Below are 63980 nucleotides of genomic sequence, written 5' to 3' on the forward strand. Positions count from 1 at the left end.
AATTTCCTTTAAATTTTTTTCCCTTCAAATCATACTGACTTGATTTTACTTACTTTAAAATTTCTCCAAGATGTTCATAAAAAGCAATAGAAACTGAGGACTGTGGCTACTCTCAGTCTTTTCACGAGGGAAAGGCTTGTTTGCTAAACCTGTATTAACTTTTAGCTGAGAAATGGTAGTTAAATCAGAATTTTCTAAAGATGATACCTAGAGACTTTCTTAGGTCTACTTTTTAATCCGTACTTTCGTCAGAATATGGTAAGGCGAGACCCGGAGGGTTTTGTAACTCAAACCGGAAGCGAGGGAACTACACTACCCAGAAGACCACGCGCCGGTCAGCCCTGTTCTCCGCACCAATGAAGCCCCCCAAACTCGGGCTCTTCCGGGATTGTGAAATAGGAGGGGGTGGGATTTCCGGCGTCTTTTTGATGGCGGTCGTTTGACGGCTTTTGCTGCCGACTGCAAAACCGGAGACTCTAGATAACTGGGTGCAGCCGGCCTTAGAGAAACTGGGAAGAACCCAAGGGCCGCCGTCCACAGTGCACAGGAGTGAGCGGATTTCAGGACACTTTCAGGATTTTCGGCCCAAGTCTCCGCCATTATCTCGCGCGTCTGCTGGCACCACTGCGCCCACAGGGTCCTATGGCAACCGACGCGCTGCAGGACCCGGCCCAGGTGACAGTTCTGTCCCCGGATCCTCAAGCCCCCATGAGGGTCTCCTGCTCACGGCGCCGCGGCTTAGGCCCGTCTGCAGAACTTTAGGCCTGCGTGTGTGGCGGTCCCGTTTCTGACACGCTGTGTGCTGAAGTGTGGAGTGTTAAAGGCCGTGGGCCCGGCACGTGCTGATCCTTGGAGGGGCACACGAGCCAGAGCATTAGGGAAACTTGGGGTTGGAGTCCTCTCTGCAGAGTCTGAGTGAACTCCAGGAGTTGGTGATGGACAGAGAGGCCTGGCGTGCAGAGATTCATGGGGTTACAAAGAGTCGGACAGGACTGAGCAACTGAACTGAACTGAACTGCAGGGACCGGGCATATAAAGAGTCAGTCGTCTGGGTCTGTTGGGCCGACAGCATTCTGGGAGGCATGGAGGGTTGCGAATAAATTAGGAAGACATTTGAGTTTTAAAGTATTTCAAAGCCAGCTCCGAGGAGTACAGATTGGGGAGGAGGAGATGAGAGTGGAGGCGGGGAGACCTGGAGGAGGCTTCTGAGTTAGAAACCGAAGAATAAGGTGTTGTATGGACTAGAGTGGTGGGTATGGAAGTTGCTGACCTGAAACAAATAGCCTGCCCTGTATTTAGCACACAAAAATGGGCTTAAGTTTTTTTTTTTTTTTCCCCAGGATCATTTGGGGAATTGCAATTGGGGTATGTGACTATGGGGGAGCTAACACTTTTATAGAGATTACAAAGGGAAGTTAAAAGGGTCGTAGGCACCAAAGAGCGCATGGCTTTTCATTGGCTGAGTCCTTTCCAGGAAAGAGGAGACTCTTCTTCCTTTGGAATACCATTCTTGTCTCTGGTCAGTGAGGGCTCCCCCTTCTGGTGTGCCAACTCTCATTGAGGTTTCTGTTTATTAATTATTAATTTTTTCCCCCAAAGGAACGTAACAGATAATATTCCTAATAAGCCTTACAGGTATTTGGCACGATTGCCTGGTGAAGTAAATGTGGCTCTGAGCTAAAGACAGAGTAAAGGACAGTAAAGGTTTTCTTTACGACCTGAGACCGCACTGATGTGAGAAGTCAGTTTTAGGGGAGAGAAAAAAATTGAATTTGAGACATGCTATTTCTGAGATTCCAAAATTGAGGTAATGTAGAGGCTGGTAGAATCTATACTCTGGAATCGAGGGAGGAGGTCACTGGCTCAAGGATGTCCTTGTGGTGACACCTAAGTCTGGATCTCAAATTTAGGTGGGAAAATCTTTTCACTTTCCGGTGAAAGGGGACCTGAGATGAAAGAAGAGGTGGGGCTGGAGAGCAGAGTGGGTAGGACTTTCAGATGCTGCCTGAAAATGGGAGGATCCTGAGGCTCTAGGGCTTTCTAAGAAAGCAAGGGTGGGTAGGAGGTGGAAAAAGAGGGGTGAGGTTGTGTACATTGACTGTGATGAATACTCAGCCAGCTGACTGTCTGTTCCTTTTGGAGCCACAAAAATTGGGTGATGCTGACCAGTCAGTCAATCTTAGGTTCAGTCAAGGGCACAGGTGCCTCAGCTCTTCCAGGAAACTACAAGGTTAAAAATGTATAGATTTAACAAGTTAATCTTGTGTAAGCAAGTACTAACTGTTTAAAATGAGAATGAATATCTGTGCTATAATAATATACATATGTTTAGGTTTTATCTTGGCCTCCTTGGAATTTCCTAGCTTTAGGACTAGTCTTTGTTACAGCTTGCCCCTGTTTCGCACAGGCGTTTATTTATAATTGAGGTGACTTAGGATTGGACTGGTCACCAGGAAGAATAGAAGGTTAAATTCTCAGCCCCATGTGGAAGTTCCCAAGAATCAGAGGGGAACTGGAGATTATGTATAAAAATTGCTGAGGAATGAAATTCAAGGAGCCTCAAGATCGCGGAACACCTTGAAATGATGGAAATCCTGGGAGGGTGGCATGTACTGAAAGGGCCTAAAACCCCTTCCTGCCCTGCACCCCCCACTACCTAGACCTACACATCCCTTCCATTGGGCTGTTCTAAGTTATATCCATTACAGTAATCCAGAAGGAAGAAAAGTGTTTTCCTAGCTTTCATGTGTTATTTTATCAAATTATCAATACTGATGGATTCAGGGGAATCCCTGAATTTGTAGCTGGTGGGACAGAAGTACTGGTAGCCTGGGGGCCAGGGATTGGAACTGGCTTCTCAGAAGAGGGCAATTTATGGGACTGAGCTCTTAAACCTTATGGTCACGTATTTTAGGGAGTGTAATAATAGGAGTGAATTCTATCATGAAATCAAATAATTGGTGGTGGAAAAGAGATACTTTGTCTCAGAAAGCCTTGAAAGACATGTAAGGAAATCCTGATTAAAAAAAAAAAATTATAGAAATCTTAATCCTGTGTTATGTCATAGTGAATCTTAGCCTGGGAGAGGTTAATAATGCATTTGATGTTTACACATTAGGAGATAGACCTCTTAAGTGTTGCCCTTTTACACCTGAAGACACTGAGACTCAAGGAGGTTGAGTCTTTATCAAAGACTATCTGAGTTGTCAGGTTATAGCTCTGAGGTCAGAGGTCAGCCTGAGATGACTCATCTGCAGGAAAGGGAAGGGAGGACACAGCTCCGCCTTTCCATCCTCACCAAGATGACCCTGATCTCAGGTCCTTCCTCTTTTCACAGGTTCCCATGGTAGCAGCAACCTTTATGGTCCCTGGACAGGTAAGTAGAAGAAGCCCCAGTACCTCTCCTGACGTCATCCCACCCCTGGTATTGACACACAGATACAGGAGACACAGTTGTCCTGGGGTTGTTGGGCTTTAGTTCTGGCCCTGGGGTCACCTCAGGCACAGACCTGTGAAGTGGTACTGAGGTGGTCTCCTGTATCCACTGGAGAAGGTGAGGTGGTGAGATGTTCCTGGGACTGGAGCCAGCCTGTCCGTGTGCCTGGAGGTGAGACCAAGTGGGGCGTGTCCAACAAAATGCAGGACCCAGAACGTGGGTGGATAAAGACAGCAGAGCCTTTCCTGGGGTGGCAGCCTGAGGAGCTGGATGATTTTCTGCTGTGCAGGATGAGAGACAGTCGTCTGACATAACACCATGACGTTTGCCTTTAGGTGAGAGTAAGGACACTGTGTCTGAGACGGGAAGTGAGAAGTAGGAGTGATGGGACTTCCTTGGTGGCCTAGCGACTAAGACTCTGCGCTCCCAATGTAGGGGGCCCAGGGTTCGATCCCTGGTCGGGGAACTAGATCCCACATGCCCCAAATAAGAGCTGGTGCAGGCAACAAAAAGTAGGAGTGATGAGAAGGACTGTCCAGAATTACGTATCCTTGTGCTGAGTCTGAGATGTGGCAGGGGTGTCTCACAAGAGGTGTCAGGTGTACAACTAGACACACATCTGGAGATCAGGTGGGGGCGGGGTTCAGGTGTGAAGATACTCCTGAGCAGGTGGACAGCAGGTGGACCATGTCAGATTCCAGGCCCTGAGGTCACAGTGTTGGTGCCATGAAGCTTGGGGTGGGTGGGGAGGGTGTTTTGGTTACAGAGGCCGCTGTGAACTCGTGTCCCCCTCCTGACAGGGCCATGTGACCTTTGAGGATGTGGCGGTGTCCTTCTCCCAGGAGGAGTGGGGGCTCCTCGGCGAGGCTCAGAGACTCCTGTACTATGACGTCATGCTGGAGAACCTGTCCCTGATAGCCTCCCTGGGTAAGAACTGCATCCACACACACCGCTGTGCTGGGCTCGGCCCTGCTCTCTGCTTGGCTCACTCCAGCCTCCCCAGGCTGGGCTGTGGACACTGACTGCTTCCTTCCCTGGCTTCCTGGCGTTTGAGCTTTGTGCCCCAACCTCTGCATGTCTAGTCCTGTATCACATGCCCTGATGCCTTTCACAGAAGAGTTTGGTCTTGGAGGCTTGTGAACTGTCCACTTGCAGTTTGCTTTGCCATCACTTGTGTGTTGACTGTTCTGAGTGGAAGATCTGTATCACAGGTTTTAACCGTTTTTGTGTGTACTGCCTGTCTCAGGAATTAGAGACATGTGGTCAGCATTTATGGTCAACACTAGGTTATTTGTAGGAGACTACTTAAGGTTCTAGTACTATATATATGTATATATATATATATTTTTTTTTTTTCCTGAGGTCTGTCAGTGGTTGATTGACCCTAGGCCAGTGTTTCTCATGACGGCCCCATTTTCCCTTCAGGCCTTTGATCTAGTAAGTTCCATGGTCACCCACCCTGACCTGGGGATGGAGGTGGCCCTGGGTGCCTGATGAGGTGGACACTTCTCTAGTCACTGGAAGAGGGTTCCTGGATCCTGGGCCTGGTGCGCAGGGGCTGCAGGACTGCACATCACAGGTCATTTCTATCCTACAGGGAAATGCCCTTTGCTCACTAGGGTTTTAGTGCCCCATTCCTCAGGTCACGCTCTTTTCTTTCTTTTCCTCCCTGTTTCGACACTCGGCCCACTTGGCCTCTCACTGTGACTTCTCCCTCAGTGTCCTCCACATCTCCCTGTTCCCTCTCTCTTTGAAACGTTCTCCAGTATTATGTGTTTAGTATATCTTATATGTTTAATGTATTTTTAAAGTTGCATGTTTACTTGTATGGTTTTTGAACACCAGGCAAACAGGTATAATTGCATTTTCCTGGATTAGGACACACGTTCTACAGAGCTGACACTTGTCTCCACCAGAAAACCCTGCTGACTGCCACTGGCCAAGGACTGAGTTGCTCCAGTGTCTCCTCCTGGCACAGCTCCATATCCCGTGTTCTCCTTGGTTTGAAACATTTCTATTTCTGTGACCACCAGGGGCCGAGAAATGCACAGTATCCCCTTCTACCACTTCACCCTTCCTACCTTGTTTTGAACACAAACCCATGGGCTCATTCCTACATGTGTCCTTCCCCACCAGAGTCTCCATACACTTTATCAGCACTTTTTATGGTTTCAGGGTGTTGGCGTGGAGGAGATACCGAAGAGGCCCGTTCTGACCAGTGTGTTTCTGTAGAACGAGTGACACGAGACAGGAACCCACAGGTGGACTCCTCTGTCCTGAAGGCTGTCACTCCCACTGACATGTGTACCCTGGTGGAGAAAGCCCTGCCCTCTTCTGGGGCTTCTGGGAAAATGCTCACTTCTCACTTGCAGCAGCGCCAGACACAGCCAAGTGCAGAGAAGCGGCTCAGGAGGGATGAGAGCGGGGCCTTGCTCGTGACCAGCTGCAAGATCTTTGTACCTGACACTGTGTTCACATGTGGAGCGGTTGAGCAGGATTTCCTCGGTAGCCTTGGCTTTCTCCAGCACCAGCCCTCCCACGAGGGAGAGCATCCAGACAGAAGCGGGCAGCGCAGGGGGGGCTCTCACCCTGGGCAAGGGCATTACAAGTGCAGCGAATGTGGCAAAGGCTTCAGTAAGAAGTACAAATTCACAGAGCACCTGAGAGTTCACACTGGAGAAAAACCATACAAGTGCAATGACTGCGGGAAATTCTTTAGACTCCGGGGGGGTCTCTCTCATCATCGGAGAGTGCACACAGGAGAAAAGCCTTTCGATTGCGGTAAATGTGGGAAAGTCTTCATCTACAAATGTAAGCTTGTTCAGCACCAAAGAGTCCACACTGGAGAAAGACCCTATGAGTGTCAGGAATGTGGGAAAGCCTATGCCCGCAAGGATTCACTTGTCCAGCACCAAAAAGTCCACACTGGAGAGAAACCTCATAAGTGCAGTGAATGTGGGAAGCTCTTCCTGTACAGAAATAAACTCCTTGTGCACCAGAGAATCCACACTGGAGAAAAGCCTTTTAAGTGCACTGAATGTGGGAAGTCCTTTAGTTACAAAACAAGTCTTATTATCCACCAGAGAACTCACACTGGAGAAAGGCCTTATATGTGTGGTGAGTGTGGGAAAGCTTATGTCAACAAAAAGAGTCTTATTGTCCACCAGAGAATCCACAGTGGAGAAAAAGTTTATGCCTGTAAGAAATGTGGGAATTTGTTTATGAGCAGCTTTGCCCTCAACAAACACCAGAATGTTCACACCTCACAGAGGCGTTATGAGTGCAGTGAATGTGGGAAAGGGTTCAAGAGGAAAATCACACTCGATGAGCACCAGAGAATCCACACTGGAGAAAGACCCTATGTGTGCAATGAATGTGGGAAAGCCTTCAAGCTAAAGAACACACTAATTAGCCACCAAAATGTCCACACTAGAGCAAAGCCTTTCCAGTGCAGTGAATGTGGGAAGCCCTACAGTAACAAAACAAGTCTTATTGTCCATCAGAGGATCCACACTGGAGTGAAGCCTTTTCAGTGCAATGAGTGTGGGAAGCCTTACAGTTACAAAACAAGTCTAATTGTCCACCAGAGAACCCACAGTGGAGAAAGGCCTTATGCGTGTAGTTCTTTGTACACAGCTCCAAGGTCATGATCCAATGTGTGTGTGCGCGCGCGTGCACATTCAGTCACTCTATCATGTCCAACTCTTTGCAACCCTGTGAACTATAGCCTGCCAGGGTCCTCTGTCCACGGGACTCTCCAGACAAGACTATTGGATTGGGTTGCCATTTCCTACTCCATGGGATCTTCCGGCCCAAGGGATTGAACCCATGCCTCTTGCATTGGCAGGCGGACTCTTTACCACTGCGCCACCAATGTTCACACTGGAGAAATGCCTTCTGGACTCATGCTTTCCTTCACTTGAGTTAATATCTGGTAGCACAACTCCTTGTCATAGAGTAAGTGAATGTTAAACTCATGTAGGGTCAGTCCAACTCTTCTAAAAGTGGTGGTGTCCTTTTATAGTCTCATCAGAAGCACCATAAGCCAAGTTCCTGTTCTTTACATTCTTAGTTGGTATGTTCAGGCTTTCCCGTTTTAGTGACACCATAGTTGCATAGTGGGACCAAGTGATTTTAATTTGCATTTCTCTAATGATATGATGCCAAGTGGTCTTCCATGTGTTGATCTCCAACCACATATCATTCTTGAAATTTCTGTTCATACAACTTGTTCTAATTACTGAGTTTTGACATTTTGTCATTGCTTACTGATTAAGGTACTCTAATGGAAATACTTAGCAATACAATCTTCAAGAATTGGTTTTGTCTTTTCAATCGCTTATCCAGAGAAAAAGTTTTTAATTTTATTGTGGTCTAATTTGTTCATTTTTCTCTTTACTTTTTCTCTTGCTTCCTCCTGTAACTTTTATGGTTTGGGGATTTTACTGATGTAAGGGAATTATTTTCAGTTTATTGTGGAGATTATTTTTTAAAATATGGACACCCAATTCCTGCCATGATAGTAATTTAAAGATTATACCTTTCCCCCTGAATTGCTTTAGTACTTCATTGAAAGTCAATCATTTATGTATGTTTATTTTTGGAATTTCTATTCTGTTGCATTTACCTACTTTATTTATATCAGTATTTTCATGTATTGACTAATTTGTTTTCATAATGTCTTGAAATCAAGGTTGTGTACTCCTTTGACTTCCCTTTTTTATTCTTCAAATTCTTCATAGCCATTCTTGGATTTTTGCTTTTCATATGAAGTTTAGAATCCACCTTCTAGTTTATACAGTACAAAAATCCTACTAGGAATTTGACTGGGATTGCATTGATTTGTTTTTATTTTTGATTTTTGGCCATGCTGTGTGGCTTACAGGATCTAGAGTCCCTCAACCGAGGCAATGGCAGTGAAAACACAAGAGTTCTAAACCAGTGGACCATCAGAACATTTCCTTAATTTTCAATATAGGAAGAAATACTGAGTGTCCGTCTCAATCCATAAACATGATACATTTCCTTCTATTTAGATCTTAATTTTTGTTAACAGTTTTTTAGATTTCTTTCTATTGGTCTTGCATATGTGTTTTCTAAATCTGGTAATACTGTGAATGGGAATTAAATTTTCTTTGTGAATTGTTCAGTGCTAGTACACCGAGAGAGATATCAAACTGCAGACAGAAGCAATCCTTCTTAATTATTTTATAAATAACACCTACAAAAATTATTATAAATACTGTATTTTTGAACCATTATTAAAATATTCCTATTAGCATAAAAGAAGGACAGCTGCTCATTGTTCTCAATTCAGAATTATCCTGGAGTTCCAATTTCACTATAAAGCAAAATAATAAATACGAAGCAATTGGAAATGAGGAAATAAACCATCCATAGTATGTCCTTAGTTTTCATCTTCACTAGTGGTCCAAATATGGACACTCAGTTTAATGACTGGACTCACCATAAACTCCTTACTTATTTTTTTTGGTCACCCATTTGCTGCCCTTACTTCCTTAGGAACTATCACCTTCTATGACACTATGCAACTTAAATAGAAGAACTGCTTATTGTATTTTTCTATCAAATACTAAATTCCAGCAGGGAAATATGTATTTAAATGTTGTGCATTGACATATTCCATATTTCTAGAAACATGTCTGAAACTCCTAGGATATATATTAATGTCTTGAAATATAGAACAAATTGAAAATACATACTTATTCATTTGTACAACTGTGAATATGCTTTCTAACTCTCCTCACTCTGCTTTTTCCTTCAGTTTCCCTGCCCTCAGTGCTGAGTTATGGGAAGAAATCATGTTTTGCAAAAAGCCTTTAAATCAATTAAAAAATCCCCAGTAGGCATTTTCCTTCCCTCACTGATTAGAACTCAGGGGTTTTTTCCCCATACATTCCCGTGGGATTTTGATTATTTCAAAAACAAGTTTCCCACCATCAATTTCTTCCACTGATGACAGATATCTATCACATGAAGCATTTTCCATAACTCTTGGTAGTTACAAGCCCCATTTTTCAGAATTTGTCTCCATGCCCTACACAAACAACTGTTGGTGCACTTACAGGTGATCACTTTGCCAGGGCCAGATCACATCATAGGGGGTCTAAACTTTATCTCAGGCTTATGTGCCCTCACTGCAGACGCACAGAGGTTGCCATGGCAGACCTTGTCCTGGGAGCAAACAAATTTGATAAGTATCTCTTCATTTCAGGTATCTGATTCTTAGAAGATGTTTATCTCAGGAAATCCAAGATTAACTGTTCTTTAAATTTTACTTACTGAGGTTCAGTTCAGTTCAGTCACTCGGTCGTGTCTGACTCTTTGCAACCCCATGCATGCCAGGCCTCCCTGTCCATCACCAACTCCCGGAGTTCACTCAGATTCACCTCCATTGAGTCAGTGATGCCATCCAGCCATCTCATCCTCTGTCGTCCCCTTCTCCCTGCCCCCAATCCTGCCCAACATCAGAGTCTTTTCCAATGAGTCAACTCTTCGCATGAGGTGCCCGAAGTACTGGAGTTTCAGCTTTAGCATCATTCCTTCCAAAGAAATCCCAGGGCTGATCTCCTTCAGAATGGAATGGTTGGATCTCCTTGCAGTCCAAGGGACTCTCAAGAGTCTTCTCCAACACCACAGTTCAAAAGCATCAATTCCTCGGCACTCAGCCTTCTTCACAGTCCAACTCTCACATCCATACATGACCACCGGAAAAACCATAGCCTTGACTAGACCCAGCACAACAAAAATAATAAATTATAAATTTTTAAAAGGGGTTGATTCAAATGAATGAAAGCAGAGTCCTAACCACTGGACCATGAGGGAATTCCTCCTCCCTTGGATTTTTAAACTGAAATACTTATGGTGAAAATCAGTGATTCACAAGCTGAGACCCTGTGTGTGCTTTACCCAGTTTCCCTAACAGTAAGACTGTGTTATGACACCACAATGGTTTGACTTGGTTACTATCCCCTGAACTTATTCAGATTCCCCTATTTAGATTTGTACTCAAGTGTGTGTGTGTTTATTCCTCAGGGCTTTTATTTTTATTTCTTGGCCACACCACATGGCACATAGGGTCTTAAGTTACCTGACCAGGGATCAGACCAATGCCTTCTACAGTGAAAGTCAGAGTCTTAACCACTGGACTGCCAAGGAAGTCCCTCCTCCAGGTTTAAAGCCACTTTTCTTTGTCCTAGATGTGCCATCAATATAACATACAGTCTCTCTCACTTTTTCTTCAATTTTACCATTGATTTTATGGATTTTTAAATTCTATTTTGATTGAATGCTGTTTAAACATTATAGAAAACACTTAAATTTCTACAAACTCAAAACTATAACATAAGAAAATGTGATAACTTACATTCCTGTCTTTCCAAATTGTTAAATCTCCGTCCTATATATTTTTACTTCTACATGACTCAAAAAATATGGTATACTTTGTACACTGCTCTAGACTATAGTTTTTCACTTAAGAATATATCCTGGGAACTTTCCTGGCAGTCCAGTGGTTAAGATGTTACACTGCCACTGCAGGGGGCACAGGTTCAAACCCTGACCGGTGAACAAAGATTCCCCTAGGCCATGCAGCATGGCCAAAAAAGAAAATCCACAAGTAAGTGCTGTCCTACTGAATTTGTCTTTCTGAGTCTGACTTATTTCACTGAGCATAATACTCTCCAAGTCTATCCATGGTGTTGCGAATGGAAATTTTTCATCGTGTTTGATGGCTGAATAGTATTCACTTTCACTTTCTGTATTCCACTGTATATGTTTTTGTTTTTTTTTTTTTTTTGTAGACCCCATAAAATTTTCTCCATAGATCAATTTTCAGTTCAGTCACTCAGTCATGTCCAGCTCTTTGCTGACCCCATGAACTACAGCATGCCAGGCCTCCCTGTCCGTCACCAACTCCCAGAGTTTACCCAATCTCATCTCCATTGGGTCAGTGATGGCATCCAACCATCTCACCCTCTGTCATCCCCTTCTCCTTCTGCCCTCAATCTTTCCCAGCATCAGGGTCTTTTCAAATGAGTCAGCTCTTCGCATCAGGTGGCCAAAGTATTAGAGTTTCAGCTTCAACATGAGTCCTTCCAATGAACACTCAGGACTAATTTCCTTTAGGATGGACTGGGTGGATCTCTGTGCAGTCCAAGGGACTCTCAAGAGTCTTCTCCAACACCACAGTTCAAAAGCATCAATTCCTCAGCACTCAGCTTTCTTTATAGTCCAACTCTCACATCCATACAGGACTACTGGAAAAACCATAGCCTTGGCTAAATGGAGCTTTGTTGACAAAGTGATGTCTCTGCTTTTTAATATGCTGTCTAGGTTGGTCATAACTTTTCTTCCAAGGAGTGTCTTTTAATTTGATGGCTGCAGTCACCATCTGCAGTGATTTTGGAGCCCATAAAGTCTGACACTGTTTCCCCATCTATTTGCCATGAAGTGACGGGACCAGATGCCATGATCTTAGTTTTCTGAATGTTGAGCTTTAAGCCAACCTTTTCACTCTCCTCTTTCAGTTTCATCAAGAGCCTCTTTAGTTCTTCACTTTCTGCCATAAGGGTGGTGTCATCTGCATATCTGAGGTTATTGATATTTCTCCCAGCAATCTTGATTCCAGCGTTTGCTTCTTCCAGCCCAGCTAGATCAATTAGATCAATTTTATTTTACCCTTAACTTGGAGTAATTTTATTTCTTTTTATTGCCTCGTTATGGTGACTATAACCTACATCTCAATATTAAATAGATGTCTAGTTTTACTAAAATTTTCAGTATGCTACTGAATCCAAGTCTTGTTTAATTTGCCTTACTTTTCTACTTTCTTTTTTCCCCCCTACTTACTTAAGGGACAATATGCCATTAAGTTGAAGTCATACTTTTTGAATATGTGTTTGATCTATGAATTTAAAAATTATAAATAAAAAATATAGGTGCAGTCCATAAAAAAAAAAGTTTCACAGCAAAAGCTAGACTGGTGTTTGAATAACATCTAGATGTCATACACCCTAGTCAAGTTGAATATAAAATTAATCATCACAAGTCCAGCTCTTCTCAATTTGGCATCCACAGAAACTCAAACCATTCCTATCCTCCAAATAAAGACAAGGTCATACTTCCACCTAACATGATACAACTATCCTATGTACGACAGAAAATACACTAACATTTTCTACAGAAAGAATGCAGATTCCTTGGGTGATGGTCACTCTTCTGCTTGATATGCTACAACCAAATACTATGATATATGGGGACTTCCCTGGTGGTCCAGTGGTTAAGACTTCACCTTCCAATGATGTGGGTTCAATGCATGATCAGGAAGCTAAGATTCCACATGCCTAGTGGCCAAAATACCAAAGCATAAAACAGAAGTAAATAGTATAAATTTAATGATATATAGTGAATAAATATTAAGATGTTAAGCCAGCTTTTTGGGGGTTTTTTTGGCTGTACTAGGAAGGAATGATGCTAAAGCTGAAACTCCAGTACTTTGGCCGCCTCATGTGAAGAGTTGACTCACTGGAAAAGACTCTGATGCTGCGAGGGATTGCGGGCAGGAGGAAAAGGGGACGACAGAGGATGAGATGGCTGGATGGCATCACCGACTCAATGGATGTGAGTTTGGGTGAACTCCGGGAGATGGTGATGGACAGGGAGGCCTGGCGTGCTGCGATTCATGGGATCGCAAAGAGTCGGACATGACTGAGTGACTGAACTGAACTGAACTGAACTAGGTGACTTACAGGATTAGTTCCCTAACCAGGGATTGAACCTGGGTCACTGCAGGGAAAATGCAGAATCCTAACCACTGAACTATCAGGAACTACCCAACACTACTTTTGTTATATAAGGGGATGAAAGAAGGAAGAGAAAGATATTGAACATACACACATATTCATGGCAAAAGAAGGAAGAAATACTTATGACATTACAGGTTACTATCCTCATTTCTATATGGTCAAAAAACCACAACTAGTATGTATCTCTTCTGCAACCCATTCCAAATCCTTTGGTTCTCAATACCACTTCAGATATTCCTTTTTTATTCCCTAGTAGGTGACCAATCATTCCTTCCTGAAGGGTCTGGGCTATGAGTTGTCCTGCCTAAATAAGGCTGTTATAGTTCTCATTGACCTTAATCATGGGTCACAATAAGACACCTTCAGGGGCCTCTGCATTCCAGACACACTTCCTTTGTGCAAGTAGCAGTGGGAAATAGAGTCCAATTTGCTCCTGGTATCAGACTGAACCACCGGAGCCAACACAGTCACTCTCTCCCTGTTGATGCAGAAGTCTGAGGAGCACAAAGTGGCTGATGGGCAGGGTCACCTTCCAGGACAACGGAGTCGTTCTTTTGCAGCAGTAGAAGCACAACTCCCATTAGAACGAAGACCTCTACACAATCAGCGCTTCGTGGGGACGGAAAGCAAAAGTGTCCCCTCGTGCCTCGCTGTGGTTAACTGTCAGTGGTGCCACTCATGTGTCTTCCACTTGCTTCCACGCTAGGGGACAAAGAGTCTGAGCTGTCATTTGATGATTCTGAGCATATACAGCCTCCCGAGAAAGCTCTTCCTGGCCCTCCAAGGACTGTCCCACGCAACCCACCAGGGCCCCCGGACCATGTAAGGGTCATGCCAACCAGGGGGCCTCTCTGCTGAGACTGTGCTGGTCAGGGAGATCCCTTGTGGCACTGATGACAAATGCCATGAAGATCTGCCTGACCCCCGCCCCCTTCTGAGAATAGCCCTGCTAACTGAGCTGTGAGGACACGTGACCCCACCACGTGTTGGGTCAGTCAGCTTCCCAGCAGAGGAGTCAAGAACAGGGACCTCAGACTGAGCCTGAGGGTGATGAGCACTGGGATGAGGGCTGGTGTTCAGAGGGACACTGCTTCTATCCCTCTGATCCCTGCTACATACACAGATCAGGCAGGAGGAGGAGGGGCCAGCAAACTGCAGGGCCCGTGGGGAGCAGGAAAGGTGACTCCTGTGACCTTCTGATCAGCCAGAAACCAGGAGGAGCCTGGGGTCCCCAAAGGTCTAAGAGCTGAGCACGTACCCAGGGAGACCAGGAGCCCGCAGGTCTCCAGCATCACCTCCCGGAACAAGGTCCTCTGGTCTAGGTCAAGTTGTCCCCACTCCTCCGGGGTAAAGGTCACGGCCACATCCTTGAAGGTCACCACCACCTGGAGAGTCAAACACAGCAGCACTGGTGATGTGCACTTGGGTGGGATCAAGCCTGTCACCGTGGTGCTGGTGAAGGTGCAGAGACCCAGGCCTGAATCATGAGGCCTCTGATGGCCAAGTTCTGTGCTGGGTTCAGGGGGAAGCAGATGCAGCCTTGGGACATAAAGCAGTTGTGGCTGAGAGGAAAGCCTCAGGTGCAGGAGGCCAGGGGAGAGGACACAGACAGTGGTGTTCCACGAGGTCTGGGGGCAGAGGGAAGTGCTCTGGGAAAAATGCTCGAGACGTAACTCCAACAATGGCCACAGCAGCGACAGCACCGGAGCTGCCCTCACCCTGTCTGAGCGCCTGCCCAGGCGGAGGGCTTCACACGCTGACATTCAAGTGACTGCAGATCCCTTGCTCTGGGCCAGAGATCCAGGGTTCAAATGAAGAGTCTGAAGTCTGACGCTGGCAGTGTGACCGTAGGCACAACATCTTTTCATTTCTCCAAGCATCAGTGTCACCATCAACACTATGCTCATTCCCACTGTGCCGTGATTCTGAGAACTAAAGAGAAAATAACATGTTCACACACCAGATGTGGGAGGGCTGGCACAGTGAAGTGTCATGTCCTTTTTGACTTTTACTAATCCCCCCACTCGGCACACGAGGTAAAGGCCATCATCAACTCTGTGTCTCAGGCAGAGGCCTGAGGTCCAGGCAGCTCCAGCAAGTCAGCCACAGGGAATTCCCTGATGGTCCAGTGGTTAGGACTCCATGCTTCCACTAGAGGCCACAGGTTTGGTCCCTGCTTGGGGAACTAAGATTCCACATGCCTTGCAGGAAAAAAAGAAAAAAAAAGGGGGGGAGGAGAGGAAGAGAAGAAGGAAGGGAAAGAAAGTCAGTTACAACCTCAAATTTAAGGAAGGATGTGAGATTTGAACATTCAGCAAAAGATGGCAGAGAGTTTCCAGAAGATGGGCAGGTGGGAGCCAGGGGTATCTCAGCCAGAAGGAAAATGGCCAGGAAAAGACTATCCTAAGAGGAGACACTGAGGCACAGGGAGAGGGGAGAGACAGCCCTGCAGAGATCTGGAATCAGACAAAACGAAATGCAAGAGCAAAGGCTGTACACTGGGCAGGAATGAATGCAGTGAGCAAGGGAAGAACAGAAGGGGGAGAAGTGTGGAGGTAAGCAAGGGGCAGAGCTAGTATAGCCCTGTGGGCCATAGTTGGGAGAAAGACTATTGTAAGTGTGACCTGAGCACCTGAGTGGGAGACCCATTCATTCACTCAACCATTTGTTGAGCACCTTTTACAGGCTCAGCTGCTCTATGTCTTAGCAGAGAGCAGCAACAGGTGCTCACACTCTGGAACTGGAAAGAGATCCTAAACAAGCAACTAAATAAATGGGCACCACCATGTCAGATGCTGGGAAAGACTGAAGGCAGGAGGAGAAGGCAATGAGAGAATGAGATGGTTGGATGGCACCACCGACTTGATGGATATGAGTTTGAACAAGCTCCGGGAGTTGATGATAGCCAGGGAAGCCTGACGTGCTGCAGTCCGTGGGGTCGCAAAGAGTAGGACACGACTGAGTGACTAAACAACAGCCATGTCAGAGGACCTAAAGGTTCTGAACTCAAGAAAACAGAGACGACTGAGGTGACTGTCTACTTGTGACTGGGCACCGGGAAAGCCTCTCTCGGGACAGCGGATGGGAGTGATTCTGACATAAAGTGAGGAAGGGCGTCAAGTGGGTGGGAAAGTAACAAATAAGACAAGTTCTGACAGTGATCAAGACTATGATGAGGGCACTCAGGGCGATGGCTATGCAGTTACCCTCTTTTGCAGGACCTCTTTTGTTTTTATGTCCAAAAGGACCCACATTCCTGTACACCATCATACCTGACCATTTGAACAGACTCACTTGTCAAATACAACCAAACCACAAACAGGAAGATAGATTCACGACTGTCAGGGGGAAGCTAGATTCACTGGCTGTAAACTGAAAGGTAAATTCCTTGGCCTGGGCTCCTGGACTGTCCTTACACCTCTGTCCTAGTAGAACAGCAGTCCCCAAAGTGCTGCAGACAACTGCTGTTCTTCCCCATCCCAGTCCTTATCTTTACAGAGGATACAGGACACGGAAGCCCAAGGGTCAGATTCCCCCAGGGATGAGCCTCTGCCATCAACATGGGCTCAGGAGGCACCTCCATGAAAAGAGAGCCAGAGTGATGCTCCCTGGACCGCACTGAACACGGGAATACACGCCAGGTAGCTCACGCGCGTTTTCTAGTTCTTTCAATCCAGTTGGAGGAACTTTAATATAAAAGCCAAGGGCAGCAGGGAAAGTTGCTCAAGGTCCTATACTTGGGAAGGAGTGTGGCTGAGACATACAGAACGGTCTCCGGACTGTGGGGTGTGCGCTTTGCCCCACGAGTCCTTCCACACCAGCGGCATGGTGTCAGATTCTAGGGATTCTAGAAGACACTTCCTCTCCCTTTTACACCGCGTCCCAATCACTGACAAAAAAGAATTCGCTTACCAATGCAGGAGTCGCGGGTTCGACCCTTGAGTCAGGAAGGTCCCCTGGAGTGGAAATAGCAACCCAAATCCCGTTTACAGATCCTAGCGAGTGCGGGGACACCAGCCTCGAAAGGAAAATCCTGCTCTGGCGGCGCAGGAAGTCCGGCCTCAGACCACGCGAGCCGGCAACGCCCCTCTCATTGACGTCATCAGCCTGGCGCTCCCAAACGTAGCAGAGGCTTCTGGGTAGTTCTTTTTCAGCATCCCTCCAGGAGAAAGGTGTCTCCAGAGGACCCTGGGGCCCAGAGGTCTGGAGAAGAGCTGGCGGAGGAACTGCAGAGGCTCTAGTGAAGGAGGAGAGGCATGGAGTGTTCCTGAAGGCGTCCCTGTTGTGTTTTCTGCGTCTTGTCTTTTAAGACCCTTGTAACATAAACTTTTAAATTTTTAAAATTTATTTTTAATGGAAGGATAATTGCTTTACAATATTGTGTTGGTTTCTGCCATACATCAACATGAATCGGCCATAGGTATACGTATGGCCCCTCTGGCTTGAACTTCCCTCTTTCCATCCTATCTCACCCCTCTAGGTTGTCACAGAACACAGGTTTGAGTTCTCTAAGTCATAAAGCAAATTCCCAGTGGCTGTCTATTTTACATATGGTAATATATGTTTGTATTATAAAATATTTAAGTTAAATATTCTGCCTCAGCGTTCCCGCAGACTGGCTGTAGGAACCCCGCCCGGGTGACCAGATACACAAGAGCGATGCAGCTGTGGCCCCAATTCAAGCTTCCCTTATCTCCCCCTGTGACCTAGTGATATTCCAACACACCAATGAAATCCCCTCATGACTGTTACCTGTGTACACTGCCCTGATCCCCAGTAATAGCACTCATCTAGGGGACCCCCACTCTTCTGGTTTGTTAGCAGCCCCCCACCCCCAGGTGCTGGTCTCCATAGACTGTAGCCGGTCAGGCTCCTCTGTCCATGGGATGCTTCAGGCAAGAATACTAGAGTGGGTTGCCATTTTTTCTTTCAGTGCATCCTACCGACCCACGGATGGAAACTTCCTCTGTGTCTCCTGCATCCGCAGGCGGATTCTTTACCAGCTGAGTCATCGGCATCGGCCCTCTTTCGAGCCAGGGATACTGAGGGAATACTAGGAACGCAGTCGCAGGGGTTGTTTATAAGCATACCCGACTTCTGCACTGACACAGGAGCCCCCTAGAGTCACCTGAAGGAACTCGCTTTTTATCAATGAACTTCCCACACCCGCCCCTCCGGCCTGCTCCGGGGGGCCGTCGGAGAGAGGATGGCCGCTTTCTGCTGTCCCCTCGGGGAGCCGGCCTCCAGTGAGGAGTCCGTTTGGCACCCGTTTGATCGGCTCTCGTCGGACACCAGCCACCGAGCCAAGGGCCGAAGCGCTCAGAAAGAGCCGGCGCGAGGAAGGGACCGTTCTCACTGGGACAACAGTGCGCGCGCCTCCAGCACGTCCAGCGCTCCGAGAAGCCTCCCTTCCCAGCGAAGGAGTGACCCCCAAGCTGCCGGCCCCTCTAGCCCAACCTTCCTGAGCGTGGTCTGGAGAGCCCGCGGTGTAAGTCAGCCAGGGAACGGCATCAAGAGAGACTGTCTTGGTCCCGCCGGCGCAGGCGAAGCAGGAGGACGCCACGTGGTGACAGGCCGGAGGAATTCGGGGGCGGAGCCCGGGGGCGGCGGGCGGTCTCGCCTTTCCGCCCACGGCTGGGCTGCTCGCAGTGCGGTTGGCAAGAACCAGTCGCCGGCGCCTAAGTTTATAACAGCGTTTTATGAATGAGCCCCTACGTCACGGAAACCTTTGCGGCGATCGAAGGGTGGCGGGCGGGTCCCGGCATTTCTGCGGCCTCCTTGCCGCTTCCCTATCATGGGAATGTTTAAGCAACGGAGTTAGGATACCGTGAACCCCTGAAATTGACCGCTCTCAGGACACCACGGTAGCTCAGCTGGTAAAGAATCCACCTGCAATGTCTGAGACCCCTGTTCGATTCCTGGGGTCGGGAAGATCCCCTGGAGAAGGGATAGTCTACCCACTCCAGTATTCTTGGGCTTCCCTGGTGGCTCAGCTGGCAAAGAATCTGCCTGCAATGCGGAAACTTGGATTCGATCCCCGGGTTGGGAAGATTCCCTGGAGAAGGGAAAGGTTACCCACTCCAGGATTCTGGCCTGGAGAATTCCATGGACAGTGGAGTCTGGCAGGTTACAGTCCATGGGGTCGCAAAGAGTCATACAGGACTGATTGACTTTCACTTTCACTTTTTAAGACTTCAAGGAACACCGTGAAACCTGCTGATGTAGATTTCCAAATCTGGACATCCTCCCGAGCTGCATTGTTTAAAGTTAGGAATTGACAACAATCGTGATCAAGTGTTTCATTTTCCTTCTCAGGAAGGAAAGTGGCAGGATTTAAATTTCCACAAACTTTAAGCTTAGTTACTGGTCCTTCTAACAACAATGACTGATACTTAAGCCTAATGTCTGTCATCCAAATATTAAACTTAGAATTTAATATCCCACTCACATCATGAGAAGTCAGTACAGTAAGGTTTCATCCATTAATTATTTTTAAAGCTTCAGGTGCTAATAAGGCCGCTGTCCCAATTACTCTTAGGCAGTGGGGCCACCCACGTGAAACTACATCTAATTCTCTGCTTAGATAAGCAATAGGTTGCTGGTGAGGCCCTCGGGGTTGTGTCAAAACTCCCAATGCCACATCTTTTCTTTCAGTGACAAACAAATTAAATTCTGAGCCTGTGGGCAAGCTCAGAGCTGGAGCTTGCAGGAGAGCAGTCTGAAGAACCTTAAAAGCCTTTTGAGTTTCTGGAGACCAAATCAGTTTGTTGGTTTGGGCCTGCTGAGTTTCAGCTATAAGTTTATATAAAGGCCGGGCAAGTTCCCAATAGCCCGCAATCCAAATGCGACAGTAACCTGTGATTCCCCAAAATCCTCTCAATTGTCTTAAAGTCATAGGTAGGGGATGATTTAGTATAGGTTTAATTCTCTCAGGGCCTATGGCCCTACTCCCTTCTGATATGATTAGGCCCAGATATCTAACTGATTGTTGACAAAGCTGAGCCTTTTCTCTTGATGCCTTGTAACCACAGCCTGCCAGAAAGTTTAAGAAATCTTCTGAGGCTCACGAACAAGTTTCCTCTGTCTCAGCACAGAGCAAAATATCATTTACATATTGTAACACCACTGCTTCAGAGCTATTAAAGTTTTGTAGATCCCGTGACAAACTTTGTCCAAACAAGTGAGGACTGTCACAAAATCCCTGAGGCAAAACTGTCCAGGTTAACTGAAAAGCTAGCTGTGTAGGGTCTTCAAAAGCAAATAGAAATTGACTTTCTTCCGCCAAAGGCACTGAATAGAAGACATCCTTAAAATCAATTACTGAGAAATATTTGGCCCTTTCAGGAATTTCAGACAATAGAGTATAAGGATTAGGCACCACGGGGTGTAAAGGAACTACAGCCTCATTTATTATTTGTAAATCTTGAACTAGTCTCCATTTACCATTCGATTTCTTTATACCCAAAATAGGAGCGTTGCAAGGACTGTTACAGGGAATTAATAGTCCCTGCTCCTTTAAATTTTCGATGATGGGTTTTAACCCTTCCTTAACCTCAGGTTTCAATGGATACTGCTTCTTATGTGGGAATACATGCGGGTCTTTGAGCTTAACAACTACAGGAATAGCATTTTGTGCTCGACCCACAGATTTTCCATCAGCCCATACTCTAGGATTTACATTTTGTTCAACTAAAGGGAGAGAAAGGGAGGACTCCATATTCATGAAAACAGAGGCGTGGACCTTGCTCAGTATATCCCTTCCCAAAAGGGGTGAGGGAGATTCTGGCACAATCAGAAATTCGTGTGAAAACAGCACAGACTCCCAGTTGCAAGATAAAGAATAACTGAAATAATACCTTTTGGCTCGTCCAGACAGTCCCATTACGGAAGCGGATCGGGAAGAAAGTGGGCCAGGGGCTTCAGTAAGCACAGAGTAAGTTTTGCCCCAGTATCTAAAAGGAAATCGACGGATTGGCCCCCCACAATTATTAATACCCGGGGTTCCTCAGGTGTTATTAGGATGGGAGCTTGTGTGGGGACCCCCGGGCATCTTCAGTCCTGATTGTCTTGAGAGTCCGATCCGGGAGACCTACGCCTCTGGGAGTAGTCTCTTCCAGTGTGGTCCTTTGCAGACCGGACTTGGAGCCGGGGGTGGCTTAGATGCCTGAGGGCAATCCCCTCCTTTCCACAGTAATAGCCAGCCCATCCCTTTTCACCTGGGCCCCTCTGGGCATTTTTCTCAGGCTGTTTAAGAACGTTTTTCATAGCCATGGCGAAGGCTTCCGCCTTTTCCTTTGTCTTTTTTTGCCTTTCTTTTCCTCGTATTCCCTACCATAATAGACTGTCTGAGCCAGTTGTAACGGAGTATCTAAAGACTGATTTGGTCTACACGCCCGTTTTAATAGCTTACAGCGGATATCTGGAGCTGACTGAGTGAGAAATCTATCCTTTAAGATCACTTTTCCCTCTTCATTTTCGGGATCAATCTCAGTGAATCTGCGAAGGCCTTCTCTCAGTCTACCTAGGAATTTACCAGGAGCTTCTTTCTCCTCCTGTTCTATGTCTGCCAATTTGCCATAGTTTAAAGGCTTAGAACGCGCCTGCCTAAGTCCTTCAAGAATACATCTAACAAAATGACTCTGATCCCATCTTCCTTTAGCTGTGTTGTGGTCCCAGTCTGGTTCTACAGTTGGGACCGCCTGATTCCCAGTGGGGAGGGCCGCTATTCCGTTCTCCCTCTTCCCTACTGATTCATTACCAAGCCACTCATCTCCATAAGCAACCGCATTTCCCAAAACGCGAGTCCTTGACTCGGGAGTCAGCGTTTGTCCCAAGATATACATCACATCCTTCCAAGTGAGGTCATAAAGCAGAGTAACACCTTTAAAAGCTCTAATATATTTTTCTGGGTCCTCTAAATAGTCTCCCAGATCCTCCTTGATTCTTTGTATTTCTTGACAAGAAAAAGGCTTATTAACTCTCACAGACTGATTATTTCTCCCGGTGGGTGTTTCATAAAGACGCAACAGCTTGTGTGGCTGTTCCTCAGTCTCTCTGGCTGCTCTGCGTATATGATCCCAGGGATAGATTGGAGAAACTTGTTTTTCCTCTTCTCTTTGTCTCCTGTCCTCCATCTCATCTCTTACTTCGATGGTCTGAGTTTCTACTGAAACCAGAGTAGTCTGAGGTCGTACTGAGACAGGAAATGTTTGGACCTCCCCTTCCATGTGGGCAGTCTGAATCTCAGTTTGGATTTCCAGGTACGGGGGCAAAGTAAGAGGACAGGAGGGAGCTGAAGGTTTCACGCCCAAATCTATACCCTTAGGACATAAGTCGGGCATGTTTTGCAGAGAGAAAAAGGGCAACACATATGCTACTTCTACCCATTTCCCTTGTTCATTACAGAACCGGTCTAATTGTACAACAGTATTATACTTAAGAGACCCTCCAACTGGCCACCGTTCGCCATCCTCCAATGGATACCATAGCCATGCAGTATCACATAGGAAGACCAGGTGTGTCTTCTTTAAGCCCTGGGGATTAAAATCTATCCCAGTTTTTCAGGATACAGTTCAAAGGAGTGAGGCTGGAATTGTTAGCTGCCATCTGTAAGAGAGAAAAAAAGCGACCAGCGCCATTTTTTCTACTGGAGGCATCCCTCCCTGCTCTAGATGGGGGTGTAGACAGACGTTACACCAAAAGCTTTTCCTTCCTGGTCGGACTTAGTCTGTCCCTTACCGACGCAGGCGCAGTCCACGTCCCTCCCGGTTCTACCACCGAGATGGGGTGGGGATGTACCAGGGGTAGACTTGATAGCACCCCTACTTGACATCCAGCTCTTCACCTTGCTTGCCTCTGATGTCACCAGGGGTGAATCAGAGTAACCTTCCAGAATGCCTCCCAAGCTAAGACTACTAGGGGAAACATTCATCACCTGAGTGCCTGTGAATGACCCTGAGTATTTCCTGACTACAATAAGACCGACAGGAACATAAAACTGAGATGTTCTTTCCAAGCATCACCACACCAGTATAACAGCCTCCTCTGATCCACTAAAAGCCGGCGTTACCAAAGAAAAAAAAAACCCATCGCAGTCCCAATCTGAGTAACCTTTAACCTCAGAGATATTCTTGGAGCTAGAGCTCCATCTAGTTTCTGAACTTTCGATTCCTAGCGAGGCTAGGCGCTTTCTTGAATACCAGTCCAAGTTTGGGACCTAAGCTGCAGTACACAGTAACAGTATAGATCACAAGTCCCTTGAAAGTCTATGATCCGATAGATTAGGTTAGTACTTCTAATTCCCAAGGAGTTATGAAATGGTCAAAGAGACCGAAAAAGGAGAGTTCGGTCCACACGCTTTGCCCATTTCTGGTCGGTTCCCGAAGGAGATATTGGGTGCCTTTGGCATTGGCAGGTCGGTATAACGCCCCGACAGGTTTCTGCCATAAGCCGTATGAGATCACCGTGGAACCGCAGAGCAGGGCTCCTTACTTGCTTCACGCAGGGCATGCCATTCATTCACACAAGCACACGGTAGAGTTCGTAAAGCACAGCAGAAAACGTGTTCGCTAAGAGAACAAAGAACTAAAGCTCCAAGCATCCTTACCTTGTCCTGAAGGATCCCGGATGAGCCCCCAGGATGAAAGGTTGTTGTTGAATCACGCGAAGACACTGGGATTCTTGGCCCCCGGAAGAGAAGAATTCAATCCAGGGCCAGAGATGAGGCTTGACTGCTCAAAGCTTTTGTGGAATAAAGTTTTATTAAAGTATAAAGGAGACAGAGAAAGCTTCTGACATAGGCATCAGAAGGGGGCAGAAAGAGTACCTGCTTGCTAGTGTTAACAATGAAGTTATATAATCCAAAGAATGTCTGGAGGTTGTAAAGACCTCATCAGACAGTAATTTACATTTTAAGATAACACTGTCCTCAGGCAGGATACATCCTTGTAAAAACCAGGTCTACTCCCATAATTTACATTTTAAGATAACAGAAGGTTTAATCCAGAGACTGTCCTTAGGCAGGATACATGATTGTTATATAATCCTAAGGAATGTGGAGAAAGAAAAAAAGTTTCTCCTTTCTTCCTCCTTGAGAATTCCAGACCCCTCTCTCCTTGGGGACCCCTAGACTCCCTATCAACCTGCCTAGGAAATGACTCGCTCAATAGCATCAAAAACAGTATTTCCTTTTAGTAAAGATGACACATCACTGCGGAAGAGTAAGTGAAGTTCCAGCACATCTTTGTTCGACAAATGTCTTTTATTTATTAATAAAAAGGAAAACATCAGTCAACATCCATTTCAAAATAAGCAACTGGTATTAATAGTCATTAAAGAAGATATACAAGTGACAAATAAACAGGAAAAAAGTGCTTGACATCATGAAACATCAGAGAACTACAGTTAAAAAACTACAGTGAGATGCCATTACACCCCACCAAGACAGCTGAAATTAAACAGAGTGACAATACTGAGTATCGGCAGGATGGGGAAGAACAGGAGCTCTCATATACTGTTGATGGGAACACAGAAGGATCCAACCAGTTTAGATCACAATTTGGCAGTTTGCAATTCACATATTCTGAGGTCCTGGCACAAGAGAACTAAAACACATATTCATAAAAGAATTGTATGCTTATGTTCATTGGAACTTTATTTCTAACAACACCAAACTGGAAACAACCCAACTGCACATTAGCAGATGGATGGATAAACATAAATCCTAGACAACGCAAACTAAGTTACTGTTGAAGGTAGTGGCATTCTATTGGCTTGGGAAGGACAACGAGAGATTGTAAAAGGACATGAGGTAAATCAAGGTTATGTTCATCATCGTGATTCTGATGGTTTTATGACTTTATATTATAGCAAAACTTTTCAAACTATATACCTTAAATATGTATACTGTATGTCAATTATGCCTCAATAAAATTTCTTTTAAAAATGGTTCAAAATTAAAAAAAAACAAAACAAAACCCAGACTTCCCACTCTTTCTGGAAACCAGAAGGTTTAACAACTCAATACTGCTGTTGCTAAGTCGCTTCAGTCGTGTCCGACTCTGTGCGACTTCATTGACGGCAGCCCACCAGGCTCTGGCGTCCCTGGGATTCTCCAGGCAAGAACACTGAAGTGGGTTGCCATTTCCTTCTCCATTGCATGAAAGTGAAAAGTGAAAGTGAAGTCGCTCAGTCGTGCCTGGCTCCATGGATTGCAGCCTACCAGGCTCCTCTGTCCATGGGATTTTCCAGGCAAGAGTACTGGAGTGGGTTGCCATTGCCTTCTCTCAACTCAATACTAACTCCACCCTATTTTTCCCCATTCCTGGAGAAGGGTAGCTCTGAACCAGTGCAGGAAATACTGGCAAGCAACAGAGGCTGTTCCAGTCTGGGACAACAGGACCACTGGATGGACCACAAAAGCCACATTCCTGGACAGCAGGATTTCCATTCTCTGTTCTCATTTCCCTGTCTGTACAGCAATGACCTGGAGGTGGCCAGCCCAGAAAGACAATGGGGATTCACAAAACCTTTAGATTACGTTGCCAACAATAAATTCAGCTATAGGAGATACACAGCTCTGGAAGGGCTGTGATTCCACACAGCCATAGTCACTGGGAGATTTATGGATGCACATGAGAAGAGGCATATTCCATTTAATTTGATGCAGGCGCCTCCACTGATTATTAATCACACCCACAATTTCAGGGGGTTCCCTGGTGGCTCAGTGGTAAAGAATCTGTCTGACAATGCAGGAGACATAATTGACTCAGGTTCAATTCCTGGGTTGGGAGGATCCCCTGGAGGGGGAAATGGGAACCCAATATTCTTGCCAGGGAAATCCCACGGGCAGAGGGGCCTGTCAGGCTACAATCCATGGGGTCGCAAAAGAGTGGGGCATGATTTAGTGACTCAACAACAGAATTTCAGTACCAATTAAGGTTGAAACCTGGATCCTGATGTCTGAGGAGGGATACTAGTCCACAGAATTATGAACTCCAGGACATTTGGCTCCTTTGTAGAACCTGGTGGAACGCTTCCCCTCAACAGTGCTGAGCATTAAGGGATACCCTCTGGGAATATGAAAACAAATTCATGACATTCCCAAAGGCCCTGGAGCTTGCTGGAACGAGTGACCATTCCTCAGGGTAACCTACATATGCTGTGTTGCCTAGTCAATCAGTTGTGTCTGACTTTGTGACACCATGGGCTATAGCCCGCCAGGTTCTTCTGTCCACGGGATTCCCAGGCAAGGATACTGGAGTGGGTTGCCATTTCCTACTTCAGGGGATCTTCCCAATCCAGGGATTGAACCTGCATCTCTTGTGTCTCCTGCATTGGCAGGCAGGTTCTTCACCACTGCGCCACCTAGGAAGCCCCAGGGGGAACCTATTGGTCACACAATATGTAAGCTTCCAGATCACACATTAGGTCATATATTCCAGGTCACACATTTAGGAACTAAACAAAACACTGCTTTAGTTCCTAAGAGACCTTGAGGAGGAATTCATATTAGGTTAAAACTGGAATAAAATTATACTCTCCTATCATTATCATCCCTGCTGAGGCACATAAAGCTGAGCACCCATGAAAGCTGTCCATCCTTTCAAACAAACAGGCCACTTCTGTTTTCCACCCACCTCCACAGTGAATACAACCCCAAGATCAAAGGTAGATTAAACAATAAGACCTTTATTGCTGCACAAACCAGAGAAATAGGGGGCAATTCCAAACTGGTGACCTGGAGGCAGGAAAACCAACCACAAATATCAAGTGAAACCAACGAATTCGAAGGTCAAATTCATACTTAATCAATTGAAATAGGAAAATGTAAGGGCACATACTACTCAAGATTTCCTCCAGGGAACATTAGGGCACACCGACATCACCCTTGTGTCAGCAAATCAGAGTGACTAATGAAATACTGTACAAGGAAGAGGTGAGATGGGTTCTACCAAGAAACTGGCAGTGATGTAACTCTGATGACGGCCCTGGGGAGTTTAGAACATGGAATGTAGCTCCTGTAAGCCTCACAGACACCTGGAACTCATTGAGAATTTTAAGTCATTAGATGTTTGCAAGTATGAGGTTCAATTTCAGGCAAATGGCTCCCTTACAAAAGCTGTCTAGTGCTGTTATAATGAAAAAGGAGGGAGCACATTCTTCAGCTCTAAGATCTTTCTCAAAGTGTGGATTCAGTTCAGTTCAGTTCAGTCGCTCAGTCGTGTCTGACTCTTTGTGACCCCATGAATCACAGCACGCCAGGCCTCCCTGTCCATCACCAACTCCCAGAGTTCACCCAGACTCATGTCCATCGAGTCAGTGATGCCATCCAGCCACCTCATCCTCTGTTGTCTCCTTCTCCTGCCCCCAATCCCTCCCAGCATCAGAGTCTTTTCCAATGAGTCAACTCTTCGCATGATGTGGCCAAAGTATTGGAGTTTCAGCTTTAGCATCATTCCTTCCAAAGAAATCCCAGGGCTGATCTCCTTCAGAATGGACTGGTTGGATCTCTTTGAAGTCCAAGGGACTCTCAAGAGTCTTCTCCAACACCACAGTTCAAAAGCATCAATTCTTCGGTGCTCAGCTTTCTTCACAGTCCAACTCTCACATCCATACATGACCACTGGAAAAACCATAGCCTTGACTAGACGGACCTTTGTTGGCAAAGTAATGTCTCTGCTTTTCAATATGCTATCTAGGTTGCTCATAACTTTTCTTCCAAGGAGTAAGCGTCTTTTAACTTCATGGATGAAGTCACCATTACTTGGTGCTAAACAATGTTAGCTGTTTGGAGTAAAGGATTTCCCATATTTCCTGCATTCATGGAGCCACTCCACAGTGTGAAATTTTCGGTGGAGATTGAGGCTGGAACGTTGACTAAAGGATTTGCCACATTTACTGCATTCGTAAGGCCTTTCTCCAGTGTGAACTACCTGGTGTTGAATGAGAACAGACTTTTGCCTAAAGGATTTCCCACACTGCCCACATTCATAAGGCCTGGCTCCAGTGTGAATACTGCAGTGCTGAATAAGGCTTGTGCTTCGACTAAAGGATTTCCCACATTCACCACATTTATAAGGCCTTTCTCCAGTGTGAATTCTCTGGTGTTTAGTGAAGATGGCTCTTCTGCTAAAGGACTTCCCACACTGGCCACACTCAAAAGGCCTTGTTCTACTGTGAATACGCTGGTGTTCAACGAGGCTGTAACTCTGTCTGAAAGATTTTTCACATTCAGCACACTCATAAGGCTTTTCTCCAGTGTGACTTCTGTTGTGTCGCTCAAGTTTGGATTTGGATCCAAAAGCTTTCCCACATTCCCCACACTCATAAGGCCTTTCAGTAGTGTGAACTCGCTGGTGTCGAATGAGAGTGGCTCTTTGGCTAAAGGATTTCCCACACTGGACACAGACATAAGGCCTTGCTGTGGTGTGAATTCTCCGATGTTGAACCAAGGTGAAGCTTTGTCTAAAGAATTTCCCACATTCGCTGCATTCATAAGGCTTTTCTCCAGTGTGGGTTCTCCGGTGCCGAACAAGATTGGATTTGCACCCAAAGGTTTTCCCACATTCCTCACACTCAAAAGGCCTCTCTCCACTGTGAATTCTGCAGTGTTCAATAAGATTGGAGCACTGACTAAAGGACTTTCCACACTCACCACATTTATAAGGCCTTTCTCCAGTGTGAACTCTCTGGTGTATAATAAGAGTGGCTCGTTGCCTAAAAGATTTTCCACATTCACTGCACTCATAAGACCTTTCTCCAGTGCGGACTCTCTGGAGCTGAACAAGTGAGTACTTACAGTGCATGGCTTTCCCATATTTGCTAAACTCATAAACTCTTTTTCTAGCAGAGACTCTTAGGTGGTAAACAAGATTGTGTTTGTGGCTGGTAGCTTTCCCACATTCACGCAATTTGTAATGACTTTTTCTACCATTAAAAGTCTCCCCAAACTTGGTGATTTTGTTGGGTTTCTCACCATTGGAAGTGATCTGGTGCTGGAGGAGACCCACTGTACCTGGTAAGTCCATTCCAACCTTCCTACAGGTGAAGGGATTCCCTGACACCTGGACTATGCAGCTTTTTACAAATGCTGCCTTATCCACGTCACTTTTCTCTGTAGTGAAATGCTTCTGAAGCTGTTGTAGGTTTGCAGATGCCCCAGTAAAGTATGGTTTCTGCCCTGGTAAATCAGCAGGGTACAAAATGTCTTTCAGGATTGGGACACATTTCTCACAGGGGTGAGCATTCTCGGTGAATGGACCTACCTTTGGAGTCCTGACCTGTGACAAAGCTTCTAGAGAAACGTTTTGCTCAGAAGGTGTCTCTTTAGTCTGTGTTTCATGCAAACAAACTGAAAGAAGAGAAATATTTGTGAATTATGCTGATTATGGTAGGAGAGTATTCATCATGTTTTGTTTTTCTTTTAACTTTCTGTATAATACAACATTTAGATATCTTAAGAAACCTTCATGGCCAGAGAAACACTGGACTTAAACACTATAAATCAAATAGACCTAACAGACATATACAGAACATTTCATCAACCAGCAGCAAAATACACACTACTCAAGAATGCAGGGATAATCCCCCAGATTAGATCATAGAGCAGGCTATAAAACAAGTCTTCACCAATTTAAGGAAATTGAAATCATATCAAATCTCTTTTCTGACCAAAATATGATAAAAAACTTATGGGACCCAGCAAAAGTAGTTCTAAAAGGGAAGGTTTTAGCAGATACATACACTAAGAAAAATCTTAAAATAACCCTACCTTCACACTTCAAAGATTAAAAAAGAAGAACAAACTGAACTCAGTGTTAGCAGAAGGAGGGAAATAATAAAGATTAAAGTGGAAATAAAATAGAGACTAGAAAGACAATAGAAAAGATGAAAACTAAGAATTTTTTGAAAAGATAAAATTGACAAACCTTCTAGAGTAATAAAAAAAAAGAGAGAGGACTCAAAATTATAAACGAAAGTGGAAACATTACATTTAATACCAATGCTCAAAACAAAACAAAACACAAACACTGAAGAGGAGGGAACACATTTTATAAAGCCAGTATCACCCTTATACCAAAGCCAAAGAAGAACACTACAACACAAGAAAATCACAGGCTAGGGACCTCTCTGGTGGTCTGGTGGTTACGAATCTGTCTTGCAATGCAGGGGACGTGGGGTCATTCCCTGGTCTTGGAACTAAGATCCCACATGCCACTGGGCAACTAAGCCTGTGCATGACAATCACTGAGCCTGTGTGCCACAAATAGAGAGCCCATGTACACAACACCTGAAGCACGCATGCCCTAGAGCCTGTGCTCCATAACAAGAGAAGCCACCACAAGGAAATGCCCATCCACTACAACTACAGAGCAGCTCCAACTTGCAGGAACTAGAGGTGCAACAAGAAAGCAAGAAAGAAAGAAAAGGTGACTCATGTTGGATTACTAGAACTCGTGGCCACAAGACTGGAAAAGGTCAGTTTTCATCCCAATCCCAAAGAAAGGCAATGCCAAAGAATGCTCAAAGTACTGCACAATTGCACTTATCACACACACTAGTAAAGTAACACTCAAAATTCTCCAAGCCAGGCTTCAGCAATACATGAACCCTGAACTTCCAGATGTTCAAGTTGGTTTTAGAAAAGGCAGAGAAACCAGAGATCAAATTGCCAACATCCGCTGGATCATGGAAAAAGCAAGAGAGTTCTAGAAAAACATCTATTTCTGCTTTATTGACTATGCCAAAGCCTTTGACTGTGTGGATCACAATAAACTGTGGAAAATTCTGAAAGAGATGGGAATACCAGGCCACCTGACCTGCCTTTTGAGAAACCTATATGCAGGTCAGGAAGCAACAGTTAGAACTGGACATGGAACAACAGACTGGTTCCAAATAGGAAAAGGAGCATGCCAAGGCTGAATATTGTCACCCTGCTTATTTCACTTATATGCAGAGTACATCATGAGAAATACTGGGGTGGAAGAAGCAGAAGCTAGAATCAAGATTGCCGGGAGAAATACCAATAACCTCAGATAGGCAGATGACACCACCCTTATGGCAGAAAGTGAAGAGGAACTAAAAAGCCTCTTGATGAAAGTGAAAGAGGCAGAGTGAAAAAGTTGGCTTAAAGCTCAGCATTCAGAAAACAAAGATCATGGCATCTGGTCCCATCACTTCATGGGAAATAGATGGGGAAACTGGAAACAGTGTCAGACTTTATTTTGGGGCTCCAAAATCACTGCAGATGGTGACTGCGGCCATGAAATTAAAAGACGCTTACCTTGGAAGGGAAGTTATGACCAACCTAGATAGTATATTGAAAAGCAGAGATATTACTTTGCCAACAAAGATCTGTCTAGTCAAGGCTATAGTTTTTCCAGTGGTCATGTATGGATGTGAGAGTTGGACTGTGAAGAAAGCTGAGCACTGAAGAATTGATGCTTTTGAACTGTGGTGCTGGAGAAGACTCTTGAGAGTCCCTTGGACTGCAACAAGATCCAACCAGTCCATCCTAAAGGAGATCAGTCCTGGGTGTTCATTGGAAGGACTGATGCTGAAGCTGAAACTCCAATACTTTGGCCACCTCATGTGAAGAGTTGACTCATTGGAAAAGACCCTGATGCTGGGAGGCATTGGGGGCAGGAAGAGAAGGGGATGACAGAGGATGAAATGGATGGATGGCATCACCGACTCTTGAGTGAACTCCAGGAGTTGGTGATGGACAGGGAGTCCTGGCGTGCTGTGATTCATCAGGTCGCAAAGAGTCGGACATGACTGAGCAACAGAACTGAACTGAACTGAATGCTGTGATCCCATCCATCAGGACTCCATATATAACATCACTAAAAATTATATATCATATATACAGTTTGTCAAATATTATATGCCTATTGTTAAAATTATTGAATCAGGACTTGGGACACCAGGTGTCATGACACCTGGGATATTCATTCTGCCAGGGTGAGGTAAACAAGGTAAGATGCCTTGTTTTAGCCTGACTGCCAAATTCCTACATCCCAGATCCTCACCTGCAAGCTTGGGCAACAGACTTAGAACTACTTGGGGCAGTGCACTCAGCTCAGCACTGGCACCCACACCACATATGCCAAGAAAGTGGGGAAGTAAACAGAGCCCATAGTCTGACTATGGAAAGAGCAGAGCTGCCTCTGGGGGACAGAAAGTACGACCCAGATCAGTACACTGGGGTGAGGGCCTTACCCATCGAGGCTGTCAGTGCAAAGTTCTCTAGCATCACCTTGCAGTACAGGTGTCTCTGAACTTCATCAAGGAGCCCCCACTCCTCCTGGGAGAAGTAAATGGCCACGTCCTCAAAGGTCACACAGGCCTGCCATGAGGGGGACAGATCATTCCATGATCAATTTCTCTCCTAGGATTCCAAGTTCCTTCACCCAGACATCCATCCCCTGCTAACTCCCCTCCCAGTGTCCCCACCTTGAAGGAAGTATCAGGCCTTGGGGCCACAGGTACCATGCTCTCCTCTTATGGTATCAAGATCACGGTCTATTCACCAACTACAGGCATGTGGGCAGGGAGACACCATCTAAACTCTGAGCCTGGCGTTAGGACATCCACCCTCTTGTCAGGTAATTCCCCTTGGACTCCTGAATTGTGTCTCCCAGAGATAACCGAATGTGGGCTTTGGGTTTCTTCAGGGTGCCCAGTTGCACGGTCTGGAAGAATTCCAGAGACAAAGGGTGGGGTCAGGACCATTGAGGGCCTGGAACATCCTCTGCTCACCTTTGAAGAGTCCCGAAGCACTTCTGTCCTCATGGGAGTCTGTGGGAAGAGGGAGGTCATTACAGGCATGTAACCATGGCAGGCTCAGTAGGCTCAGGCCTCCCTCTACTTCTGTCTAGCCCCGAAGCAAGGTGACCTGAGATAACTGCATTATTTCTGAGTATAATGAGTATCTCATTATCTCTGAGACCTCAGTGCTCTTAAACTGTGATCTTGGATAAACAGTCAACCTCCCTGTACCTCGGTGTTTTCATCCCCTTTGCAGTCTGTTCAAAAAGCAACTTCTGGAAAACTTGAAAAGCCTAACTCACACCTCTTGTATTCACATCCCTCCATGGCTTCCAGCGTCCTGAGAGAAAAACTCCTCCCCTTCCCATTCCTAACGGGAAAGATTCTCCGCGAATTCACATAAACCTGTCCCTCCGCCTGTCACCCTCTCCCACGCGTCATCACACTGTCTGTAAAACACAGAGCCCCACCCACGACCGCCTCACCATCCTGGACTCGGGGGTCCGGGCTGAGGGCACGCGAGTAGGCGCTCCGCACTCAGGGCTTTAGTGTCTGGTGGGGTGAGGACGGTGAGGGCCCGGAGGTCGAGCGTTTACCTGAGGCGGGTCCCTCAGCGCGGCGGCCGCCATCGGAGTCTGAAAGCAGCGGGGTTTTAAGTGACAGGCGACAGAGACGGAACTTGTGTACAATTATCATCTACCGCCGCAGCCCTGCAGACTCGTCGCTGGGCTGGGGGACAACCTCTCCCCTAGAGGCTCCTCGCTCTGTTCATCCCCCAGGCTCCGTCCACGCTCCAAAAGGTCTCCGAGGGCAGCTGTACACTGAGCAATCACCGTACTGCCGCCACAGAGGCGCCGGAAGTCCCGCCCAGATCCTCGGGTCGCGGAAACGCGCTGATTCCGAGCGTTCATTGGCTACATGCCTTGGGCCCGACATCCGGCATTGTGGGTAACGTAGTTCCCACGGCGCCACCAGCCACGGAAGCTGGCGCCCACCCCGAGACCGCGGAGTCCCGGAGGGGTGGCGGTCTCCCTGTGGGCCTGAACGGAGGCTCTCCCGGGAACTGTCCGGGTGAGGGGCTGGCGACGCTTCGACCTCACATCTGGACCCCCTACGCGGAGCCGGGTGGTCTGAGCTACGTGGGAGGTCTCCCCGGGAGCGGGGATTGAGGGGAGACCCCATCTGCATCTTTTGTGAAGCGTCCTGAGTCTCTCCCCGGAGTGGGAGCCGTTCCCACCCTTCGACCCCTGACGGCAAAACAGGCTCGTAATCTGACAGAATCAGGGTTGGCGGCGGGTTTGGCTGCGCCACCTGGGGGCTATCCTGGAAAGGATCGGGATTTGGCTTCATAGGCGAAAAGTTGAGACTGCCAGGGGCTTCGGGGGGCGGGGGTAGACTCGGTCCTCGGAAAGCCGCGTGGACTGGTCGCCGGCGGCCGGGGTCTGGGCTTGACCTCTGAGAGGGGCGGGGAGGGGTGCGGACCTTCGTCACAGGAGAGCCCGTGCCTGAAGCCCAGAGGGGCCGGGGGAAACCTTCTGGGGGCTCCAGGCTGAACCTTCCCAGGAAGAGCGTGAAGAACCGAGGAGCCTCTGCGGTGTCTGGAGGCCCTCGGGGCGTCCCAGCCGCTCTGCGCTCTCTCACTCGGAACGCCTCCAAGGCAGCTAGCGGGGCTCCGCGGGCGCCCCCTGGCAGCTGCTCCTGGAAGTCGGAATTCAGCCCTTGGGTGAAAAGGAACGCAGACTCCGGCCAGGGAGGAAAGTGCCCATTCCCCCCGGGGGTCTCGTTGGGCTCCTGCGCCCCGCTGCTCTCTGCCTTAGTTACTGTCAGCCCACGGGGAGTGGGCACCATGGGGTCTGAAGTTCCAGCCTGTCTCTCCTCCCGCCGCCACTGTGTCTAGGCGACGGTGCCCTCTTCAGGATGCAACCTCAGATCACAAGTGGCTTCCCTACCTTCAAGTGCGTCTGTTTCCGGAGAAAAGAACTAACTAGATTCCCTTGGAACGATAGCAGGGACAGCCTGGGCCAGAACCTACCCCCGGCGTAGAGCGCTGGGAGGGCCCTAGACCAGCCTGCGCCTGGGCCCGGGGCCTTCTGAGGGAGGCCAGCCGTGGACGGGGTGGGCGGCCCGTGGTCCTCCTCATCTCCCTCACCTGCACATTTTCCCAAAGTCGGGGTGTCTGGAAAAGCAATACGGTTCAATAGAGGATTCTGTTAAAGTATAATTCCTCCCGTTATTTAACGAGAAAATAAAGTACCTGAAGAGAATTCAGGAAGTAGGGAAACCCTTGTGGGGCAGTAGGACACCGTCAAAACCTAAATGCAGGGAGCCAGGGCTGCTCTCATTTCCTCCTGACCCCTCCACCTGCTTCAGCAGTGTTGTGTGACTTAGGGTGCTGTGCTTAGTCGCTCAGTCGTGTCCGACTCTTTGCGACCCCATGAAGTGTAGCCCACCAGGCTCCTCTGTCCGTGGGCTTCTCCAGGCAAGAATACTGGAGTGGGTTGCCATGCCTTCCTCAAGGAAATCTTCCCAAAGCCAGGGGTCGAACCTAGGTCTCCTGCATTGCCGACGGATTCTTTACTGTCCATATATATATATATGCCACCCTGTTACTCCTTAGTGAAGCCTCTCTGGGGTCTCCACCGACCACACCTAAGGTGTTCAGGGAGGTGTCCCCACTCTGGTGGGTCTAATATTGCCAGATCATCCTCCAGTCAGTTCTCAGCCCTAAAAGCAATAATTTCTGCCTCCTTTTGAAGTCTCACCCTGACCAGGCACAGTTTAGTTTTATTCCAGACACCCTGGTGGCCCCATGCAGATTTCTGAGACATCTTCCTTACTGGCATCCCATTTTCTGTCAGGCCCATACAGGAATGCAACCATCCTCTGCCCTGAGCTCTGACTACTTGGAAATTCAGAGTATAACATGAAACTTGCAAACAATTTAAAGCCTGGAAGAAATGTGGTTTGAAGTAGAAGCGCCTTCAAAGAGACTTACTGGAGTTAAGGACATTGTTTTCTGAGCTGAAAGCAGGGCAGAAAATCCCAAAATGACAGGCTCAAGTCACATTATATACTACCTCTGTTCCTAATGGGATGTACCCATATCCTGTTGGAGATCGATTTTGCTGTATGCAATATGCAGTTTATTCCAGGAAGAAAGATGGCTCTCCCTGACTTTGGGGAGTGGAAGGGAGATTGTGAAAGAAGGAATTTAACCTGATTGGGATGGGCAGTGGGGGAAGAGGAGCCAGGGAGCCTCAGGAAATAGATAACACTTTGAGGAGGTAGTGGACAGAAGAGAGTTTTCCTGTTAGGAAAGTATATATCAGTCCACGTTTGTACACTGATGAGAGGTCAGAAGAGAGGGGGAAATAGGGAGGAAACGGATCATGAAAAACAGGATTGAATTACTTAATATGTTAACGTCACTGTTCACTAGGGAAATTCCAATTAAAACTTTGCGATACCAGTCTACACCTACCAGGGAAAGAGGGGAAATAAGTATTGATGAGGCTGTGGAGAAATTGGAAAAACTGCCCATTGCTGATGGGAATATAAAATGATGCAATGTGAAAACGAGTTTAATAATATGAAAACCAGTTCCGCAGCTCCCCATAAACAACACAGAAATGCCACTGGGTTCAGCAATTCCACTCCTAGGTATACACCCGAAGAATTGAAAGCAGAGACTCAAACACATCTGTGGGCAGCAATGTTCATAGCAGCGTTATTCGAGATAGGGAAAAGGCAGAAACAGCTTAAATGTACATTAACATATGAATGGCGTTTAAAAATGTGGTTCATTCATACTGTGTAGTATTATCCAGTTATAAAAAGGAATGAAGTTCTGATACATGCCACAACATGATGAACCTTCAAAATGTAATACATGATTAAAACCAGACATAAAAAGATAGTATACAAATTTACTTATAAGAAATAACTAGAATAGCCAAATTGTACAGACTGAAAGTAGACTAGAGGTTTCCAGGGGTTGGCCACAGAGGGGAATGAGTATTAACATATTTTACATTTTGTTTGATTTTTTTAAATTTAGTGGTAGTAGATACCAAACATTGTAGATGTATTTAGTGCCACTGAATTATATATTTGAAAATTAAAGTGGCAAATTGCTTGTCATATATAATTTACCACTGTATATACACACACACCAAAAAACTGCTAAGTGAGATTTTTTGTCCAAATTCCTAAGTTCAATTTTACTGTTACACTATATCAAATTTCATGAACTTTTTGTTTTTTGATGAAGTTAGAACAGCTAGATTGATTGTATAAATATTCACCCACAGTATTAGGCCTTTTATTGGAATATGAATTTTAGGACCTAGTTGTTCTTATCAACATAGAATTTGCTTTCATATCAAGAATCTGAAAAATATTAGTCAACCAAATATTAATAGTTAAGGGGAAATAATTTGAAATCCTATAGAGAATAGAGTCAAGTGGTCACAGTCAAATTAGCAAGAAGGGTTTTCCTTGCCTAGAAGATGAAGCAAATATATTACAAGTGATATGAGTATCGCTGCAAATAAGCACAAAGGGGCTGATTGTTGGGAAACATAAAGACAAAAATATAGAGGTATCTACCAGCCACTGGCCCAGAATAGCAAATAGACTCATCCAAATGGACAGAAGAGAAGACTGAGTAAATGATGAAAAAGGAGTTCACAAGGACAAAGATGGTAGATGTGGCAGAAGCTCTGGAAGTTGCTGTGAATGTGTTGGACTCACTGCTTGTGATTGTGAAGGAAAACAACCATGGAGCCACTAGCCTAGACCATGAGACCTGAACATGTAAAGTCTATTGTGAAGAATACGGCCAGGAATATAAACCTTCTAATTCTTTCTGGATTCAGTGTAGAATGGAAACAAGACCCATATATATACTGTCTATGAGAGAAAAATCAGATCTAGGGATGCATACAGACTGAAAGTGATGGGATGGAAAAAAGTGTTCCACACAAATGGAAATTAAAAGAAAGCTGGAGTAGCAATGTTCACATCAGACAAAACAGACGTTAAAGACTGAAATAGAGATAAAAGAAGGCACTACATAATGATAAGGGATCAATTCAAGAATATATAACAATTGTAAATATAGATGCACCCAACATTGGAGGACCTCAATATATAAGGTGAACGCTAACAGCTATTAAGGGAGAAATTGACATTAACACAATAATAATGGGGGTTGTTTATCACTTCACTTTCATCAGTGGGCAGATCATCCAGTCAAAAAATAAGAATAATAAATGTTTTTCTTGAGTCACTGCTGTCAGAGTCATTTCCAGTTCTGGGAATCACAGTCCACCTTACCTCCCTAGGATGCCCTCCAACACCCTGTTATCTCTCGACCTGCTGTGGGGGCAGCTCAGATTCTAATCTGGTCCTACTCCTGTGTGTTCTTGCCTCCAATGACCACAGCTATCAGAGCTACTGTGTTTTCTTTTGTGGGAGCTCTTAATGTCCTTTTATATATGTCATAGATACAAAGTCTGCCTAATTGATCGTGTGGATTTAATCCGCAGCTTGTACAGCTTGTCAGAAGGTTTTGAATCTTCTTCCGTAGCCACACTGCCCCTGGGTTTCAATTGTGGTTTTATTTTCACCTCTGCATGTGGGTTATCCCCTGGGGTTTAGCTTCGGAGGCTGCCCTGAAGGGCTTGGGTTTGCCCCTGTGAGGGCCAAGTGTGGAAGTGGTGCAGCTGCTAGGGTTGCAGTGTTTCTGGCAGCACCAGGTACTCAGGAAGGTTGGCAGCTAGGGCAGCAGGAAATACAGTGTTCTAGATGGATATGTCAACCAATATTGGCCAATATGCTCCAGTATTCGTGCCTGTAGAACCCCCCTCTCTGACAGAGAAGCCTGGCAGGCCAGTCTACGGGGTCACAAAGAGTTGCACACTCTTGTTAGGTAGGTAGAATAGGGAAAAGGAGTCCAAAATGGTGGTGGCTAAAAGACAAGGAAGGGAAAAGCCCGCGAAAATAGAACAAAGGAAGGTCCGAGGACTGGAGTGAGGACCTCAGGTAAAACAAACAACACTCCTGGCTGGCCCAATTTACATAGGACAGGCCCAGGGAGAGAAAAACGTATAAAAAGAGGAGCCAAAGCTAGCTCTCTCTCTCCCGCGCGCTGGGGCACTCTTCTCTTCTCGTCTTTGGATCCACGTGCCCTCACGCCTCAGAGATGGATTTTCCTGCTATCGTCTAAATAAAATAGAACTGTAACACTGAGCTGTAACACTGATTTGTCTAAGAGCTATAACATGGTCCTTTCAAGACCTGAGAGCTATATCATGGTCTATCCAAGACCTGAGAGCTGTGACACGCTGAGGGGGCTTTAATGTCCGTCACTCCAAATCTTTGTCGTGATGAGACAAAGAACCGAGGAACATACACTCGCGTGACACTACTGAAGTGCATAAATACAAGGCTTTTTTTTTTTTTTTCCTGCCTGTGGCAGCTCTGCCCCAGTGAGAGTTGAGCATGAAGGTGGTGGCAGTGCTTGGCTTGTGGGGACTCTGGTGGCGCCAAGTGTTCAGGGACACGGACTGCCTCCGTGGCAGGAGTTATGGCCCTATCAGAGTCTTTTTTCAAGCCTCTTGTAGCTGGCGATCAGAAGGCCTCTTTGGCCAATCTTTCTCTATAACTCTGCCCATTCAGGCACTTAGAGGGCTTCCTTGCCTGGGGTCCTTCTCTGTTGTTGGGTGCGTCAGGCACATAGAGGGGATGCCCTGACTGGGGTCCTACTCTGTAAATCGGTGCGTTAGGCACTTAAAGGGGCACCCTGGGTGGGGTCCTACTCTGTAGTTCAGTGCATCAGACGTTTGATGGGACAGCCTCTCCATTGTTCAGCTGCTGATGCTGGTGTGTGGAGAGAGGCTATGGTGATGGCTCCACCCCCTACGCATGACTCAGCAGTATCGCCTTGTTTCCAGGCAGCCCACCAAGCATTTCCCACCACGATCTCTTCCCTCACATCCCCTCGACCTGTCTTTCCACAGTCAGCAGCAGCCCTCACTCTGGGATTGCTCCACGATCCCTAAACTTCAGCTCCCAATCTCTGTCCCTTCCAGGAGACCCGCGTTCCTGCCCGGTGTATGTATGGCTGTGGCAAGGACTGTCTGATTCTCATTCCATTTAGGTGCTCACCTAAACCTTAAATTTAGGTGTTTCACTCTCAACCTTAAATGTTTCTCCTCTGACTCAGACAATTGCCCCGCTGTGGGGATCAGACCCCTGCCTCAGTTCCCCACCTGCCAAGGGCAGGTCAAGTCCTACTAACACCTCTGTTTCCCTGCCTAGTACTTTTGTCCTACCAAGTTTTGCATGGTTCTGTATAGTCTTTTCCACTGGTCAAGTACTCTTGTCTGCTCTCAGCTGGTGTTCTGCCTGCACATCTGTGTCTGAAGGTGTATTTCTCATGTATCCACGGAGAGAGATGTACTCCATGTCCACCTACTCCTCTGCCATCTTTTTCTCCCTTCTTCATGAACTTTTCTGTTTATGAAGCTAGCACAGCTAGTTTTGAGTGTATAAATATTCACCAACAATATTAGACCTCTTACACACATAAACATTTAGGACCTAACTGGTTCCATCTGCATAAAATATACTCTTTTATAAATAATCCGAAAATTGTTGCAATAATAACAGACATACCAATAAATACATTAAATGTAAGTGGATTTAGTGTTCCAACCAAAACACGTAGACTAGTTGAATGGATACAGAAACAAGACCCATATATATGCTGTCTATGAGACACACATTAGATCTAAGGATGTACACATAGGCTGAAAGTGATGGGATGGAAAAAAGTATTCCACACAAATGAAAACTAAAAAAAAAGCTGGAGTAGCAATATTGATATCAGACAAAATAGAATTTAAATTAAAGACTGGTATAGAGACCAAGGAGGGCACTACATAATTACTAAGGGATCAATTTAAGAATATATAACAATTGTAAATATAGATACACCAATATAGGAGGACCTCAATATACAAGGTGAATACTAACAGCCATAAAGGGAGAACTTGACATTAATGCAGTAATAATGGGGGTTGTTTATCACCCCACTTTCATCAATGGGCAGATCATCCAGACAGAAAATCAATAAGGAAACATATACTTTTAATGACACATTAGACCAGGTGTACTTCATCGATATTTATTGAGCATTTTATCCAAAAGCAACAAATCACACCTTCTCATATGCACGTGGAACATTTTCTAGTATGGACCACATGCTGGAACACAAATTGATACTGAGTAATTTTAAAAACATTGAAAACATATCGAGCATAATTTCCAATTCTAGTGCTAGAAGCTTCAAAATAAAATTCAGGGAAAAAACTGGGAAGCGCAGTCTGAAAAATTTTAGTATACTAAATATAAACAGACGAGGGAAAGAAATTGAATTTTCTGTAGAGAATAGAGTCAACTGGTTACAGCCAAATTAGCAAAAAGTGTTTTCCTTGCCTAGAAGATGAAGTAAATATATTATGAGTCACACGAGTATCACTGCAAATAAGCACAAAGGGGCTGACTGTTGGGAAACACATAGACAAAAATATAGAGATGTCTACCAGCCACTGGCCCGGAATAGAAACTAGACTCATCCAAATGGACAAAAGAGCAGACAGTGAGTACAATGAGCAAAAGGAGCTCGCAAGGATCAAGATGGTAGATGTGGCTCTCGCCTCAGCACAAGCTCTGGAAGAATGGCTGTTGCCGTGAATGTGCTGGACTCGCTGCTTGTGCCTGAGCAGGAAAACCACCATGGAGCCACTAGTCCAGACTAGAAGACTCAAACATATAAAGTCTATTGTGAAGAATATGGCCGGATATACAAACCTGACATTTCTGTTTGGACTCAATGTGGAACAGTATCCATAGTTCACCTTTACACTAAGGTTTTCATTGTGAGTTGGACTAGTCACAAGGAAAGGAATACAGACATTTATTAAAAGATTCAGGATCCAGCAAAGGAAGCAGCAGAATGCAATACACTTTGGTGATCTCTTACTGAGCGCCAGCCGCCTAGAGAAATGGGAACAAAGCCTAATGGCTTGGAAGCCACTGAGGAGGCAGGTCATGTTAAGGCAAATCCCTCTGGCCACTCTTTGAAAATAGAAGAGAAATTTACATCCAGCCTCGTTCAGGAAATTCCTGGATCCAAAAGTTGCCATTGTATGAGGGATCCCTCTGGACAAAAGCACCAGGGAGTTGGCTAAGACGAGTTGATTGAGAATCAAGTCTGTGGGTCTCACCTTGCATCCACTGAGCAGAATGAAGTTATAAAGACAAAGGAGGAATGAGTTCCCAAGGAACCCCACTCCCGTCTGAATGACTAACACAATTCCCATTTCCCACTTTGAATAAGCCATCATATTGGTATCTATGGGACACTTATTTTAGTTGGAACCTGAGAAATGAGTAGCTCAACAACAACAAAAAAACACAAATCTATTCCCACCACCACCATGCCCAGTATTCTCCAATGCTAAGGCTGATACATCCTTTCCCAGTTTAGATGAGCATCAAATATCTGTTTATGGGTGGAGATTTTACTCCTGAAGATCCTGGTTCTACTTGGTAATGTGTAATGTCTATTTCTAGGATATGGGTGAATACATTAGGCCCTGAATGAGCAACGGAGTTTTGTACATGTTTGAGTGAAAAGGTTCTCTACCCCTCTTATCTACAGTTATGACCCGGATGCATTGAAAAACTGGGTACAAAACTGTGTGTAGAGTGTACTTGAGTATTCCCAAGTGTATGGAGTAATGACTATACAGACAAGGAACATGTATTTGTATAGAGTAGGGGAGAATTTAAAGCTAGACCTTTTTTTCTCATTCACCAGAAGTTTGTTTTTTTAAATTTTTTTATTTTTGGCTGCACTGGGTCTTAATTGTGGCCCAGGGGTTTCTCATTGTAGTGTCTTCTCTTCTTGAGGAGAACAGGTTTAGGTTGTGGGATTCAGTAGTTGTATGGGCTTAGTTACTCCACAGCATTGGGATCTTCCTGGACCAGAGATTGTACCTGTGTCCCCGACATTGGCAGGTGGATCATAACCACTGGACCACCAGGCAAATCCTAAAGCTAGACGTTGACGGAAAAAAAAAATTGGTTAGAATGTTTTGTTTGTACAAGTGTGCATATTTCACATAGTTATAAAACAATATTAAAGCAAAGTGCTGCTGCGTCGCTTCAGTCGTGTCCGATTCTGTGCGACCCCATAGACGGCAGCCCACCAGGCTTCTCCGTCCCTGGGATTCTCCAGGCAAGAACACTGGAGTGGGTTGCCATTTCCTTCTCCAGTGCAGGAAAGTGAAAAGTGAAAGTGAAGTCGCTCAGTCATGTCCGACTCTAGCGACCCCATGGATTGCAGCCCACCAGGCTCCTCCATCCATGGGATTTTCTAGGCAAAAGTACTGGAGTGGGGTGCCATTGCCTTCTCCGATTAAAGCAAAGTAGATGTTTTAAAGACACTAAGTTTACAAATTTAAAAAAATGAATTGTGGTCTCTATGTGTAAGGGTAACACCTCAAGTGACTTGAAAATAAAAGTTTGACTGTATATCCTTAAGGAGATAGTATGAAGGTAAAACTACTTGCAAATAAACATTACATATTACCTCTATACTTCACTATAATGTAGTGGCAGAATATCTCGGAATCAAATACTTAGTATCAATGGGAACAAGTATTTATGGGAGATAAAATCTTTGCCAACAAAGGTCCCTATAGTCAAAGCTATGGTTTTTCCCATAGTCATGTATGGATGTGAAAGTTGGACCATAAAGAAGGCTGAGCACTGAAGAATTGGTGCTTTTAAACTGTGGTGTTGGAGAAGAATCTTGAGATTCCCTTGGGCTGCAAGGAGATCAAACCAGATGATCCGAAAGGAAATCAATGCTAAATATTCACTGGAGGGACCGATGTTGAGGCTGAAGCTCCAATACTTTGGCCACCTGATGTGAAGAGCCAAGTCATTGGAAAAGACCCTGATGCTGGGAAAGATTGAAGGCAGGAGCAGAAAGGGGTGAAAGAGAAGGAGATGGTTGGACGGTATCACTGAACCGATGGACACGAGTTTGAACAAGCTCCAGGAAATGATGAAGGACAAGGAAGCTGGCGTGCTGCAGTCTACGGGGCCACAAAGAGTCAGACACAACTGAGTGACTGAACAACAACAAAATAAATGCCAATAAAAAGCCAATGAATTTGAATAAAAGTTAAAATTGACATTTGGTAACAACAGGAAATACACATACAGTATTAGATTTTAAACTGACATGTATTTCATTTCACTTGCTATTCAAAAGAATCTGGAAATTTTGGACAACCCTACAACAATGCCTAACTCTAACACCCAGTTTATGGACTCAATATATGTCCCAGTATAAGTAAACACAATGTCTTGAGGGGAGGGGGAGAAGCAAGCTTACTTAACCCTTAGGACAGGAACTTTCCAAGACAATCCTGAAGCTGCTTGTCATACACAGGATGGAGGGAAACAGAACTCAGATGTCACCAAATTCCACTAAAGAAGCTACTTTTGCACAGTTTTCATACAGTAGTAACTCTAAAAAGTGGACTCAGGTAAACTAAATATCTCTAAATGATATAAAATTAATTGCAAAAGTTAATGCTAGAAGAGCTTAAGGAAACAGTTCATTGTTCAGAAAACTTATTAAGGGTAAATATCAAGCATTTCTCCTACAGTAACTGCACAGACAGTATTTCACAGTAGGAAATCTTTGAACTGACACATAAAGTGGACTGGTTTGGATAAGACCTGCAGATGCACATAATACATTGTCCATCATGGGAAAAGATACAGTGATGCAAGATTAAATAGAAAAATTAATTCAACAACACCATGGAGACTTCCCCACCATGAGGACAATTCTTTCTTCCAGATGAACCGATGTTTCAGTATTGGGTAATGAGATAAGAGGACATTTTCAAATGGTGAAGACACAAATCCACGATGCTGGACAGGGTGTTATTGAGTCACCACTTTCCTGGCATGGTCATTTCATTATGTCCAGAATAACAGCTATGATATGAATTTCCATTTCCATGATCAAGAACTGAAATGGTTTTACACTTGAGAAATCAAGGAATTGTTATTATGATAGTAATACAATTCAGAATATCCATAAATCAAGATAGCCAATTTTTTTTTCTTTTGTGGCAAGAGTCTCCTTTAGATGTATAAGGAAAATAAATAAGTAAAATTTTGGAAAACAATATTAAAATTAACTAACGTGCAGAAAACAGTGAGTGAAAACCAAAATCTATATTTAAGCCATAGGATTCATTTTAAGTAACAGTAGAGAAAACTGTTGCCCTGGATGGAAATTTTCCCAGTGTGAATAATTCAGTTCTCGCTAAGAAATATGTTACTGAATACAAATTCCAAGGAAAATTGAATACTAATATCAAAACAACACAAATTTTGTAAAAAAAAAATTTAGTTTAGCAAAGTGAACTTGCCTTACATAAAGTATGGTAATAATTACACATTGCCACTGACAATAGAAAAAAGCAGAACAGAACAAGGAGCTTGCATGTTGTCTATGTTTGCAGCTATTTATATGGTAAGTCCGGAGAAGGCAATGGCACCCCACTCCAGTACTCTTGCCTGGAAAATCCCATGGACGGAGGAGCCTGGTGGGCTGCAGTCCATGGGGTCGATACAAGTCGGACATGACTGAGCGACTTCACTTTCACTTTCCCTTTCATGCCTTGGAGAAGGAAATGGCACCCCACTCCAGTGTTCTTGCCTGGAGAATCCCAGGGACGGGGGAGCCTGGTGGGCTGCCGTCTATGGGGTCGCACAGAGTCGGACACGACTGAAGTGACTTAGCAATAGCAGCATATGGTAAGTCTATATAGAAATTTATATATGATAAAAGTTCATGAATTATATTAGAGCAATTACTTATTTAATATATGGTATTAGATTTATTAGGACATTAGAGCTATATTTCCAACTTTAATCTCAGAGAAAAAAATAAATACTAGATCTGCATATAAGAAATTGTTACTGTCTTAGGTAAAAATGCTGCAATATATCCTCACAATGTTGCCTGGACAAAGTATTACTACGCATGTACCAAACCTGAGGATTTAAAATATTTTTCGCATATTTGTGCTTATAAAAATTATAACTTATTTCACTTTTATAATATCCTGTGCTGAAAAATTCCTAAAGCAAAGAAAATAAAGCTCAATGAAAACATTTAATGCAGGTGGCCCCTGGTGCCTAGGTGCCCAGCGATGCCCAGGGCTTTCAGGGGCTGCTCCCCGGCCTGACCTCGGCCTCAGGCACTTCTGGGCCCAGGGGGACGGGTGGGGGACCTCCTGCTGGGGCACCTATGGGGTGTGGGGGTGCTCTGAAAACCAGGCCACCCTCCTGGTCTCACCCTGGGGCAGCGCCTGGCGCAGCAGCCCTGGGAGCAGCCAAAGTACAGGGCCCTGCTTCTCCAGGAGCAGCGGGCCTGTCCTCCCACCGTCGCTGGCGAGATGCCGTTAACCATCTCCATTCCAGATTGATTTCAACAAAATCATATAGGAATAATTTATCACTCCTTAATAAAACAGCAACTACTTATTCAATACAAATAAAAGCTCAATGAAAATATTTAAATATGTAGGACAGCAAGAGGTGATTATAACCTCAGTGCTTTTGGGCGGAACTAGATAGGAATAACCAACTTCTAGAAATCACACATTATAAAATATGATCTTCCATAAACACCAAAAAAAGCCAAATTATATTGAAAAGGACACGGAATGATTCATATGTACACATATAAATGCTGAAATTTCATTTTAGGGTCAAGTCCTCTAATAAAGAATTACAGAATCTATCTTTTCTATCAAGATCCTAGTCAAATATGATTTAAACTTTGGAGTTTGTAAAAACAAACAAACAAACAAAATGGCTCGGACGTCCCTGTCAGTCCAGTGAATATTCCATATGCTGTGCAGTGCAACAACAACAAAAAAATAAAAATTAAAAAAAACACCCTAAACCTGGCTGTCTCTATTGTAAATTTTAAAACTTCATACTTTCCTGCTGCCTGAACATCCTCACAGACAGGGTGTAAACGTCCCCCCAAGACGGCCAGGTCAAAAGGAGACACCACACGTCTGACCACGTTCCAGAGTCCTTCTTGCTGACATCCATCTTGGCTGAACAAGGCGCACACCAGCAGGAAGGACTCTGAGTTAGATGGATTGGCTAAAGACAACCGGGAAACTAATCCCATCACCATGAAACCTGAGACTGTGAGCCATGCGACAGAGCGGTTCTCCTGGGTTCCCTTACCCTACTGCTCTCCACCCGGACACCCTTTCCCAATGAAATCTCTTGCTTTGTCAGCATATGTGTCTCCTGGGACAATTCATTTCCGAGTGTTAGACAAGAGCCCAGTTTCAGGTCCTGGAAGTGGTCCCCGTTCCTGGAACAGTCACATTACATGTCAGGATAATGTTACTATACTAAGATAGTGAATGCTTTCATTCATCTTTTTTTGTCCAAACCCCACAATCATTAGAGATAATTTCTTTTAAGATAAAGACTTCATTTCCTTACATGAAGAATGATAAAGCTTTCAGTTCTCTAAACAGGAGATAAATGTGAGCACTCTAGCTGATGAGAGAACTCTATTATAAAGACCCCCCCCTCCTTTACCACACAGGCTAACAAAAATACAACAAAACCAACTGTATTCCATCCTCTCAGTCAGACCTCAGGCAATTCACTACTCAGAGCTGGGAGATCAGCATTGTTATCCAGTTGCTGGGCACTTGCCTGCTGAGTGAAGTCTTTAGTGGATGGTGAGAGCTTCGGCATCTTTAGTCAAAGAAACACGAAGGAAGATTTCATAGAAACTGAAAATGCGAGGAAAGGGGAGAGACATCAGGCAGCAGAGGAGTGGGTAGAGGAGGAATGCATCAAATGTGTGCAGGAAGCATAATTCCTCGCTGGATACAGAGGTATACTTGTGTTCCAACCCCAGGAAACATGAGAGAGAAGCTGATTTATATTGGTGTTTTAAACTGAATTTTCTGTGCTATGGTTATCCTGTGAATCTGACCCTTGACTATAAAAGAGACACTTACCAAATAACATTCTCAATCAGGACTGTGTGCTCCCAGACAACATCTGTGCAGATGTGGAAAGGGCATCTGAGCCCAACCAAGATAAAGGTTTGGAATACCGTGATGTCATCTCCTTACTGGGAAGTGATTATCCTGCCACCTGTCATTTCAGTGACAATACTTTCAGAGGGAGTTGAAATTATCTTTGAAAAATAGTTGCAGATTGTATAATTCATTGAAAGCAATTAATATTGATTATAATGTTTCTATTGAAAATTACAGAAATACCTTGGGAACAATTTTCCTATGAAATATTTTTTAAAGACTCACCCAACATGGAGCAGGACAGAAAAACTGAGATCTAACAAGTGAAAAACAATGCTGTTGTCTCATTATCTAGTGTCAACAGAAATAATCACTGGTGCCCCTGGTGAAGAACTGGCTACCAGTTAAGGAGACATAAGAGACGCAGATTTGATCCGTGGGTTGGGAAGATCCCCTTGAGAAGGAAATGGCAATCCGCTCATTCTTGCCTGGAGAATCCCAAGGACCGTGGAGCCTGGCAGGCTACAGTCCAGAGAGTTGCAAAGAGTCGGACATGACTGAAGTGACTTAGCACACACAGCACACAGTAGGAACAGGAAACAGTTTTATTCAAGCCAAACTGAGGACTACAACTTAGGAGATAGGGAAGACGATAGTTCAGCAAATATTTTAAGGAGGTGAGGAGTGCTAACCAAAATTTTCACGAACAGAGACCTGATTAAAATAAAGAGATGTTTATTTGGGGTTGATTAGAACTGTGGCAGGGGTGGCAGTGATGCAAGAGGTACTTGAATGGTGTTCTGCCAGACTACAAACTTGGGAAGGGGCTTCTACAGGCAACCCCTCTGCAAGATTACATAAATTCTTTGTTAAAAAGTTAGGGTTGTATGGAAACATGATAGACCATGAATAGCCACACACACAATGGAACACTATTAATAGTAAGCCATAAGACATATGACGGAGAAGGCGATGGCACTCCACTCCAGTACTCTTGCCTGGAAAACCCCATGGACGGAGGAGCCTGGTAGGCTGCAGTCCATGGGGTTTCGAAGAGTCGGACACGACTGAGCGACTTCACTTTCACTTTTCATTTTCCTTCATTGGAGAAGGAAATAGCAACCCACTCCAGTGTTCTTGCCTGGAGAATCCCAGGGACCAGGGAGCCTGTTGGGCTGCCGTCTACGGGGTCGCACAGAGTCGGACACGACTGAAGAGACTTAGCAGCATAAGAAATATGAAATATTGTCATCTGTGACAACATGGATGACTTTGAGGGTTTTGTACTAAGTGAAATAATTCAGATGTAGAAAGACAATAAACTAAGATTCATCTCACATATGGAATGGGAAAAAAAATTAACACACCAAACAAAAACAAAAATGCATAGACAGAGAACAGATCTGCAATTACCAGAAGGGAAGAGGTGGGGTGAGAGGGAGAGATGGGTAAAAGGGGTCCACAGTGTGTGATAAATGGATTTTAAATTTTTGGTGGCGAGCATGGTGTAGTGCACACAGAAGTAGAAATGTAACATTTGACCTAGAAATCTTATGTAAGATGCGGTTGAATCATGCTTAGGGGGATCTGAGCGACTTTTAATGAAAAATATCTGTCCTTGCCGCCTTGGGCATGTGGGATCTTCGTTCCCCGACCAGGATTGGACCCATGCACCCTGCACTGGAAGTGTGGAGTGTTAACCACTGAACCACCAGGGAAGTCCTTGAGTCCCTTTTTATATGTTCTGTCCTGAGCTGTTCTCTCAGACACTCCCCACCGCTTAATCTTGCAGCTCACACTTTAACACTCTAAGATGAGAGAAACATGAGCAGTCTTGGAATGAGAACTGAGCATCCTGAGCAGCTGGGGGATCAGGCACTTCCTCACACACTCTCCTTCTCCACTACAGGAGAAATTGCAACTGAGAAGGCCTCTCTTGGAACTTGGGTGTACTACTTACGGGGTGGGTTGACAGGAGAGTCAAACTGATTCTCATACTCTCTTCAATGTGCTCAATATTCTTTTTTTTTTTCCTCCAGTGATGAGCTGAAATTTCTCTTCTGTGCTGTTATGTTCCGACAAAGATCCTCTCCTCTGGGCCCCCATTGCTGGGGATACACCTGAAAGAATTGAAAGCCCAGATGCACACACATTCTTGTGCACCAGAGTTCATAGCAGCGTTGTTTATGACAGCCAAAAGTGGAAACAACTCAAGTGTCCATTAACACATGAATGGATTTCTAACACGCGGTACCTTCATACTCTGGGATATCATTCAGTAATAAAAAGCACTGAAGTTCTGACACATGCTGCAGTATGGTAAACCTTGAAAACAGCCTAAACAATTATAGCAAGACATAAAAGGAAAAATAATGTATGATGCCACTTATAAGGAATATCTTACCAACTGAAAGTAGATCAGAGATTTCCTGAGCCTGGATCAAGAGGGAGATGGGGAATTATTGCTTTTTGGGTATGTATTTTCCCATCTGGCTTGATGATTTTTTTCAAGCTAGTGGTGGTAGATGCAAAACATTGCAGATATATTTATTGCCACTTAATTGTATACTTGAAAAGTATTAAAATGGCAATTTCTTGTTATATATAATGAAAAGCTATATATACACATACCAAAAAAACTGCAAAGTGAGAGATTTTTGTCCAAATTCCCCCCAAAATTTTCCTGTTAGACTACTTCAAAACTTCATGAACTTTTCTGTTGTTGAAGCTAGCACGGCTAGTTTGACGGTGTAAATATTCACCAACAATATTAGACCTCTTATACAGATAAACATTTAGGATGTAATTGTTTCCATCTACATACAATATACTCTTTTTATGAATAATCTGAAAATTGTGGCAATACTAACATATTTATAAATACCTTAAATGTAAGGGGATTTAATGATCCAACCAAAACACATAGACTAGTTGAATGGATACAGAAACAAGACCCACATATATGCTGTCTTCGAGACCCACATTGGATCTAGGGAAGCACACAGACTGAAAGTGATGGGATGGAAAAAAGTATTCCACACAAATAAAAATTAAAGGAAAGCTGGAGTAGCAATATTCATGCCAGTCAAAATAGAATTTAAAGTAAAGACTGGTATAGAGACAAAGCAGGGCACTACATAATGACTCAGGGTTCAATTCAAGAATCTATAACAATTGTAAATGTAGATGCACCCTACATAGGGGAACCTCAATATATAAGGTGAATACTAGTGGGTAAGACGGTTGGATGGCATCACCAACTCAATGGACATGAGTTTGGGTAAACTCTGGGAGTTGCTGATGGACAAGGAGGCCTCGTGTGCTGCGGTTCATGGGGTCACAAAGAGTAGGACACGACTGAGCAACTGAACTGAACTGAACAGCCATAAAGGGAGAACTTGACATTAATCCAATAATAATGGGGGTTGTTTATCACCCCACTTTCATCAATGAGCAGATCACCCAGGCAGAAAATCAATAAGGAAACATATGCTTTTAATGACACTTTACACGAGGTGTACCTAATTGATATTTATTGAGCATGCTATCCCAAAGCAACAAAATACACCTTCTTATATGCACGTGGAACATTTTCCAGTATTGACTACATGCTGGGACACAAAGTGATACTCAGTAAATTTAAGAACATTGAAATCATATCGAGCATCGTTTCCAATCATAGCGCTATGAGATTCAAGATAAACTACAGGGGAAAACTGTGCAAAGCAGTCTGAAAATTGTTAGTAAACTAAATATTAACAAATGAGGGAAAGAAATTGAGTTTTCTATGGAGAATAGAGTCAAATGGTCACAGCCAAATTAGCAAAAATATTTTCCTCACCTCCAAGATGACAAAAGTGTCTTACAAGTGACACGAATATCACTGCAAATAAGCACAAAGGGGCTGACTGTTGGGAAACATAAAGACAAAAATATAGAGGTGTCTACGAGCCACTGGCCCGGAATAGCAACTAGACTCATCCAAATGGACAAAAGAGCAGACAGTGAGTACAATGAGCAAAAGGAGCTCGAAAGGATCAAGATGGTAGATGTGGCTCTGGCCTCAGCACAAGCTCTGGAAGAATGGCTGTTGCTGTGAATGTGTTGGACTCGCTGCTTGTGCCTGAGCAGGAAAACCACCATGGAGCCACTAGCCCAGACCATGAGACTCAAATATATAAAGTCCATTGTGAAGAATATGGCCGGACATACAAACCTTACATTTCTGGCTGCATCCAGTGAGGAACAGTATCCATAATTTACTTTTATACTATAGCTTTCATTGTGTGTTGGACTAGTGATGTACAGAATAATAGAACTATTTACCAGAAGGTGGAGGATCCAGGAAAGGAAGACAGAGAGGCCAATAAATGTTGATGATCTCATTCTGAGCTCCAGCCACCTAGAGAAATGGGGGAAAGCCTAATGGGGCTTGGAAGCCACTGAGGAGGGAGGTCATGTTAAGGCAAATCCCTCTGGCCACTCTTTGAAAATAGAAGAGAAATTTACATCCAGCCTCGTTCAGGAAATTCCTGGATCCAAAAGTTGCCATTGTATGAGGGGTCCCTCCAGAGAAAAGCACCAGGGAGTTGGCTAAGACAAGTTGATTGAGAATCAAGTCTGTGGGTCTCACCTTGCGTCCCGTGAGCAAAGTGAAGTTATAAAGACAAAAGAGGAATGAGTTCCCAAGGATTCCCACTCCCATCTGAGTAACTAAGATGATTCCCATTTCCCATTTTGAAGAAGCCATCATATTAGTATCTATGGGACGTTGATTTTATTAATAGTTGGAACCAGAGGAATGGTTAGTTCCAGAAAGAAAAAGAAAAGTTACCACCACCTCCATGCTGAGTATCCTCCAGTGTTAAGCCTAACACATACTTTTGCAATTTAAATGAGCATCAAGTATGTGCTCATGGGTGCAGACTTTACCCATGATGATCTGATTCTACGTGGAAACGTGATTTGTGTGCAAGCATTATCTGTGTGGCGTATCTGTGCAACAGAGTTTTGTACATGTGTAAATTGAGTGAAGAAGGTATGTACCCTCTTATCTACAGTTATGACCTGGATGCATTTTGCATTGAAAAGCTGGGTACAAAACTCTGTGTAGAATGGGCTGGAGTTTTCCCAGATATGGGTAGAAATGAATATACAGGCACAGAACACATATTTATATAGGGAGGGGAGGCATTTAAAGCTAGACTTTTTTTTCTCATTCACCAAATGTTTTTTAAAAATATTAACTTTGTATGTATTGATTTTGGCTGTGCTGAGTCTTCACTGTGGGGCGGTGCAGGGCTTCTCGTTGCCGTGGCTTTTCTTGTTGAGGGGCACAGGCTCTTGGCAAGAGGGATTCAGTAGTGGCTGTGCACAGACTTAGTTGGTCCGTGGCACTGGGATCTTCTTGCGCCAGGGACTGAATCTGTGCCCCCTGCTTTGACAGGTGGATTCCTAACCACAGAACGACCAGGGAAGTCCTCAAGCTAGACTTTGAAGGAAAAAAAAAAAAAAACTGGTTAGAGTGTTTGATTTGTAGAAGTGTACATATTTCACCTAATTATTAAAAGATATTAGAGCAAAGGAAGGAGAAGGCAATGGCACCCCACTCTAGTACTCTTGCCTGGCAAATCCCACGGATGGAGGAGCCTGGTGGGCTGCAGTCCATGGGGTCACTAAGAGTCGGACACGACTGAGCGACTTCACTTTCACTTTTCACTTTCATGCACTGGAGAAGGAAATGGCAACCCACTCCAGTGTTCTTGCCTGGAGAATCCCAGGGACGGCGGAGCCTGGTGGGCTGCCGTCTATGGGGTCGAACAGAGTTGGACACGACTGAAGTGACTTAGCAGCAGCAGAGCAAAGGAAATGTTTTAAAGACATTAAATTCACAAGTTAAAAAAAAATTGACTAGTGGTCTCTATATGTAAAGGAAATACTTCAAGTAATTGAAAATACAGAATTTGACTGTATATCCCTACAAGGAAACTATGAAGGCCAGACTAGTGACAAAGCCAGCTTATGTACTGTCTGTACAGTTTACTATAATGTATTGGTAGTTGGAATCTAATATGTTAATATCATTGGGAAAGAGGAATTATGGGAAATGGAATAAATGCAAATATAAAACCAAAGAATTTGAATACAGTTAAAATTGACAAATGATGACAGCACACAGTACTAACACAAGTATTATTAGGCTTTAAATTGATATGTATTTGATTTTACTTTCCATTGAAAAAAAAGCTGAAAATTTTGGACAACCCTACAACAATGCCTAATTCTAGCACCCAGTTTATGGATTCAATATATGTCCCAGTATAAGTAAAGAGATTTTTGAGGGGAGGGGGAAATGTTTATTTCATACTTAGGACAGGAATTTTCCAACAGTTAATTGTGAAGCTACTTATCATAGACAGAAAACAAGTAAATAGAACACTGATGTCACTGATTCCACCTTAAGAAGCTGCTCCTGCATGATTTTCGTACTGTAGTAACTCCCCAAAATGGACGCATATAAACCAAATGCCTATAAATGTAATAAAAACAACTACAAAAGTTAAAGTTGGAAGACGTTAAGGAAACAGCTCATTATTCAGAAAACTAATAAAGGGTGAATATCAACCATTTCTCTTGTAGTAACTGTACATACTACATTTCACAGGAAGAAATCTTGGTGCTGAACATAAAATTGAACTGTTTTGGATAAGACCTGTGCTGCTGCTGCTGCTAAGTCGCTTCAGTGGTGTCCGACTCTGTGCGACCCCATAGACCGCAGCCCACCAGGCTCCTCCGTCCCTGGGATTCTCCAAGCAAGAACACTGGAGTGGGTTGCCATTTCCTTCTCCAATGCAGAAAAGTGAAAAGTCAAAGTGAAGTTGCTCAGTCGTGTCTGACTCTTAGCGACCCCATGGACTGCAGCCTATCAGGCTCCTCCATCCATGGGATTTTCCAGGCAGGAGTACTGGAGTGGGTCCTGTGGATGGACATAAAACCATTACTCACCATGGGAAAATATACAGAGATGCAAATTAAATAATAAAAAGTAAATTCAACATGTTGGGAGAGACTTCCCCATGAGGACAACTCCTTCTTCCAGATGCATTAATGTTTCTATTATTGGATGATGAAATACAAGGATATTTTCAAATTGTGAAGACACAAGTCCACTATGCTGGACAGTATGTTATTGAGTCACTGTCTTCCTGGCATGCTCATTTCATTAAAGTCAGAATAACTGTTGTGTGATAATTTCCATTTCCATGATCAAGAACTGAAATCATTTTACACTTGAGAAATAATGGAATCATTAGTAGAATTGACAATATAATTTAGAATAGTCACAAATCAAGATAGCCAATTTTTTTCCTTTTGTAGCAAGAGTCTCCTTAAATGTATAAGCAAAAATACATAAATGAAAATTTTAAAAAAATATTAAAATTAAGTGATGTGCAGAAAACACTGAATGAAAACCTATAACTATATTTAAATCATAGGATTCATTTTAAGTAACAGCAGAGAAAATTGTTGTCCAGAATGGCTATTTTCCCAATATTAATAATTCAGTTCACACTGAGAAGTATGAATAAAATTCCAATGAAAATGGAATACTAATATCAAAATAACACAAATTTTGTAAAAAAAAAAAAAGTTTAACAAAATGAACTTGCCTTACTATGTATAAAATAGAATAATAATTACAGGTTTCTACTGGCCAAAACCAAAAACAGAATAGAGCATGGAGCTTGCAAGTTTATATTTGTAAATGTTAATATGATAAGTGTGAATGCGCTGCACTCAATATGCCAACAAATTTGGAAAACTCAGCAGTGGCCACAGGACTGCAAAAGGTCAGTTTTCATTCCAATCCCAAAGAAAGGCAATGCCAAAGAATGTTCAAACTACCGCACAATTGCACTCATCTCACACGCTAGTAAAGTAATGCTCAAAATTCTCCAAGCCAGGCTTCAGCAATATGTGAATGGTGAACTTCCAGATGTTCAAGCTGGTTTTAGAAAAGGCAGAGGAACCAGAGATCAAATTGCCAACATCCACCGGATCATGGAAAAAGCAAGAGAGTTCCAGAAAAACATCTATTTCTGCTTTATTGATTATGCCCAAGCCTTTGACTGTGTAGACCACAACCAACTGTGGAAAATTCTGAAGGATATGGAAATACCAGACCACCTTATCTGCCTCTTGAGAAATCTGTATGCAGGCCAGGAAGCAACAGTTAGAATGGGACATAGAACAACATACTGGTTCCAAATAGGAAAAGGAGTACGTCAAGGCTGTATATTGTCACCCTGCTTATTTAACTTATATGCAGAGTACATCATGAGAAATGCTGGGCTGGATGAGGCACAAGCTGGAATCAATATTGGCAGGAGAAATATCAATAACCTCAGATATGCAGATGACACCACCCTTATGGCAGAAAACGAAGAACTAAAGACGTTCGTGATGACAGTGAAAGAGGAGAGTGGAAAAGTTGGCTTAAAGCTCAACATTAAGAAAACGAAGATCATGGCATCTGGTCCCATCACTTCATGGCAGATAGATGGGGAAGCAGTGGAAACAGTGGCTGACTTTATTTTGGGGGGTTCCAAAATCACTGCTGATGGTGACTGCAGCCATGAAATTAAAAGACACTTACTCTTTGGAAGGAAAGTTATGACCAACCTAGGCAGCATATTAAAAAGAAGAGACATTCCTTTGTCAACAAAGGTCTGTCTCATCAAGGCTATGGTTTTTCCATCCACAAGTATGGATGTGAGAGTTGCACTGTGAAGAAAGCTGAGCACCGAAGATTTGATGCTTTTGAACTGTGGTGTTGGAGAAGACTCTTGAGAGTCCCTTGGATTGCAAGGAGATCTAACCAGTCCATCCTAAAGGAGATCAGTCCAGAGTGTTCATTAGAAGGACTGATGTTGAAGCTGAAACTTCAATACTTTGGCCACCTGATGCAGAGCTGACTCATTTGAAAAGACCCTGATGCTGGGAAAGATTGAAGGTGGGAGGAAAAAGGGATGACAGAGGATGAGATGGTTGGATGGCATCAGTGACTCAATGGACATGAGTTTGGGTAAACTCTGGGAGTTGGTGATGGACAGGGAGGCCTGGCATGCTGCAGTCCATGGGGTCTCAAAGAATCAGACATGACTGAGTGACTGAACTGAACTAAACTGAAGTCTATGAAGTTTATATATGATAAAAGTTCATTAATTAGTTTAGAGAAATTACTTATTTAACAGAGAATATGAAAATCTCTGGAGATTTAATTAGGACATTAGAGCTATATTTCCAACATTAATCTTAGAGAAAAAAATAAATACTGGATCTATATATAAGGAACTGTTAATACCTTAGGGAAAGTACTGCAGTGTATCCTCATGATGTTGCCTGGGCAAAGTATTACTAAGCGTGTACAAAACCTGAGGATTTAAATATTTTTTCGTCTTCATACTGATAAAAATTAGAAGTTTTTCACTTTTATAATATCTTGTGCTGAATGATTCCTAAAGCGAAAACATAAAATGAAAACATTTAGATATGTAGAACACCAAGAGGTGATTATAACCTCAGTGCTTTTTTGGGGAACTGTATATGAATAAGCAATTTTTAGAAAAGAAATCACACATTATAAACTATCATTTTCTCATAAGCCAAAGTATATTGAAAAGGACACTGAATGTTTCACATACCCACGTGAGTGTTGGAATTTCATTTTAGGGTTAATGTCCTCTAATAAAGAATTACATAATGTATCTTTTCTATCAAAAATCCTCTATCAAAATCCTAATCAAGTATGATTTAGACTTTGAAGTTTGTAAAAGATGGGCTTGGACTTTCATGGTGATCCAGTGGTTAAGAGTCTGAGCTTCCAGCGCAGGGAGCACAGGTTCATTACCCAGTTGGGAAATATCTCAGATGCTAGACAGTGCAACAAAAAAAAAATATAAAAAATTTTTTTAATTTAAAGACTGTAAAAATGTTAAATTGTATAATTTAAAAATTGCAAACAAATTTTACTATTTTCTATATTGTAAATTTTAAAACTCCATATTCTCCTGCTGCCTGAACATTCCCACAGACAGGGTGTGAACACCCCAGCAGAGTGCCCAGGGGCGCCCGTGTGAAAGCTGGCCACTGCCACCAGCTGTCCTTCTTGCCCTGCCCTCCTGTGCCCGCAGAGCACTCAGACCTTCCAGTGAGATCCCACCTTTCACCCTGTGCTGTGTGCTCTCCCTTGCACTGGCCCACAGATCCATCTCCCCTTTCTCTCTCTCCTCCCCACCTATTTGGTTGTGCCCTCTCCTGGGTGACCTCTCTGCTTGTGGCCTCCTCTAGCCACCAGTGACTGTCTCTCTAGGACCTGTGAGTATAATAAGCTCTTTTTCCCTGCACCTCTCCCACGTTCCTTCCTGTATCTTCATCTGATGGAATGTATCAAAGGATACAAAGCAAGCACACATTTAAATTAAAAACTTCATTTAGCATGCTGAACACATAAAATTCTATACATTTTATCAATATAAAATTCTACATATTTATAAAATTTGTTTTTTCACCTTGTCTCCAAAATGACTGTGCAGTTTAGGATTAAGTCAATTAAATGCTGTGTAAAATATATTTCAGCCATATCTCAGGAACGGAAATAAAGCATTTTGTATTAAAGTGTGAGAGTGGCTGTGGTTGGGGTTTCCAATCTGCCGCCATCCGAGGCCTAGGGGTCGAGTTGCGGGGTGGTGCGTGGTGTATTCCCTTCCTCGGTCTCTAGCGGAAAAAATAAAATAAAATAAAATAAAGTGTGAGGACATGCCTCAGTAAATAAACTCTGATACTAGCGATGAAGAAATCCGGCCAGGTGGAGGGATAAGTAGGACATGGACATATCTCATTACTGATGTCCATTCACGATCCTTGGACATGATTAGTATGTTTTATAAGACATACAGAGAATGAATCACTCAGCCACCAGGTGGAGGGATAAGTAGGACATGGACATATCGCATTACTGATGTCCATTCACGATCCTTGGACATGATTAGTATGTTTTATAAGACATACAGAGAATGAATCACTCAGCCACCAGGTGGAGGGATGAGTAGGACACGCACATATCTCATTACTGATGTCCATTCACGTCCCTTGGACGTGATTAGCATGTTTTATAAGACATGCAGAGAATGAATCACTCAGCCATAAATCAGCAGATGTTGTCTAAAAGAAATCTTAGTGACTGAGTCTAAACATTCACTAAGTGAAGCAGGGCTACTTATCTGAGGTAAGAAGGTGGAAAGGAGAAGGGTAGGGGGTGTCAGACTGAATATTCACCTTAAATTTATACACATCTTGATTTGTGAAATTTTTCATAATAAAATTTGTAGTTTTACAATTAAAATTTTATCATTTAGAAAATATTTAAGACTGAAAGGAGGAAATTTGGCTATAACTAATTTAATAAAAACATGTAATAACATTAGGACAGTGAAGTAAATTATGAGAAAGGCAAAGATTTGAGAATCTTTAGGAAGAGACATCAAAAAATTGAATATAACACAGGTAGAAAGAACTCACGGCTGATTCATGTTGTTGTATGCCAGAAATCAACACAATATTTGAAGTAATTGTCCTCCAGAAAAATAAATAACCCAATCAAAAAATGGGCCAAAGAACTAAATAGACATTTCTCCAAAGAAGACATACAGATGGCTAACAAACACATGAAAAGATGCTCAACATCACTCATTATCAGAGAAATGCAAATCAAAACCACTGTGAGGTACCATTTCACACCAGTCAGAATGGCTGCGATCCAAAAGTCTACAAGCAATAAATGCTGGAGAGGGTGTGGAGAAAAGGGAACTCTCTTACACTGTTGGTGGGAATCCAAACTAGTACAGCCACTATGGAGAACAGTGTGGAGATTCCTTAAAAAACTGGAAATAGAACTGCCTTATGATCCAGCAATCCCACTGCTGGGCATACACACTGAGGAAACCAGAAGGGAAAGAGACACGTGTACCCCAATGTTCATCGCAGCACTCTTTATAATAGCCAGGACATGGAAGCAACCTAGATGCCCATCAGCAGATGAATGGATAAGAAAGCTGTGGTACATACACACAATGGAGTATTACTCAGCCATTAAAAAGAATACATCTGAATCAGTTCTAATGAGGTGGATGCAACTGGAACCTATTAAACAGAGTGAAGTAAGCCAGAAAGAAAAACACCAATACAGTATACTAACGCATATATATGGAATTTAGAAAGATGGTAACAATAACCCGGTGTATGAGACAGCAAAAGAGACACTGATGCATAGATCAGTCTTATGGACTCTGTGGGAGAGGGAGAGGGTGGGGAGATTTGGGAGAATGGCATTGAAACATGTATAATATCATGTATGAAACGAGTCGCCAGTCCAGATTCGATGCATGATACTGGATGCTTGGGGCTGGTGCACTGGGACGACCCAGAGGGAGGGTATGGGGAGGGAGGAGGGAGGAGGGTTCAGGATGGGGAACACAGGTATACCTGTGGCAGATTCATTTCGATATTTGGCAAAACTAATACAATATTGTAAAGTTTAAAAATAATATAAAATTTTAAAAAATACATTTTTAAAAAACAAGTAAGGAGATAGAACATGCCAGTTAATAAAAATTTGTTTACATAGAAAAACCAGGATTCCATAAATCTGGAATTTGCTGTGGTTATTACTCATTCCAGCTATTAAAACCTCCAGCAATACATGACAGTAAAGGATCATGGTATTTCCTTAATTGCAAGGTTTTGAGTAACAAAAGGAGGCCCTAAAATAAAGTGACTCCCGTTCTCCTAGAGAAGGATTTGAAAATGACCATCAAACAAACTCTTTAGTCAGAATTTTATTTGATTAGTATTATTATCATTTTAAATTAATAAACATACATTTTAGAGAGTGGACAGAGCAAAGATTAATCACAGGTGAACATCGAGGCACTTAGCATCCGGTTACATTACATACCATGATAATATGATGATCTTAAGGTACTGAAGTCTTTGATTATCCTTTTTTTTTTCCAAACCCCACAAAAATTAAGCATATTTTTTTTTTTTTTAAATAAACATTTCATTTCCTTAAAGGGAGAATGACAAGACTTTCAGTTTTCTAAATAAGAGATAAATGTTAACACGTTGATGACCAAAATTGTAGAATTACATTATTAAAGACACTATTCAGCACCACAGGCTAACAAGAAGATACAACAAAATGAAATATGTATTCCATCCTCTCACTCAGGCCTCAGGTAACTCATCACTCAGAGCTGGGAGATCAGCATCATTATCTAGTTGCTGGGCACTTGCCTGCAGTGTGAAGTCTTGAGAGTGAATGCTGTGAGGTTCAGCGCCTTTACTCAAAGAAACATGAAGGAAGATTTCATAGAAGCTGAAAATGAGAGGAAAGAGGAGAGATATCAGACAGCAGAGGAGTGGGCAGAGGGGGAGGAATGCATCAAATGTGTGCAGGAAACATAATTCCTCACTGTATACAAAGGTATATTTGTGTTCCAAGCCCAGGAAACATGAGAGAGAGAACTTGATGTATATTGGTGTTTTAAACTGAATTATCTGTAATATAATTATCTTGTGAATCTGACACTTACCTAAAAAATAGACCCTTACCAAATACCATTGTCAGGCAGGACTGTGTGTTCCCAGACAGCATCTGTGCAGCTGTGGAAAGGGGCAATGAACCCAAGATAAAGGTTTGGAATACCATGATGTCATCTCCTTATTGGGAAGTGATTATCCCGTCGCCTGTCATTTCATTGGCAATACTTTCAGAGGGAGTTGAGATTATCTTGAAAAAATATTTGTGCATTGTTCAAATCACTGAAAGCAATTACTATTGATAATAATGGTTTCTATTGAAAATTACAGAAACAGCTTGGGAACAATTTACCTGTGAGGTATTTAAGAAGTCTCAGGGAACACCAGTCCTGTCAACCAGGCAGGCAAATGTATAACCTGGAAAGTCTCAAGACCCACCCGAGTGGCTGTGGTTCCAACCACTGGCCATTTTTTAACTCGTGTTACCACCTGATGCAAAGAGTCCACTCATTGGAAAAGACCCTGATGCTGGGAAAGATTGAAGGCAGAAGGAAAAAGGGGCAACAGAGGATGAGAAGTTTCGATAACATCACCAGCTCAGTGGACGTGAATTTGAGCAAACTCCAGGAGATGGTGAAGGACAGGAAAGCCTAGTGTGCTGCAGTCCATGGCGTTACAAAGACATGACTTAGCGACTGAACAACAGCAAAACCAAGTCATCGGATCCAGACGGCTGTTTGAAAGATTCTCAGTTTTAAGAATTACAAAAATTATAGCTGAAACCATATGCAGGCAAGTAAATGATGTGCTTGATATAGGTGAAGTATGTGATCTCTGCCTTCCTGACCTTGGTAATGAATAATCATGAAGTGTACTAAGGCAATAATCTAATGTACAATATATATTTTCTAAAAAACTCAAACATAGTAATTTCGTCCTTTCTTTTTTTTCTGGTATGCTATGGTTATATCTTCAGTAGCAGTTTAAAATTGTGTAGAAATCTAATCGCAGTGCTGGAAACCACTACTTAAGCATTAGATATCTGGCATACTCAATCGAAAAGACAAATTATTACCATGAATATATTTATGGGCATACATGAATTCAGTTTTAATACTGGTATATAATTCAGTTGTATATATATTCTAGAGTAAAATTATTTTCTATTCATATTAATGAGTTTAGACTATACACAATTGCAAGGTTTTTTTTTTTTTTTAATGTTTTGGCCATAACATGGATCTTAGTTCCTCGACATGGCCTTTGCAGTGGAAGCATGGAATTTTAACCACTGGATCACTAGGGAAGTCCTCAAATGCAAATTTTTAAAAAATATAGATCTTCTCTCTAGAGAGAATATTATCTTTGAAAATATGAAGAAAAACACCCTATGAAAATGTGTTCAACCATAGAATTAAGTAAATATGTGGAAACATTGAAAAAAACTAAAGAACTTAAAAGCAGATCTAAATAAATATGAAGATAAAACATAGTCCTTTGTGGGAAACTTAAATATAATAAAAATTCAATCAGCTAGAATGGTATGATTTTTGCAGTGTAAATGCTAACATTTCTAAACACTTGATAAAAAGAAGACAAATAGGAATTTCCTGGCAGTCCAGTGGTTAGGAGCCAGTGCTTTCACTGCAGTGGTCCAGGTTCAATTGCTGGCTGAAACCCCAGCTTAAGATCCCCACAAGCCACATGACATAGACAAAAAAACAAGAAGTCCAATAAGTAAAATCATATTTAATGGGAGATACAGTTCTACTATACTTTTTAAAATTTCAAATGTAATGTATTTAGTAGAGAATCATGTATTAAAGTCAGTAATATTGAATATGTGAAAGTGAAGTCGCTCAGTCATGTCCAACTCTTTGCAACTCTGGAGTGTAACCTAACAAGCTTCTGTATTCAAGAGTAAATAACACGAAGTATTGGTGTGGGTAGTGAAGGTAAGAGAGACAGAGAACTGAAGAGACTGAGACATAAGTAGGAAATTAGTTAGATGTATAATATGCAAAATATTAGGAATGTAATGGTTGAGTGAAAATGAATTTTTAAAATATGAGCACTATTGGAAAAAGAGAACTAAAACTCTACTTCATGTCATTAAAATAAATACATATATTTATGTGCTTGTACATAAACACA

At 43.7% G+C, this 63980-nt stretch overlaps 3 protein-coding genes and 1 non-coding gene across 5 annotated transcripts; 1 reads left to right on the forward strand and 3 right to left on the reverse strand.

The window, feature by feature from the left end:
- Positions 1-382: 382 nt before the first annotated feature.
- LOC100299025 (zinc finger protein OZF) lies at positions 383-8725 on the forward strand. The gene is made up of 4 exons (XM_002695491.7): positions 383-675; positions 3338-3376; positions 4237-4363; positions 5612-8725. Exons 1-4 carry the CDS (start codon positions 643-645, stop codon positions 7084-7086), a joined length of 1674 nt encoding a protein of 557 aa, XP_002695537.3. The 5' UTR covers positions 383-642; the 3' UTR covers positions 7087-8725.
- A 2508-nt stretch (positions 8726-11233) lies between these two features.
- Positions 11234-24519, reverse strand: LOC100848569 (uncharacterized). 2 transcript variants are annotated; one of them, XR_813048.4, is made up of 3 exons: positions 14982-16495; positions 14522-14648; positions 11234-13965 (listed from the first exon to the last, which is right to left on the reverse strand). XR_813048.4 is itself a non-coding variant. In XM_059877274.1 (3 exons), exon 1 carries the CDS (start codon positions 22602-22604, stop codon positions 21525-21527), a length of 1080 nt encoding a protein of 359 aa, XP_059733257.1. In that variant the 5' UTR covers positions 22605-24519; the 3' UTR covers positions 11234-13965; positions 14522-14648; positions 17176-21524. The 2 variants fall into 2 exon arrangements, 1 of the variants encoding a protein (XP_059733257.1); XM_059877274.1 differs by lacking the exon at positions 14982-16495 and adding an exon at positions 17176-24519.
- TRNAE-UUC (transfer RNA glutamic acid (anticodon UUC)) lies at positions 13215-13286 on the reverse strand. The gene has a single exon. It is a non-coding gene; the product is annotated as a tRNA-Glu (tRNA).
- Positions 24520-26932: 2413 nt separating the features above from the next.
- Positions 26933-33888, reverse strand: ZNF416 (zinc finger protein 416). Its single transcript, XM_002695492.7, has 4 exons — positions 33630-33888; positions 33025-33063; positions 32485-32611; positions 26933-29614 (listed from the first exon to the last, which is right to left on the reverse strand). Exons 1-4 carry the CDS (start codon positions 33660-33662, stop codon positions 28044-28046), a joined length of 1770 nt encoding a protein of 589 aa, XP_002695538.3. The 5' UTR covers positions 33663-33888; the 3' UTR covers positions 26933-28043.
- Positions 33889-63980: the final 30092 nt, after the last annotated feature.

This window comes from Bos taurus, chromosome 18 (genome assembly GCF_002263795.3).
Source record: "Bos taurus isolate L1 Dominette 01449 registration number 42190680 breed Hereford chromosome 18, ARS-UCD2.0, whole genome shotgun sequence".
NCBI lineage: Eukaryota > Metazoa > Chordata > Mammalia > Artiodactyla > Bovidae > Bos > Bos taurus.

Excerpts from the sequence above, each read along its gene's own strand:
- LOC100299025 (XM_002695491.7), top strand. The coding sequence starts at position 643 with ATGGCAACCGACGCGCTGCAGGACCCGGCCCAG. Across the intron at positions 676-3,337 it reads CGCTGCAGGACCCGGCCCAG|GTTCCCATGGTAGCAGCAAC; the intron begins GTGACAGTTCTG and ends CTCTTTTCACAG. Across the intron at positions 4,364-5,611 it reads GTCCCTGATAGCCTCCCTGG|GGTGTTGGCGTGGAGGAGAT; the intron begins GTAAGAACTGCA and ends TTATGGTTTCAG.
- LOC100848569 (XM_059877274.1), bottom strand. The coding sequence starts at position 22,604 with ATGCCCGACTTATGTCCTAAGGGTATAGATTTGGGCGTGAAACCTTCA.
- ZNF416 (XM_002695492.7), bottom strand. The coding sequence starts at position 33,662 with ATGGCGGCCGCCGCGCTGAGGGACCCGCCTCAG. Across the intron at positions 32,612-33,024 it reads TGCTTCGGGACTCTTCAAAG|GCCTGTGTGACCTTTGAGGA; the intron begins GTGAGCAGAGGA and ends CCCTCATGGCAG. Across the intron at positions 29,615-32,484 it reads TGCACTGACAGCCTCGATGG|TTTGTTTGCATGAAACACAG; the intron begins GTAAGGCCCTCA and ends CTCTTCTTTCAG.